Source organism: Chenopodium quinoa, unplaced genomic scaffold, assembly GCF_001683475.1.
Source record: "Chenopodium quinoa cultivar QQ74 unplaced genomic scaffold, ASM168347v1, whole genome shotgun sequence".
Lineage (NCBI taxonomy): Eukaryota > Viridiplantae > Streptophyta > Magnoliopsida > Caryophyllales > Amaranthaceae > Chenopodium > Chenopodium quinoa.
In genome coordinates, this window is record NW_018743920.1 from 7,696,368 (window position 1) to 7,766,699 (window position 70,332).

At 34.6% G+C, this 70,332-nt stretch overlaps 9 protein-coding genes and 1 pseudogene across 11 annotated transcripts; 5 read left to right on the top strand and 5 right to left on the bottom strand.

Annotated features, from left to right (window-relative positions):
* The first annotated feature begins 3,556 nt into the window (after positions 1-3,556).
* Positions 3,557-6,253, top strand: LOC110688338 (eukaryotic translation initiation factor 3 subunit B-like). Of its 2 annotated transcripts, XM_021865079.1 has the most exons (8): positions 3,557-3,962; positions 4,050-4,181; positions 4,359-4,430; positions 4,554-4,651; positions 4,735-4,903; positions 4,992-5,491; positions 5,577-5,682; positions 5,767-6,253. In XM_021865079.1, exons 1-8 carry the CDS (start codon positions 3,768-3,770, stop codon positions 5,887-5,889), a joined length of 1,395 nt encoding a protein of 464 aa, XP_021720771.1. In that variant the 5' UTR covers positions 3,557-3,767; the 3' UTR covers positions 5,890-6,253. The 2 variants fall into 2 exon arrangements, with proteins under 2 accessions (XP_021720771.1, XP_021720772.1); XM_021865080.1 differs by lacking the exon at positions 4,359-4,430.
* Positions 6,254-11,144: 4,891 nt separating this feature from the next.
* On the bottom strand, positions 11,145-12,522 carry LOC110688594 (annotated as a pseudogene).
* Positions 12,523-18,297: 5,775 nt separating this feature from the next.
* On the top strand, positions 18,298-21,510 carry LOC110688340. Its single transcript, XM_021865081.1, has 3 exons — positions 18,298-18,658; positions 18,796-18,838; positions 21,027-21,510. The coding sequence occupies exons 1-3, from the start codon at positions 18,374-18,376 to the stop codon at positions 21,140-21,142; spliced, it is 444 nt and encodes a 147-aa protein (XP_021720773.1). The 5' UTR covers positions 18,298-18,373; the 3' UTR covers positions 21,143-21,510.
* A 409-nt stretch (positions 21,511-21,919) lies between these two features.
* LOC110688342 (DNA-directed RNA polymerases I and III subunit RPAC2-like) lies at positions 21,920-24,646 on the bottom strand. Of its 2 annotated transcripts, none has more exons than XM_021865083.1 (4): positions 24,563-24,646; positions 24,325-24,432; positions 23,641-23,717; positions 21,920-22,229 (listed from the first exon to the last, which is right to left on the bottom strand). In XM_021865083.1, exons 2-4 carry the CDS (start codon positions 24,423-24,425, stop codon positions 22,090-22,092), a joined length of 318 nt encoding a protein of 105 aa, XP_021720775.1. In that variant the 5' UTR covers positions 24,426-24,432; positions 24,563-24,646; the 3' UTR covers positions 21,920-22,089. The 2 variants fall into 2 exon arrangements, with proteins under 2 accessions (XP_021720775.1, XP_021720776.1); XM_021865084.1 differs by having other exon boundaries at positions 24,325-24,444; positions 24,563-24,644.
* An 82-nt stretch (positions 24,647-24,728) lies between these two features.
* On the top strand, positions 24,729-27,362 carry LOC110688341 (mitochondrial import inner membrane translocase subunit TIM10-like). Its single transcript, XM_021865082.1, has 6 exons — positions 24,729-24,865; positions 25,078-25,126; positions 25,653-25,705; positions 25,965-26,003; positions 26,105-26,174; positions 26,976-27,362. The coding sequence occupies exons 1-6, from the start codon at positions 24,744-24,746 to the stop codon at positions 27,024-27,026; spliced, it is 384 nt and encodes a 127-aa protein (XP_021720774.1). The 5' UTR covers positions 24,729-24,743; the 3' UTR covers positions 27,027-27,362.
* An 814-nt stretch (positions 27,363-28,176) lies between these two features.
* On the bottom strand, positions 28,177-33,784 carry LOC110688343 (probable serine/threonine-protein kinase BSK3). The gene is made up of 10 exons (XM_021865085.1): positions 33,434-33,784; positions 33,069-33,289; positions 32,778-32,913; positions 32,036-32,169; positions 31,851-31,956; positions 31,535-31,620; positions 30,794-30,982; positions 30,343-30,507; positions 29,060-29,173; positions 28,177-28,607 (listed from the first exon to the last, which is right to left on the bottom strand). Exons 1-10 carry the CDS (start codon positions 33,513-33,515, stop codon positions 28,365-28,367), a joined length of 1,476 nt encoding a protein of 491 aa, XP_021720777.1. The 5' UTR covers positions 33,516-33,784; the 3' UTR covers positions 28,177-28,364.
* Positions 33,785-40,986: 7,202 nt separating this feature from the next.
* Positions 40,987-46,578, bottom strand: LOC110688595. Its single transcript, XM_021865361.1, has 4 exons — positions 46,278-46,578; positions 43,856-44,699; positions 42,031-43,823; positions 40,987-41,670 (listed from the first exon to the last, which is right to left on the bottom strand). Exons 2-4 carry the CDS (start codon positions 44,586-44,588, stop codon positions 41,386-41,388), a joined length of 2,811 nt encoding a protein of 936 aa, XP_021721053.1. The 5' UTR covers positions 44,589-44,699; positions 46,278-46,578; the 3' UTR covers positions 40,987-41,385.
* A 14,284-nt stretch (positions 46,579-60,862) lies between these two features.
* LOC110688344 (copper transporter 6-like) lies at positions 60,863-61,892 on the top strand. Its single transcript, XM_021865086.1, has one exon. It carries the CDS (start codon positions 61,168-61,170, stop codon positions 61,639-61,641), a length of 474 nt encoding a protein of 157 aa, XP_021720778.1. The 5' UTR covers positions 60,863-61,167; the 3' UTR covers positions 61,642-61,892.
* A 3,245-nt stretch (positions 61,893-65,137) lies between these two features.
* On the top strand, positions 65,138-67,032 carry LOC110688347 (universal stress protein PHOS34-like). Its single transcript, XM_021865088.1, has 5 exons — positions 65,138-65,334; positions 65,423-65,632; positions 65,765-65,874; positions 66,017-66,135; positions 66,682-67,032. Exons 2-5 carry the CDS (start codon positions 65,458-65,460, stop codon positions 66,761-66,763), a joined length of 486 nt encoding a protein of 161 aa, XP_021720780.1. The 5' UTR covers positions 65,138-65,334; positions 65,423-65,457; the 3' UTR covers positions 66,764-67,032.
* A 189-nt stretch (positions 67,033-67,221) lies between these two features.
* Positions 67,222-68,753, bottom strand: LOC110688345 (glutathione S-transferase U7-like). Its single transcript, XM_021865087.1, has 2 exons — positions 68,378-68,753; positions 67,222-67,795 (listed from the first exon to the last, which is right to left on the bottom strand). The coding sequence occupies exons 1-2, from the start codon at positions 68,705-68,707 to the stop codon at positions 67,430-67,432; spliced, it is 696 nt and encodes a 231-aa protein (XP_021720779.1). The 5' UTR covers positions 68,708-68,753; the 3' UTR covers positions 67,222-67,429.
* Positions 68,754-70,332: the final 1,579 nt, after the last annotated feature.

Here is a 70,332-nt window from a genome sequence, read left to right on the forward strand (position 1 = left end):
TATAGCAACATCCATTGTATGAACATCAGCTTGTTTACTACGCTTCACACCAAAGGTGTCTTCTTCGCAGGAGCTCATCTCATCCACTCCACGCTTAATAGAGCCACCAGATGTTTTCTCTGTTATACTCTGCTTCGCCCGAGCTACTCTTTTCCAAGTTCTACTCCCTGGTTGCATCTCTTGTTTAGAATCCGAGGCTGAATATTGCCTTTGATCTGTGCTTTCCACCATAGAACTGGGGAGTGAGGAAGCGCCAAATACAAAGGTTTGGTCCTGCAAGACAATAGGTTCTAAGATAGAGAGTTCAGAAGACACAAGTTTCACTCCATCTTCAGTGGCATCAAAATGTTTCTGAATGATCAAATGCTCCTGGACTTCACCTTCTACGTCTTCAACCTTCTCCTCCTGTCGGGGTTTTGCAGTAAACACAAGTCTTTTACTCGCCTTTAATTTCTCAACCTCTTCCACTTCCTTCGATATCCCTTTCCTTGGCGTAGCCTTCAGGTCAATGCTCCACCCCAACTGCTCATGCCTTTCTTCCTCCGCAACATTATGGCAATCACGTTCAGCATGGCCCATTATTCCACAGGCGAAACAGAAGAAAGGAAGTCTTTCATATGCAAAGTTTACATACGATTCTCGCCCTCTACGATCCTTGATTGCCTGAAAACGCCTCAAAGGTTTTGTTGTATCGATCATTAATCTAACTCTCCTGTAACGCCCTATTCCAAGGCTATCCTCTTCAATCTCAAGAATATCATCCATACCCTCCACAATTGCTTTGACATGGGGATCAGACCTGCAATTGAAAGGTAAATTTTTTATTCGGACCCAAAAGGGAGAGTGCGTAAGGGTCACATCCTCCGGTTGCTCATTACCATCAATATCTTTCAAGAGAACGAGCATGTTATCAAAGCACCAAGGTCGTCCTCCTAAAACCTTTTCAAGATCTTTCCAATGAAAAAATTGGAAAGCATAAAGATTAGGGTTGAGAACCCTAATTGCAAAGCCATGAATCGGGGACCAGACATTAGTGATCGTCTTCTTAAACGCCTCGACATTGTATGATCTATGGGTAAGTAACTTTCCTACCAACATCAACTTCAAATTATCATCACCGTCGCCAGCATCTAGGGCTCCCAAGTCAATAGGTTTCTTTTCCTCCTCTCGAATACAAAGTCGAGAGTAAAGGTTAGCAATTTCCTCCGCCATCAGAATTGAAGATCAGGATCAGATCATCCACCACCGCTAGAAGACGGTAGGGTTCTATCACCGGGATAGAGACACGCTCTTTCTCTCTCGAGAGAATTTGCCCTTTCTTTCGAGGGAGTTTGATTTAAAGTTTGTATTTTATTTTTGACATTATGGGGATTAGGCTGAAATTTTGGGTTTATGGGGTTAATCTGGTTTATCAAAACCTATTAGCTACATATAGTCATATACACTTTTAATTAAAACCCGAGTTAAATGTCTAAGCAAAGACAATCAACACATTTCATAACATCAAACGAAACTAGAGCATCACATTTTTCATAAAGGTTCTATCGACAATTCAAAAAAAAAAAAAAAAAAGGATACAAATCATGGAATGTATGCATAATCCATATAAAAACAGCAAGATAGATACATGTGACATGTCAATAAAACATATCTAATATATCACTCTTCATCATCTTCCTCATCATCACTTGCCAAAAGAACAAGGGGACCTTGCACATCATCATCATCATCATTCCAAACTTGAAGATTCTCTTCGCTTAGATCAGATTCCATTTCACCGTCCTGTGAAATGAATCTGTTGGGGTTGAATGTTGACCGCTCATGTTGTAAGACATGAGCCTCCAACTGGGCATGATTGCCCCTAAAACTACATTCCCTGCAGAAAGTTCCCCAATCGGCATCACGATTACCAATTACATGCCAGTCACAATCACGTTGTGAGGAGTTCCAAGCATCAAGTTCATGTTGTTCTGCATCCCTAAAGACTATACCCAATAGAATTCCATGACATCCAATTCTACGGCAAGCACCAAATTCCAATCTTCCGAGATCTCTGTTCCAGTAAGCGAATGATAATATTCGGGAAAATTCTGCAACACAACATCTCCTCTCCACGTACGTAAGTGCGACATAACGCATTGGAACAAGCTAGCTTCTTGGCATTGTGTGGTACATGATCACAAATAAGACACCTTGGAGGTTCCTACATTTCAACATTCGAATTTGTTATTTTATTAGAGAAATAAATCATGTCTATTGGGATATAAGCAAGAAGCCTGATATACAAATGATAGAGATTATAAATAATGGAGTATGGAAAATATGCTTGCCATTATTGTCATATTCATACCTCGGCCATCACCAGTGAAAAAGTGGACAATGTAGAGTCACCTGGTTGAAATCCTATATAATATTCATAAATAAGTATCACTAACTCAATAGAAATCATGTAACTTACTGTTAATTAGATTTAGTATATAATATCAAGTAATAAGCAATTATTAGCAACACCACAAAGAACATATACGCACAAAGAAACACATACATTGACACCTCTTTCAAGCATTTCATCAAACACTTGTGTGCATCCCATAATTGATCATTAATAATATAAAAATCCAATAGCAATCACATAATCCAACCGATTCCAAAATTAACCCACAAAGCTTTTTGCAATCAATTATCGACCCAGAATCCGAATTAAGCCCACCTTCCAAAAGCCATTGATAAGTTTGAGATTTGGGAAGATAATTGTTATCTTGATGGTGATTATGTGATTTCAAAACTAACCTAGTTGAAACTAATGATATAAAACAGTGGGAAAATGAATTGGATCATTAGAATATTAAGTTGAAAGGGAATGAAAAATTTGTAGTGAATGTATGTGTTACCTGGAAAGTAGAAATGGAGGGAGTGAAGCAAGGAGTTGGAGCTTGAACAGCGTAGAGATGTAGTCACTCAAATCTGTTTGGGGGGAAGGGGACGATTTGGGGTCAAGGACTAACAATGTAGCAGACTATTTGATCAAGGAGGCTAGATGTAATTTGGATACTATGTATCAAATTTGTGTTTTAATTACCCCTCCCATCATATGTATTAGATGTGATCAACTGTGATCTGTATTAGAGGTCCTAAATAGTAATTTTTAGCCCATAATCTAGTGAGTACATTGGGTGTTGTCCAAGGTTGATTCTGTTGTAGACATGCAATATAATCGATAAATTTTATTAAAGGTTTTTCAAATAAAGGATTATATGACCATATTTAACATTCAATCCAAAAATTTATCCCAAATTTTTATCAACTATCTAGGCATCGCTTAGGCATAAAACTAATATTGTTTAGTTTTGGTCTTAAAACCAAGATTCAGGGTGATTTCCATATAAAAAAATATGTTGAAATATATAATATTCCACAAATGCACAGCACCATAGTTTATTTTCTTTCTACAGTCCACCTCATCAATTTTTTTATTACTTTTAAAATAATTATTATTTGATGCAACCTAATTACATACGGAGTACTAAGTAATGAAATAAGACGACCTATATAAACAAAAAGCTTACCCAATTACTCTGATAATATTAATTGACCCTCCAATTCTCATCCTAGTCCTTAAAACAAACAACGATCAGGCAATTTTCTTTTAGGCTATTAATTATAATTATATTGTTGCCAAGTAGAGAAGAGATTGAAGGAAGAAGGTTCGATATTTGTGATTTCTGATTTCTGATTTAGGGTTTCTAAAAGGAAATTAATCGTCGAAAATGGCGGCGTCGAAATCTAGGGTTCCATACGGTTGGCCGTTTCAGAGGAATCCTGAGGTTTACCGTCGTCCTTCCTCCATTACCAGCACTTCGAAGCAGCGATACTTTTCAATTTTGCATAATCATTCTATCTCCATCTTTACGTACGATGATGATTCTGATGCTTTTTTGCCTTTGTACAATCGCACTTTCAATGTATGTATTAATTCATCATAATTTTATTAGTTGGTTGAGTTTAGGTTAAAAACCCCTAATTTATATCTTGCTTCTTTGCATTTGTAGCTGATGAAGAATATCGACGGTATACGGTGGTCTCCCTTTGGATCGTCGTTGCTGTGTGTGAAAGGGAATCACTTGTTCGTCTTGCTTACTCAACCTTCTTTTCAGGAATTTAAGTTTTCTGTGGATGGACAGGTTTTTTCTTTCTCACCAGGGGTCAATTCCATACTTAAGTCGGGTTCGAGTAGGTCGGGAAGAGTCATGTTGAATTGAGTCGAGTCGGGTGTATTTTAAATTTGAGTGATGTTAAATTATCTTGTTCGAAATTTAGAAATTATCATTATTTTACCAACACCGATGAATTTTTTGCAGCTCTCTGCACCTGAATTTTCGGCTAAGGAAAATTATATAACTGTCATGTACTGGTTGTCACCCACCCAAGAAGTTAGTAGTAATGTTGTTTTCGAAATTCTATATGTTTTGTTCCTTTTACATTAGGTGACATTGATCTGATATCGATAGTATGTGTTTGTTATGGAATCATAATTTTATTTATATGATATGAAGTTACAAGTTTGGGAGGCCAAGACTGGAAAGATCATGAAAAGCTTTGGCAATGCAGTTCCTCAGGAATTTTGTTCAGCTCGACCTCTAGATTACATTAAGTGAGTCAATTTCGATGCTAGTTTATTTTGTCTACTCAGTTATTTTTGTGATGATTGAATATTCCTGCCTCATGCTTGTGTAGATGGGAATACCATGATAACTATTTTGCCGCCCTAGTAGGATCCAATCGTATGGTGACTATCTATGAAACCAAAACATTTTCTCGTGTTAAACATTTGATGTTCAAACAAGTACGCGAGTTTGGTTGGTCACCTTCGGCATCAGTACTAGCACTCTCTGGTGACTCTTATGTAAGATCGTAGAATTACATATATACATCTTGTATTTTTATAAGGGTTGTCCTTGAGCATAATTACATGTAATGACTTGCAATTGCAGATGAAAATTGTTGATATATGCAGTGGTAAAAAATTGTATGGTCATTCTTGGGAAGGGGTGGATGATTATAAGCTTTTGTGGCAAAGTGATGGAGACTATCTTGCCTGTATATGCACAGGGTTTAACTACAAGAAAATTTTTCTGATAAGCCTTAAGTCTGGAAAGGCCGGGTTCATTTCTCCTCACCATGATTACATTGATCTAGCTTGGGAGTGTAATGGGAAACAATTTGCAGTTAGTCGCGGAGCTGATAATGCAGGGCAAACCACAGTAACCTTTTATACTATGAACGAGGATAAAAATTATTTGAGGCAGAGGACCAAAAGTGTAAGTAATATGATTGCACATTTTCTCTATTGGTCTCCAAATGGTAACTATATGGTGATGCAAGGACCATTAAATGGTTCCGGAGAGTTGTATTTTTATGATGTGATAAAACATCAACAATTGGCCTTTGTACACTTCATTGCTAGGAATCTTCAATGGGATGCTAGTGGCAGGTGGGTTCTTTTTCTTTAGTTAATTACTGTCTTTAATCTTTGACAAAACCTTTGTGTGTAATTTGTTTTTTCTCCTCCACTGCAGGTTTTTCTTGACGCGGGCTACTCGTAAGAATTGCGATGAAGTGGTTCGGATTTGGTCTTCACACGGGGAGAAACTTATTGATGTTGGTCCGTTCGATTATCATATGGTAATGAATTAATATCATGCTGGCCATAGATAGATTTGATTTTAAAACATAACCTTATGAAGTACATCTTTTGTTTAATTGTAGTGCTGGAGCAATAAAGTGTCACTTGTTGCCGAGAGTGCTAAATATGATGATTATACAAATGAGTCGTCAAGTATAGGTATATGTTCGGGGATGGTGAAAGTATCCTTGGAAAGAGACCGATAGTTGATTCCACTGCCGATCCTCCTGAGTAAGCTGAAAAGGAAGCTTTGATCATGGATAAATGTATATGTTTGGGGTGGTGATTTTGAGCACTCTTAACTGCTTTCACATATCTTGTAGCTTAACTGATGTGCATTGTCATCAAGCGCTAGGGATTTTTTTTCCCTTCTTTCAGTGCTATATATGGACTAATGACTATGGAGTTCTTCAATTAAAATCTAGAATGTATGATTTTGTGAGATTTGACTACTCAAATCATCTTTTTAATTAAAGTGATGAAATTTGCTGTTTGTTTGGTTGAGCATTTGAGCTTGTGTTCTTCTATGCAATGTGGGAAGGGAATGTAAGATTTGTGGATTACAGATAATGAATCTCATGATTCAAAGAGAGTGTACATGTTGCTGGAGTTTGATCTGGATTAGAATTTGTTTGGCAGGTGGAATTGGGAATCAAATGGTTTCTGATGTTTGTATCAAATCAATTATTAAAATCTAGAAACTTAAGCCTATTATGAAAATCTGAAGAACAAAGAATAATGGAATCAAATTTAAAGAATGGAAGGCATGCTCAATGTGTTGGTACTGGTTCCCCTATTTACTTGACTTTTGTTCCACTATTTATGTTGATTTAATGAGGGTGGTTTCATTCTTTCCTCCATTAAAGCCAGTTGTAATGGAGTTTTTCCCATCTTTCTTTTTCCAAAACTTATTGGATTTCTCCTAAATGTGATGTGAGAGAATCTCGAATGAATTGAGATCACTATGCTTAGTTCACATTCCTTATCTTATTTTGGCTTTGATTATTTTAGGTTTTTCTAATTTTATGAATATTTTAAATTTGGGGTTTCCGTTTTACATTACTCTTACTTTTGATCCTGTACAAAGCAATTAAAATTAAAATTTTTCAAGAACATCCGAAGGAAATAGATTATTTTAGGTTTTTCTAATTTTATGAATATTTTGAATTTGGGGTTTCAGTTTTACATTACTCTTACTTTTGATCCTGTACAAAGCAATTAAAATTAAAATAATTTAAGAACATCTGAAGGAAAGAATTGAATAAAGCATTTGGCCATGAGCAAAAACCAGCGATTGTTAGGAGCAAAGGTTATAATTATGTAATTGGGGACCAAACATCTGTTTCCACAGATGATATTTTACAGGCAATAGAATAGCAGGTAGTGACGACAATCTCCAATTTTGAAAGTTTGAAATCCAAGGTCCATGAACTTGAATTAGAGGTTAATAAGAGCATCAACTCTAAGCAAAAACTAGCAAAGCTTAAAGAGAAATTACTTGATTTGGAGGGAGGCGTGCAAAGAATTATTAAGAATTTGGGAGGTGATGAAATTAATAACTTGAAGCCTCTTGCTACAAGTGATCTTATACAAGTTATGGAGAAGATGGTAATGGTTTTTAACTTTGGAATGTGAAAATTGAAAGCTAAAGACTATGAACTTGGCTCAGAGATCTGGAAGGACAGTGATGAGCTAGAGTTGGTTGAGGTCAAGGGTCAATTAGTTGATCTTGAATCAGGTTTGCAGAGGATCATCCATCAAATCAAAGGCGATGCAATTGGGGACCAAGGGAAATCCCTACAAGAGATCTTTTACAATTGTCAGAAAAGATGGTAATGGCTATAATGACAGAGTCTGAAAATTCAAAATCCGAAGTCCATGAACTTGATTCAAAGTTGTATGGAAGTCAAAAGGTTGTGGATGAATTATTATTGAAGGTGAAAGAACTTGAAGATTCACTTCAATCTAGGGTAGTTCACCCTGATACTATCTAGAAAAGGAGCCTTTTTGATGCAGCTTCACTACCTTCAGCAATCTGAGTCCAATTTAGTCATCACTAATTGGGCTGGTCCAAATGATTTAAGTACAAAAGCCCAAAAGCAAGGTTCAATTCTCCAAAGCATGCTAAGTCACCCAATCAGCATGGAAAGCCTATCTGACCTGTGACCCGCACCTCTATTGAGCAAGGTATAAAAGCCTTCAATTGTCTCATTTATCATTCATTCAGAAATATGCATAATAATCCTCAAACAATTAGTTCTCTTGCATAGCTTTCTCTCTTAATAACCTGAATTTAGCATCGAAGGGGTCTTCCTCGGCACCACCCCCGAGGCTAGTTTTTGTGTGTTTGCTGTGCAAGAAATCCTCGACCCAGTCTCTACTTGGACCGAGATAAGTCTTCTCCCACCGAAAAGGACATGCCGAAGGTCTTATTGTGTTCATTCCAAAACAATTTGGGACCATCTGTAGGGAGGATACATCAAATTAAGCCAAAAATCATCCAATCTTAGCAAAAATTTGACTAAGAGTGGTAAAAGTGCCAAGAGCACTATTAAGAACGGTCCTCCCTCGAGGGGAGATTTGGTTACGGTGCAGAGTAATCCACCCACTGTACCATCATCTGAGCCATCCTCATCCTCTTCGAAAGCTCCCCCTTCCCCGGAAAGGGTAGCGTCGGAGAGGTCACCAGCTCGTCATACTCGCCAGCCGAAAAGCTTGTCTAGGCCGAGTCATGCATATGGAACAAGTCTTCCTCCAAGCTTGCACTCTCAATCGCAGCCGAGATCAACTCCTCAAACGGGGCCCTCTAAGAAGGAGATGGCAAGAGTCGTTGCGGTCTTCATGGAATTCATGAAGGCCCAAGTAGACAACTTGCCATCAACACCCCATGATCCCTCACCCCTTCAGCCAAGAAACCTTAGAAGGAAGATTGGACAAGAGGAGGATGGACAAGCTCCATCCTTCAAGGAAGTCGAGGACCAATGGGAAGAGGACACCCGGAGAACCGAGCGGGAAAGGAAAAAGAACCCCCAGTTCTTTGGAGATTCCAGAACCCGAGACTCCAAGAGTTTCAGAAGCAGCAACAACATTTCAACGTGGCAAGAGCATGCTCACCAAACTGTTCAAGAACGTCTAGGCTCGAAGGAAGTGATCGAACGTGCATAGCCGTCTCACTTACCCAGAGGGAATTGAACCCTACCCTGAACCGTCTCAGCCGAGGACGAAAACCACTTCCACCTCTATAAGAGGGAGAAGAGAGGTCCTTCCAGCTATACACAAGGGGAAGGCCATCATGGTTCTTACAAGTTCACCCTTCTAAAGCTGGATATTGGAAGAGCATGTGGCAACGATGAAAATCCCGGCGCACATTACTTACGACGGTACTTCGGACCCGAAGGACCACACTGCCTCTTATGAGGGGCACATGTACCTTAATCCCCGGTCCGAAGCTACCTGGTGCAAGTACTTCCCAACGACTCTCAAAGGGGTTGCTCAAGCTTGGATCATAAGGGGGTGAAAGAAGGCTCTATAACCGGTTGGAAAGACCTTTCCAACAAATTCAAGAGCAAGTTTTCTATGGAAAATTGCCGAGAGAAAACAATTGCATAGCTGGGTCTGCATCAAGAGGAGGATGAAAGCCTCCGAGACTATCTGACTCGCTTCAGCAACGAGTCATCCCGAATAACAAGTCTATACCAGGGCCTACCCGTGTTTGCACTACGGAATGGCTTATAAGCTAGAAAGTTCCCTAACTTCATGGTCATGCATCCCCTGCAGACCTTAGAGGAAGCTTTGGACGCCTCGAATAAATACGCCGAGCCGAAGAATGGAACAAAGCAAAATCCCAGTCCCAATCTGGGGCTGGGAAAGCAAAGGGACAATTGTCCAAAGACCAGGGGCCGAGGAAAGGGAAGGCGAAAGCCTCAGAATCGTCATCGGCGCCTGAACCGAAGAAGGAGAGAGACCCCCCTACCCGGGTTGATAAGATTCTTACACCCCCCTCATTCTTCCTCGTGCTAAAATCTACAGCACGACCAAAGACGAGGTGAGGTTTAAGAAGCCAAGGCCACCCCCACCATGCCATCAGAAAAAGGGCAACGACCGATGGTGTGAGTTTCATGAATCTGCCGGACATCACACCGAGGACAACCTCCAGCTGAAGGATAAGATCGAGGACATGGCTCGAAAGGGCTACTAGAAAACATATCTCGCGGATCGCCGCGAAGAGAAAAGAGCCGAAAAGGATCTTCGGCAAGATCTAGATTTTTTCCCAGAAAAATGACAAGTCTCAGGGAAAAGAAACTCCTGATATCCTTGTCAATTCCGGGGGAACCTCTCGGAATGCACTGAAACGCCACTTGAGGGGCTTGACCCATGAGGTGAATCATGTTAACATCTGAGCATCCCATTCTCCGATTCCGAACATCCTATTCACAGCCAAAGACTGCCGGGGAGTGGGGTACCCCCATGATGACTCGTTGGTAATTGTGACGGGCATTGCAAACCACAACGTCTGGTGAACTCTCGTCGACGGCGGTAGTGGTGCGAATATCCTCTTTCGGGGAGCATTCGACCAGATGAAGTTGGAGACCAAGCACTTGACTCCAGTACCCTTCCCGGTATCTGGGTTCAGTGGTTCTTCATCATATTCGGATGGGAGATTCTGCTTCCTGTCACTATTGGCAAAGGCCGAGCAGCCCAGAACATCATGGCAGAATTCTTGGTCGTGGACGTTCTGTGGATGGACAGGTTTTTTTTTTTTTTCTTTCTCACCAGGGGTCAATTCGATACTTAAGTCGGGTTCGGGTAGGTCGGGAAGAGTTACGTTGAGTTGAGTTGAGTCGGGTGTATTTAACGTTGAATTTAAAGTTGAGTGATGTTAAATTATTTTGTTCGAAATCTAGAAATTATCATTATTTTACCAACAACGATGATTTTTTGCAGCTCTCTGCAGCTGAATTTTTGGCTACGGAAAATTATATAACTGTCATGTACTGGTTGTCACACACCCAACAAGTTAGTAGTAATGTTGTTTTTGAAATTCTATATGTTTTGTTCCTTTTACATTAGGTGACATTGATCTGATATCGCTAGTACGTGTTTGTTATGGAATCATAATTTTATTTATAGGATATGAAGTTACAAGTTTGGGAGGCCAAGACTGGAAAGATCATAAAAAGCTTTGGCAATGAAGTTCCTCAGGAATTTTGTTCAGCTCGACCTCTAGATTACATTAAGTGAGTCAATTTCGATGCTAGTTTATTTTGTCTACTCAGTTATTTTTGTGATGATTGAATATTCCTGCCTCATGCTGGTGTAGTTACTTTTCTCTGGATCAATCTCCAAATCTCTCAGAAACTGGAGTAAATCTCTGTTACTCACTGTGAGAAACGTTTTTGTTTCTCACAGTGGCAGTTTCGTAAATAAAATGTACCGCCGTGACTAATGTGGTACAATTTTATCATCCATTTTGTAAATAAAATGTACCACCGTGACTAAAGTGGTACATTTTATATACGAAACTGCCACTGTAAGAAACAAAAACGTTTCTCACAGTGATGGTACTCTGAATCATCTTAGTCTTCTCGTCATCAGAACAAACTTTTGAAGTCTTTCTGTTCTGTTTTTCTGTGCATCTTTTCTTTATTAAAATCGCGTCTGGCAACATCTCTTTTCTTTCCTCTGCCTCACTGTTGTTAAAGTTCGATCCAAGCAGGTCATAACCAAGAGCACAATCTCCGGGTTTCAAAAGATGTCCAAGATGTGTTCTTACATAAATGATTCTGTCAATCTTTCCAAAATCCGACACCCTAGCAATTTCTACATCAGCTAGTGTATATTTCAGGCATCTGTTATAATCAACTTGAGCTGAAACAATCACAACATCCAACACAATATACTCTACTAGCTGATTACTAGTTAGTAAAGGATCGAAAGGTTCTCTCCAATATTGATCACTATCGATTGCACAACATTTCAATGTCAACGGATTCAACAAAGTGATAGTCCTCCTCACTTTCATACAAATCACTAGGGGGCCAATCTGTCCGAGTCTGGATGAAAGTTTAGGCGAGAGATAAACAAGATCATCACGGCAAATTGGGCTTATAACAGCAGCAATGTTATATCTATATCAAGAGATATTACTTTTCGTGTCTTGGGACATTAGCTGCTTGAGAGACTTATTTTGCGGTTTAATAGAGACAACACTACACAAGAAGTCGAGGAACTTCACAGCATCACGCTTCTTAGCAAAGAAGAAATCAAGACCGTGCTCTACTCGCTTTAGTTTCACTGCTGAAATCGCTACTTGATGCTTGACAATAAGGCCCCAAGTACAAGAATGTACGCATGTGAAGGACATATCGCCTTGTTTGCACAACAGCTTCACAATAATCGGGGTTTAAAGGCATACAAGATTGGCACCTTTGATCCACAATAACATACTCGATGTCATGTAACTTCTCAACATATACTTGATTAAGAACAGGTCTTTGAACTCTAAGCCTCAACTTAATCCTTTTAGAATGAGGTTCTGAATACACAAATTTTGCATCAATAAGTCGATAATCAATCAATTTCCTAAGCCTTCTGAGACAAAATAATAACAACTCCTTGGACTCTAATTCAGCTTTTAACCAAGTTGTTGGTGGCTGCAAGTAACTCTTACAGTACGGGCAATGTACAATACTAACACGGTTTGGTAGACTATCTGTTATTCGAGTCTCTAATGACAGACAATTCACACACAAGTTCGCGTTATTTGGAAGAGTTGAAGTACCACATTTGCAACACAGTATATGACCAATTGTTTGATCCTTCATTAATAGGAAACCCATGTCATGTATTGTTCTCGATTGCACATTCATCATCTTGAAAAACAAAAGAAATGAATTAATACTACGAAACAAACCTTGCTAAAGCTAGCTCTGTAAATCAGGCTCATTTCAATAAACAAATCAACAATTGTAATAGATATTTGTATATAGTGGTCAATAAGTAATGCTTTTGAAGAGTATACATCCCAAGTCCCACATCGACTAAGTAAAGAAATATTGTCAAACTTATAAATTGCTACCACTCTACATTAGTATGAGGCCTTTTGGGAAATGCCCAAAAACAAATCCGTGAGGGCTTGGCCCAAAGCGGACAATATCATACTAATGTGGATCACTGGTGGCTAGCGGGCCCAACATTTGGTATCAGAGCATTTCAGGTTTCACGCAAGGATTTAACAGTCCGTGAAGATGAATACAATTGGTGATGGAGGCTTTGCTCAAGGACGCTCCGCAAATCGTCCTCCTCTATTTTGTGGCAATAACTTTGCCCATTGGAGATCTCTCATGCAGATGTTTATCATTGATCAAGATATGGAGCTATGGGAGATCATAAAGAAAGGACCAAAGGTGCCCACAAAGACTACTTCCTCTAGTGCAACAGAGCCAAAAGACGAAAGTGAATTCAACCAGACGGATCTTGAAAGCATTGCCAAAAATTATCGTGCTATGAACCTAATGTACTGTGGACTTGATGCTAACGAATTCAACAGGGTGTCCTCATGAAAAAGTGCTAAGGAAATATGGGACAAACTTGTTGTTACATATGAAGGAACCAGTCAAGTCAAGGAAACAAAAATCAACATTTTCCTTCGACAGTATGAGCTCTTCAAGATGCTGCCAAATGAGACTATTAAAGAAATGTTTACAAGGTTTACTCAAATCATCAATAACCTTGACTCTCTTGGGAAGTCTTTCTCAAATGAAGAAAAAGTCAGAAAAGTGCTAAGATGTCTCCCAAAATCAAAGTGGGGACCCAAAGTCACTGCCATAGAAGAAGCACAAGATCTGAAAACCCTGCCTCTTGATGACCTCCTTGGGAAACTTATTACCCATGAGATGTCTCTCAATGAAGATGATAAAGAGCCTGCCTCATCCACTAAGGGGCTAGCTCTCAAGGCTAAGAAAGAAGAATCCTTCACTGATAATGAAGAAGATCCATTTGATCAAATTGCTAGAAGTCTTCAAAGAATTCTGAAGATGAAGAAAAAGTTCCCCAGAAGCAATGATAATGGCAGACAAGAAAGATATAAAGGCAAGCCATTTAACAAAGTCAAGACCTTGAAATGCTACGAATGTGGAGATGATAATCACCTTGTGAAGGACTGCCCTAAAAGAAGAAAAAGGCAGTCAGGAAAAAGATATTATAAGAAGAAAGTTATGGATGTCTCATCAAGTGACTCAGATTCAAGTAATGAAGAAAAAGCTAACCTTTGTCTTGTGGCGGATCACGATGAACACCTCCAGGTAACGGTAAACAATTTAATTTCTAGTCCTACAAATGTTTTATCTGACTTCTTGAGAAATATGATTATGAATGAAGAAAGTTTAATTCGAGAGTCAAAGATATTAAAAGAAAAGTTAAGTAAACAGACTATTATATCTGATAAATTAGCTAAGGAATTATCTGATCTCAAGGCTTCCCAGCAATCTTTTGAAAACAAGGTCAAGGCCTCAGAGTCAGCTTTTGACACTAAGGTCAAGGCCTTGAAAACTGAAAATACTGTTTTAAAACGTAAACTTGCTTCTCAAAATTATTATATTAATAATCTTGAGAATGAAAAGAAAACGTTAACTAGGAAATGCATAGAGCAGCATAATGCCTTGGTTAGATTTACTAAGTCAGAAGCAACACTTGATAAAATGTTGGGTGAACACCAACCATCCTTAAATAAAAGTGGTCTTGGATACAACAAAAAATTTTCTGAGAAAAACCCGACCACTTTTGTGAAAGCTAAGGATAATTGGCGAACTTCCACATGTTTTTACTGTTGCAGAAAAGGTCATACTAAGTTAACATGTCCTTTTAGAAGAAATGACCCTCATATTGTTAAGAATTCTTTTCCTGTTTATTTTCGAGACCAAGTCAAGCAAATATGGGTTGTTAAAGGAACCCGACCACCAAACATGGTCCATCCTGACTATAACTCCAAATTTGCAGGCTGGTCTAGAATGGTTTAATGTTCTTTTCTTTTGTAGGAATACTTCAAGAGTAAAGATAGATTCAAAAGTAAAGGTTTGATGTTTTTATTATTAACTTGCTGAATTTTTATTTAAGTCATTAAGTGAAGATATATATATTCATTCTTATTCGGCTTAAATTGAGAATATTAAATAAGGATGCATCTTCATAGGGGGAGCTAAGGTACGTGCTTTAACGCTTTAATTTGTGCTGATTGTAAAACTGCAACTTATTTCAAGACCTTGACCTGCATGTCAAAGCCTTGAAATAAAACTGCGTATATTAAATAACTTTAATATTTTTAGTGTTTGTTCCAACATTTGTTTTCTTTCTTTTGGCTTTCTTGATGAAGTCAAAAAGGGGGAGAATGGTTGTTAACTTTTAATTACTTTAATGATGAATATGATGGTTTTTATCAATATTACAGGATTTATTTTTATCAATTTCTATATATATTGATTATATTCATATGATTGTTTTGACTTCCATCAAGGGGGAGATTGAAGACTCCACCTTGATAAAGGTTTCGTATTCTACTATATTTTATGATGGAAGTCAAAGATATGAATTTAATTATTGTTTACACTTGCTAGTTAATGGTGAATGATTATCTAACGTTAATATTGCTTGGGTATTAATGTTTTCATGTTCTACTATATTTTATGATGGAAGTAAACATTTTCTATGCTTTACATATAATAATATTTGTGTCTAAAGTCTGCATGCCTCCACTAACTCTCTTTTGGTTATTAGCATGAATGACACATGTTGAATCATTTATAAACTTTGTGCCAAGTGTTTCTTTAATAACATGCAATTCTGATACCATTGTAATCCTTGTAGAGTATTACTTGTGTTTATTCCATTACCATTGTAATCCTTCATTTGGTATCAGAGTTATTAAAGAAACACTTGGCACAAAGTTTATAAATGATTCAACATGTGTCATTCATGCTAATAACCAAAAGAGAGTTAGTGGAGGCATGCAGACTTTAGACACAAATATTATTATATGTAAAGCATAGAAAATGTTGACTTCCATCATAAAATATAGTAGAACATGAAAACATTAATACCCAAGCAATATTAACGTTAGATAATCATTCACCATTAACTAGCAAGTGTAAACAATAATTAAATTCATATCTTTGACTTCCATCATAAAATATAGTAGAATACGAAACCTTTATCAAGGTGGAGTCTTCAGCTTTAAATTAAAGAACCAGCATACCTGATTCATTCAAGTTCCAAATAAATAGCTTAATTAACTTATATAATTTGACATATTTACGCTTAGTATGATTTTTAAAATGAAAATGTAATTTTAACATCCTTATAATAGTATTTTTATTACAATGAACAAAACAGCAGTTACGTATTTGAGTATTTCAATTCTTAGTTCAACCCTAAATCATTAAATTGCTCCAACACAATCGCAATATATATACTAGGAAGTACATTCGTGTGTAGGATTATTCCACGTCATTGACTATATGGACCTATGTACGCCACAATTGTGCACTAATATATCATATCGAATTTTATTGAATTTGTCTCAATGTATTCATGATCAAATAACTCATTCAAACACAAATCAACATAAAAAGTTACGTACTACATAATTTAACAAAATCGAGAATCAAATCATAAACAAGTTAAATCAACAACATAAAATCAAAGCATGCTCAATTAAAACTTATATGTAGTATAAGAAAAAGATGAAACCTTTATTACGAGTAAAACTTGGTATATTTTTACCTGTTTGTCTTGCGTAAGTTGAGAAGTAATATCCCCATTGAAGGACTCCAACCGCTTACCCATAAATCTTTGCTGTCTAAGAAGTCTTCTATTCTCCATAGAATTGGACGTTCTTTTAGAACGTGCTTCGTCAAATTTTGTCATATTTTTGTACGATTTCTTGCGACAACCCACCATCATAGTATTGGTAATGGTATTAGGGTTTGGAGAGAATGCTAGTCACACTTAGGTTTATTGTTTATACTTCTATTAATCAATCAATAGTAGTAAGACGTGTTGTTTTTTTCTCGTCAATTAAAAAAAAATAAAAAAAAATACAAAAAAATAAATAAAAAATGTTTTTTATGTACTTATAGAGTTGGGATATGTGTATGTAAGGGTGGGCATCGTGCCGTGCCGGGCCGCCACGGGCCGTGCCTGGCCGTGCCTGGTGGCGGCTCGTGCCGTGCCGTGCCTACCTCCAGGTAGGTCGTGCCGTGCCGTGCCAACTTTTGGCACACCCCAGCCCACGGCACGGCCCGCGTGCCGGTCGTGCCGTGCCGTGCCGGCCCATGTTTTTTTTTTTAAAAAAAAAAACAACTTGTAATTATTATTAATTTATTATAATTCTTTTATTCTTTATTATTTATGTTATTATTATACATATTTATTATTATTTAACAAAAAGTAAAATAATAATAATAATAAAGAGTAAAATAATAATAATAATAATAATAATAATAATAATAATAAATATGATTTATACTACCTCCGGTCGCTATTATCTGCAACTTTGGGGCATTTTTTGTGAGGTATAAAATATTCTAAAGTTGCAGATAATAGCGACCGGAGGGAGTATATTTTTTATTATTATTAGTGTCGTGCCTCGTGCCGTGCCTGCGTGCCAAAGGCCGTGCCGTGCCGTGCCTCGTGCCGATTTCCAAAATCGGTGTTCACGGCACGGCCCACGGCCCACGCCTGGGCCGCCGTGCCGTGCCGTGCCAGAGCCGTGCTCGTGCCGGGCCGTGCCGAAGCCGTGCCGTGCCCGTGCCGCCAGCGTGCCGGCACGGCCCATGGCCATCTCTATGTGTATGTGGGAGGTGTGGGCTTTATATAACTTTTACATCTAGCTATCTACTTATATAACCCATCATCATACTATAGACTTAACCGCTTAATCAATACGACAAGTTAAATTTTATGTGGCACAAATGAATAAGAGTCCTTGTGACATTTTTTAGTCACAAATTATAACCAATGACATCACATTGTTTCAAAAATGTCCAGTTTAGGTTTCTAGAATTTCAAGTTATTGTGGTTATTTTTAAGTAAGGATGTGTTTTCCGTCACTATTATAAATTCATTCATATTTTTCATAGATTAACTTTTAACTTCTTGTCTTAATTTTTATTACTTAAACATAACTAATTAACAAATTCTCCAAAAAGGCGGTGTACGTTAATTTATTGTAAAACGGGTTAAAGTTATACTAAAAGTACTTAAAGTTACCCTTTATACTGCAAAAGTTATTATTTTTCTATTAATAAATTTTATTAGAAAAACACTTATAACGTATTAGATTAATCATATTAGTCTTTATAGTATGTAACCACATATCTATAAGAAATTACACATTAAAATAAAATTGAAACCAACAAAAAATTAAAAAGTTACCCTTTAAGTGGTTAAAGTTACCATAAAAATAGTTAAAGTTACGCTTAAATTGATCGTTTTACAATAAAATTGATGTACACCCATTGTACACAAGACTTATTCTAACTAATTAATTTTTGTTACTTAAACATAATTAATTGTATAGTAAGAGTGACTAGGAGATTATTTTGACATTTTCCTAGTGAAAGAACCAACAAATCTTTTTAGTTTTTACAAAGGCATAACAGCAAGAGTGAGTGAGTGTGCGCGAAGAGAGAGAAAATGGCTCTAGCAAGCAGACTAGCGAGGGAGAAGGTAGCAACAGCCCTTCAATGGCGGCTTCCATCAAATCTTCTTCAAACCTTCAATTTCAGCGCCGAATCATCTTCTGCTGCAACTACTACCACCACTACAAGTGGAGAAGCATCGAAGAACACGAAGCGAAGGAAGAATAAGAATCTCTTCGAAGTTGCGCAGTTCCTGCCCAACTGGGGTCTTGGCTATCACATGGCCAAAACCCATTGGACCAATGTCTCGTACGAGATCACCAAGATTAATCTCTACAAGGTTCCTTCAATTTTTCAAGTTTTGTTGTCATTGTGGCAATTCGTCGAACACCTTGCGACCAATTCTCGTTTTGTGTTGCTTTTGTATTGGTGTGTTGCTGATTTGATTATTGGGGTTTCTGGATTTTGATTTTGCAGGATGGTAGGCACGGAAAAGCTTGGGGGCTTGCTTATAAAGATGGTTAGTCTCCAATATTTGCCCCAAATTAATTGATTTTAAGTTGACTATGTTCATTATTTTTTAGTGCTTCAAAATTTAGATTTCAGTTGTAATGTGTGTTACATGCTATAGTCAAGTGGAGTCAAGTGGAGAACTTTGAGTAACCTATATTGTATCATGAATTTGATATTTAATCTGAGGTTGGAGGATTGACTAGGTTTTAACTAGGGTTTATGTTCTATACCTTAGCCATTGTGCTTTATTTTGTGTTCTCTGGTTTTTATAAACAGTATCTGAGATTCGATCAGGAAACTACTATTGTCACTAATACGAAGTACTTATTAACAATCAGGGATAATTGCGCGTTTATTTACATTCCCAAACCTTGCTCTTTGTATCCTTGTTCTTGATTAGTAATCAATTAGCTATTAGGAGTTACAAGAATCTATTATTTCACATTAGCATCAATTGTTTCTGAACTGGTGGCAATGCTTAGAGAAGCCCACCATTATTGAGATATTCTTCCAGGAATGTACACCAGAACATTGGAGGTTATGGCACCCTCTTAGTGGGTGATGCAGTATCAAACAGAGTTACACAGTGAAGCTTGATGATCTTTTCGGTTAATCCTTTGAACTTCATTCCCCTAAAGTCAAGCCTTCAATTGTATCTTAAGAATTCAATTAGAAGTTGCTTTCTAGTGGTGAGGCATAGTTGACTTGGTGCTTAGTGAGAGCCTGATTTTAATTACATCTCGTTCTTATCAGAACTTTTGAATCTTATCAAAGTAAGGGTGTGTAGGGCTAAATGCTTATCATTTCTTCATAAATGGAACCAATAAGTTTCAATTAAAACTAAAAATATTATGTTTATAACGAAACAAACTCATTATCTTTATTATTCAATAAAAATTGTAAAACTGAGCTGGGAACTGTATCTAAATTCCTTAGTATGTCAGTCAGTCAAATTAGCTTAGCTTATCTCTGTGGAATCTACTATCTCCTTGTACTTGTATAGTTGTAATCTTTTAGTTGAGGATCATGCAACACTTGTATGTCATTGCCAATAGATTTTTGATGATTTAGAGTGGACCACTTCTGGATTTCTTAACACTCTTATGAAGGGTGCCTTTTGTGCTAGCATTGCGAGGTGAAAAATTGTTGCTTCATTTTTTCAGTAAGGCATTTGGTTTTTCATGGGAAGTGGGAATTGTATCTGTCATTTCCACAAGGGAAGTACATTAATTGCATAAGTGTGCAAGTGTCTTACACTCTTACATGGAGGAATAGATGCTTATCATTTCTTTTATAAATGTAACCATGGTGTTTCTGACCCTGTTTTACCTGTAACAAGCAAGAGCTTGTGGTAAAAACTGAAACAAGCAATATGGTGTTGTAAAATTTGAGTTTCCTCACTTTTTCCTATCGCTCCCTGAGATTTATTTTGTTAACCATCTAGCTGGATGGTTTTGAACTATAGGCTGAGCTTAAGTGTGGGGTTTCTGACTTTCTGTTATCTTATGAAAAGTTTTCCGTTAGCTAACTTAGCATAACACTAATAGCATGAACAAATGATCTTAAACTTGATTTCTTGATAATGTAGATATAGCTATTAACTCTCAATACTAAGCTTGCAAATTTCCGTTATCTAACAAAAAGCTCTCCATTAGCACAACACCAATAGCATGTACAAAAGGTCTTTTAGCTTGAACTGAGAAGTAGGTAATTAATGATTTTAATCATGAGCTGTGAGTCTTCAAGAAAAGGATGGTTTTGATTCTTTTGAACTATAAGGAAAGGCATTGTTATAGTTAGTTAAAGCCAAGATTTTGATGGGATACTAGTAAGTGGTTTTCTGTCTTACGGTGTTTTTAAATACTGGAAATGCACCCTTCCACTCTCCTTTCTGATTAACTTACCTTTTTACTGATTCTAATGTTGGAAGCAGCAGAAATGCTGAAATTTTGGAACTCTTCATTACCTTGAAAGACTATTAATTATATTACCCCTTTTTATATGCTATCTGAATTATATACAGACACAATAGATATTGGTTGGGTTGAATCCCACCTTATGTAATTGGGGTGTTCATTGAATAAATCATGTGTGTGTGAGCTGTGTGCATACTGCATATCAGGTTCCTCCTTGTAAATTGATTAAGGACTTTGTGAGTTGGTTTGATTTGTGGTTATTGTGGTTATTTTTTGCAGGCATTCCTGCTCCTGCTCCAAAGAAAATTAGTGGAGTTCACAAGCGCTGTTGGAAATATATTTCCAATCCTCTAAAAGTAGAAGCCAAGCCAAAGCCTGAAGCTGAGGCAGCTTAACTGAGGCTACATCAACTGAGGCTACATCCATCACTTACATAATTGCCTATCATTTGTGGTCATTTGTCTCACTTCAGTAGGCCCCTTGTATGGCTGTCATTTGTTAGTGAGCTGTAACAGAAGAATTTTAGATGATGCTTGCTTCATCACTATCATAGACAGAATTTATCTAGGAATCACATAGTGGTCTTGACGGAAGAAGATGTCAAGCATTTTGGCAAGTTCTGTTTTGTGGCATATATGCCAATATTTTCTTTTCCAGTTAGAAATACCTGAGATATTTATTCATTTCCTTTTATCTGATTGGCTCTTCTTTGTATCAGCAATTCAGCATATTTATCCTAAATAGAAACAATGTCTAACAGCAATGAGCCTCTTTGAGACACATGAAAGCCACTTTTCAAATTGAAGCCACTTTTGAAATTTACTACTCGTAAAATTTAACTACATGGATAAGGAATATAAGCTATTACTTGCCCTTGAAACAACCTTCAACCAATTGTGGCCAAATTAATTAAGGGAGGATATAATTGGCTTGTGTGCGCTGCAGCTAGATAGCGTTATAATTCTACATTAACAGCAGCCCTTGGCATGGCAGTTGGCACCTTTTCACATATAGTTCCCCTAAACTTGGTTCTGTTTGTAATGCAAATTTATAGAAACCTTGGTCCTGTTTTCGGCAAGACAGTGTGTTATCTTTCAAGAATAACTATTAGGAGAATTGCCACATTCTTTTGAAAATTACTATCCATTGCATATTTCATGTATAAAAAAGCATACAAGAATCTCAATGACCATTCATTCACTCAGAGAGAAAAGAAAGAGCTCATTTTAACATGATTATGGTCTCTGGCAAGTGTTACTGATACTACTACTTGTTTAGCTACTTTCTGAGTAAAAAATTACGCTACTAAGAAGGAAAAGAAACATAATTATTTGCAAGTATCTCATTGACTATCATCCATTGAATCAGTAGCTTTACTGTTCTTGAACTTGTCAACAGCATCATCAAAGGTCTTTCTCACATGCTCACACATATTGATCAAATTCTGACAGCCGTCTTTCAACACCTCACCAGCTGGATCACCTGAAAAGTAAATGAGAGGTAATTAGTTACAAGAAAGGTCATGAAGGAAGAAAGTAGCAGCAAACATCACATTCGAAAGGTGTTTAACTGATTTGCCTCAAAAGATGACGCATAAGATAAAAAAGCAATCTATCTTCAACATCATTGATCATTCATGAAAATCGAGAGGATCATCAAAGATATGTATGTTTTCTTATAAGTAAAATACAACCAATAAGACAAAGGCATCTTGCAGTACTAGAAAAGTTACAAACTTTGACTACAATCCATAGTTTATAAGCTTAAATTCCATAAGCTATGCTTAGTAAGCATATGTTCTATTCCAAGGATAGCCAAAAATAAGGGTTTTGCTTGGTTTGGAAAAGTTGAATGTATTGACTCTAAGCTACAGACTTCAACTGAAGGTGGAAGGACGGAACTAAGATTATGACAAGTCCTGAATAAAGTTTTAACTTGCTTACAGCTTGCGAGGGCCTTATGAGGGGTTTTTTCCTAGGATGAGCTAGCTGATGGAATGGGGGATCATCGAAACATTTAGGTTGTGACTGAAGGCTTTAATGGACCACAGACAATATATATACATGGCTTAATAGGTTAAGATTGGGTAGTGTAATAACCAATTAGCCATCTCCAACCAACCATCGTTAGTGGAATGTATGAACCACCCACATTTTAGGATGTCCCACTAGGTCACTAATAAGTATCACTTTAGCATGAACAATAACATTCAGCTTTAAGTATCACAGAATATGAATCGCGATTCCACCCAAACTGGAATTTAGGTTCCTGACAAAATAACTGGTCAACTACACTGCCCTTGAATGCACACACTACATAAAGGATGAGGTGTACTCTCATATATTAGAAAGGCAGCAAGTCTACATCAACCAGCATCTAGAACTTCAGAACATTTGAAATAATCAAGAAAACCATTTCAGGTCTTAATGGAGAAGGCAAATGTGTAAAAAGTCTACACTAAAAAAAGTATTGGAGTAACCAGGGTGGATGCACCACAGATTTTTCTAGGTAAAAGGGTAATATCCCATGACATATCTAGCTCAATCAAGTTCTGGCTGACAAAGTTCATTCTAGTAATCTCGGAAACACTAAGTCATAAAAAAAAATAAAAAAATAAAAAAATAAAAAAATAAAAAATAAAAACCCTTTGTAACACCCAATGGAAATAAAATTAAAGTTAATAAAAGGAATACACAATTAGCATGTTATAACTACAAGTCAATTACAAACAACAAAGAACATCGCTAAAAAAAACCGCAGCATAATGATCACTTCAACTAACACACTCATTTTTTATTCTTTGATATTCAGGAACAAAAGAAAATGCAGTATTAGGATAAGGATTGTAAATTGTTTTAAACAATGAGACTAACAAAAATTGTTCTACAAGTACCTGTTGTTTGCACTCTAACATTTACCCGGGCTTCAGAAGGATGAGGGATGCTGTACCCACAAAACGATACTCGTGGACTGCAAAATTACAGCATAACATAATTACATAATGAATAATAACATGCTCATATTAGCAGACTAAGACATTAAAATTGCAGGGCATTTAGCATTGCAAACTTTTGGCTCCAAACACAAACTCACTATAACAGTTCTAAGAATCCAAAGGAAAGAAACGCACTGCAATGATAAACATCGCGAGTAATTGAATCTCCCCCACTGCCCATGTGCTCGGTCCAGACGAATCCTTAAGCTAGACACACACTAAAGTAATAAAAATGAACAACGCCTCAACTCCTCCTCAATAAACTTGATACTGTTCACAAACCAAAAGTAGTACCCAACATTGTTTCCAAAAATGAGAAGCTAAAACAACAGCATACACCAATCCTAGAAAACAAATGTTGCAGCATTGAAAGTATAGTCATTCAGTCCATTACTTTTAGCTGGTAGAAATTTCCCTCCAATTACGGACTAACCCAACTCGAATTCGGATTAATCGGAGTCTAATCAATCACTCGTAAAAACAAGCACACCAAAGAACGACAACAAACAACAAAGGTTTCTAGAGCAAATACAAAGAAATAATTCACAAAGTAATCAACAATAATAAGAATAAAAGACTAACTCTTTGTTAAGGACCAATCTGAGGGAATTAGCAAGGGTGTGATCTTCCTCAGTTATTGAGAATGTTGATGCACTTGGATTTTGATATGAACCATGCTCCATTTTTTTTCTGCAAAATTCACTACATCATTTCTCTATTAATTGACCAATTGACTAATTATCCAAAAACAAAGGCAAAAACTTTAATCATATATATAAGCAAAGAATTTGAAGAACCCTAACATTTTGAATTAGCTTACCTTTAATATTTTTTTGCTGAAATTAGCTGATTTTCCTTGAGCGAGGCTGAAGAATTTGTGTGGTACAATATTCAATTAGGGCTCATAAAATAAGATTGTAAGTGGAAATATAGTGTTGTACAGAGGGCTTTTTTGTAATTTCCTTACCAACCCAATAAAAATAAAAGGAATATAGTACTAAATGATTAAAAACCCTAAACCCCGAAATCAGAATCACTTCTTCGCTTCATTTTCTTGCTTTCTCTCTCTTACACTCACAAATTCTCCCCGAAATCTTTTTTCAGGCTCACATTTTAATTCAGGGTAATTAATTACTTTTCTTTTATGTAATTGCATTATTATCTGTTTAAATTATAGAAAATTTAGTTAAATTGGGTCGAATTGGATGGGAAAAGATTGGGTTTCAATTTGATATGTGAATTTTTGGGGTTTCTTTTAATTTAATTTCGCAGAAATTTATGGTCTAATTTTGCTTCAATTTACTAATCCTTTGTATTTTGATTATCTTTTTTCAGGTTAATAATGGCCAACAACAACTTACCTCCTCAGCTGGCAAAAGAACAGGTAACTTTAATTTTCTGCATTTATCTATATTGATATTCTCAGATAATTATCTTAATTGTGATTTGTAATTTTAGGAATGGTATATTAATATTAAGATGCATGCTTATTTATTTATAGTTTCATGCATTATATTTGATGTCGCAATTATAGTCTGAGATTGGATCAATGAACAACATTGGATTTAATTTTCTTTTGTGGGAATGATTAGGTGGATAAGATACATACTCATAGATATCTTGTTTAGTGTAGAAAGTCCATTACTGCTAGTGTTTAAGAAGTGCTGTTAGTTGCATTAGTGCCAAAGTTAATTAATAGTGGTATGGAAATAGATTTTTCTGTAATTGGATTGTGGCTATCCTTTTAAGTTTTAATTAATCACCGAGTTTGATATTGTATGTTTGTGATTGCGGGACAATGTTTAATGTATCTTGCACAGAACTGACTATACATATTTGTATTGATTTGTGTCGTATTCAATCTTATATCGGCATGGTTTTTGTTAACTTATTAAATTCTTATTGTGCAGGTCATGTTTATGGCTGAGAAGGAAATGGAGTACAGGGTCGAGCTATTTAACAAGTTGGTAATTTTAACTATGCAGTGATGGACATTGTTGTTACTTGCTAGACAATTTGTTTCTCTATTTGATTTTAGAGTATGTTTGTGCATATACGCTGTCATAGTTTTGTGCATTGCTGCCAAGGGTTAAGGGAGCCCAGCAGATGGTCTTTCATGTTCTGTGGTTTTAGGTCTTTGCAAAATTGAACACTGGATATTCTACATGACGTTAAGACTTTGTACTTTGTCTGACTTGTTATGTTCTTATTATCTTCTTCAGGCTTACTCAGACATGCTTTCGCAAATGCACTGATAAAAGGTACATATTACTGAAGCACCCATTCCATTTACCGTTCTTTAGCTCTTGTATGTATAAAACCGGAGAGAGCTTATGTTGATGCTTCTCCTGTCCACTTTCAGCTACAAGGAGTCTGAACTGAACATGGCTGAAAACAGTTGCATCGATCGCTGTGTCTCAAAGTATTGGCAGGTAATATCTCAGTGTTTCAAAATAATGTGCAACTTATTTTCTTGATCACTTGCCAATCTATAGTTTCTCGTTGAAGAACTATTCATAGTTCCTCATTTTTATTCTAACAGATCTTAGATTTTGTGTATTAGTTTGATATATAATCCCCTCTATTCTCTAAACAAGGAAGATAAACTTTTTTGTCAGCCCTTTGAACTGTAGACTTTTTTTTTCCTGGTTGTCACTTCTGTGTGCTTTTAAACTCTGTTTTTCTAACATGACCTTTGTCGGAGCTTTCTTATACTTCAGGATGCTAAAAAAGTTACATTAGAAACTTCACCTGGTGGGTTGGAGCTCAGTATGATTATTTTTCTGCTCTTAAAAGACAAAACTTAGTCTGACTATGAATGATGCTTCTAGTCTTTTTGTCCAATAATACTTCAGCCTTGCCCTTTAGACAGATAACTTACCACTTATGTTTGCCATTTGAAAGGGCATGCTTAATACAAAGTAGCTTTTTGCCATTGTCTACTAAAAAATATTTGTTTTGGGGGGGTGGGGATGCAGTAGTGATCTTTAAGGGTAGGTTGTGATGATATATTATGCAAGACTTGAAATTTATCCATCTGACATGATTGGAAGCAGTACTTCTGGATTTGCATAAAATTCACAGAATTTTCTGTATTTTTGTTTGGGGGTGCAGGGGGATTGGGATGCCAGGATGGTTTGAGGCACTCATTCTGTAGGTTGTATGCCTTGAGGGCCCTATTGGAGTGCTGCAAATATTTGTCTACTAATTAAAACCATTTTGTATGTTATCAGGTGACTAATCTAGTGGGCCAGTTGCTCGGAACAAACCAGCCTCCCATGTAAATGGTGTTCACTCTATTTGAGTAATCACTACTTTGCTTAAATGAAGCCGTGGAAAACAAATGATGCTGTTACTATGCTATGGATTCAATGATACCGTTCTCTAAAAATTTTGTTCCTTTTGAACTGAATTATACTTGTTTGATTTGCCTAGTGATGGCATTACTCCTAATGATTTCGATACTAGATATTGGTGGAAGGCCACATTTGATCTAATGTTTTGTGTAAGGCTCTAAGCATCATTCCTTGAATTGGAGCTTTCTTTTACTAAATTCCAGTTCCAGGGGTTTGTTTTTGTTATTAAGCAATAATCACAGTAGTGGATTTCAGGATGCTTAAGTTTGACTTGACTTTAAATTTTCCCGGTTCATTGATCAATAGTCATACTCTATTAGTGAGGGCAAAAGCAAATCTGATTCAAAAAAGGAGGCTTAATTTTGATAAACTTCAAGCCTTTTGATATTGTTGTCCATAATATTTTGATCAACTTCAAACCTTTTGACATCGTTGCCCTTAATTATTTTTATCAACTTCAAACTTTTTGATTTCGTTTTCCGGTTGTCCAAAATATATTTAGGGAGGTCATTTGGTTAGTCACAATTATCCACTTTGCCTTCTTTTTTTTAACACAAGGCCATCACAAAAAAGTTTTATATGCTCAGCCTGTGGTTATAATTGGTTCCAAGCTACAATATATGATCTTGGGATACATTGTATGCAATCACTTGAATTTCTAACACTGGATCCCGAAATCTCCAAAAATAATCTAATTTTGTGTCATATAGCCTTCAAATTGGCCTTGAGATAACATTTTCGGACCCAATAAGATGATGCACCCAGATGCTTCCCGGGGTTCCCAAAAGCCCCCAAGAGGCCTACTTGGTGCCCACAACCTTCTCACTTATGCCTTGATCTGCCCCTTGTTACCATGTCTTTATTAAGCAAATGAGTTAATATACAACTATCCTTGTTCCAAATATCACTTTTTTCTTCATACCAATCTTTCTTCTGAATTCAATTTTGATGATTCATTAACAGTAATACGAGAAAATTCAAAGCAATTAACTAAAATTCTAATGTGGTCCTTAATTTTAAAATTGCCTAATACTTATAAAATTGTGATAAACGGAGTATTATTATTTAGGGACGGATGGAAAAGTAGCAATGCAAATCAGACTTCCCTTGCTTTGAGATAAAAATGAAAATGTCAGTCAATACAACCTTTGTATGAATTTATAATTCTAATTACGAAGATAAAACTCACCACTCGGAAATTTCAAATAGATACAATAATTATGGAACCTTTAGAACCCAGAAAAATAAGAAAGCTCTATACACAATTCAGTTTTTCTTCCATTTGGCCTCCAACGACGTTCCATCTTTGAGCGTCTCATGGGCATCATTGTCCATCCCGAGGCTGAAGAGAGCGGCAGCTTGGAGATAAAATGCAGTTGGCCACTCAGGAGATACTACTTGAGCTTGCATAGCATCTGCTAGTGTTTCTTGTAGCATATTGCTCATCAAGTAAGACAAACAACGTCGAGCAAACACCGTTGGTGAAACCATTGTCCCATCCTCGATAAACTACCAGAATAGCAGATACAGAGTAATGAATATCAGACCTTTAAGTACATGGTTTACAATAGCAGTGATTAGTGTATGAATCTAGCTACTTTAAGGTTCTTTTTTATCAAACAAAAAAGAATTTCCTCGTCCCAAAATTATTTTAATTGGGATTGGCACAAAATTAAGAATTAGTATCAAAAATGTTGGTTGAAATTATTTAAAAAAGAAGTGTTGGGGAAGAAAGAGAAAAAGATTTATGGAATCATGGGATGGATAGAGAAATCGAAAAGGTGTAAAAAAGTGTGAAGTTCTTCTTTAGACAGCCCAAGATATAAAGTATGAAGTTCATTCTAGAACAGAGGGAATACATGACACTATTAGTTCCAGACAAAGGTAAGTAAATTCAATCAAACATTAAATCCAGAATCACGGCGTTTAGTAAGAAAGAACCAATGGCCTAGAACAATTACCTGTGTGTAAGATTTAATGGCAGTAGCAAAATCTTTAGCTCTAAAAGCAGTGTCTCCATGTTTCTTGCAGTTTAGTGTTTCTTGAATTTGACTTGTCCACACTTGGAAAGAAAGCTGATACAGGATTCACAATCTCATCAGATCAATATGAATGGAGAGGAGATTTCGTGTGTAGGTGATGTCATGATGATGCAGAGTCATAAAACATGTTAATCAGTTAGCAAAATTATGTAATGTCCTATGTCTTACAGGAGTAAACTCTGGAAATTTTTTTAAAAAAAATGTAATCATTGGACGGTTTCTGTCATACTGTTGGGGTCACAATTAGCTCTTCCCTCGTTTATGGATAAAGGGCATTTTCATAAAAGTTGTTAAGAGTACATTTACTGCCCATATCAGTAACAACAGGCAAGCAAGAGCATTCTCTTTTTGAAAAAATTCTGTATCAAGCTAAGGGAAGAAGTCTTAAAAAAAGAAAAATAACTGAAAAAGAGAATTACTAGAGACCGTGCAGCAATTATAAGCTAAGCAGGACCCAATCTACGCATAATGGTAATTTTACAGACATAATTAGCTATTTAGCTGTGCATGACCCAATATCATCAATTCAGACAATATCATAATGGTAATTTTGCTGCAATTATGAGCCATGCAGGACCCAATCTGCTCTATTATCTAAATTAATTATGCTGCACCCATTATATAAGACATGTGAAAGTCTGAGAAAACAGCAAATCAGGAACTACATGATTATACCAAGCTTTTGAAGGTCCCATTGGATAGCCTAGTGGTTGAGTGCCTGTTCTTTTTTGATGAAAACTGGCAGAATTGAACAGCCAACTTACTTCCACTATCCCAAGATATCGAGCCACATTTTTAGTTCATCGCAAATGATAAGCCAGTTTCTAATTTATTAAGTTCAAATTTGCAATTATCCCACATTACCCTCATAAAATTTCCAGTAAAAAATACCATTATATATTAAATCAAATACAAAATTCCAGAAAAAAGGAATACGTTTGTGGGAAGAAAAGTTCATGTATAACAGCTAAATTTTAAAATAATGACCTCAAGTGGTCCATTATTTAAGGATGGGGCCCATGGATCCAAATGGAAAGATAAACCCCTAAAGTTTTCCCAAATATAGAAAAATGCACTCGACAAATACTATGTCATAATAATTCTAGACACAAAGACATGACCTAATTTGTTAAATATCCTGCTTGTACACCCAAACACCCATCACAAAAGATATATATAAATGACAAGACAAAGGAGCCTACCTCATTTGCAATCCCCTCATCGTCCTTGTATCCAACATCTTCTAATATTTCGTGTATGGCTGTAAGATCCAATCTTGAACAGGCTTCACCAAGAGGAGTTAATGACAATGAATCCTTTGGAGACGCAGTTCCATGTGAAATACCCATCAGAACATGAGAGGGAACCTGCCAAATTTCATGGAAAAACACAGAATTAAGAACTCTGCTGTTTACCTATTTCTATGCAAGGAAACTTCTCCCCGTAGGCCAGTTTACTATCAAAAGCTTTATCTAGAAAGCTAACCAAAATGATTGTTTCATATTATCAGTATAATCTGCTTTTGACATGTACTAATACTATTACCAAAGAACAAGGCAGAAGAATTTATTTTTTAATCAAAACAGGCCAAAATAATTAAACGAAAAAAAAAAAAAAACAATGTCTCAGGAGAGGAATTAAAATTAGGCTCACCTCAGTTTCTTTCTGAAGTGGAGTAAGAGCTGTCACAAGAGATCTGGCATTAGGCCTCTCACGAGCTTCATACTGCAAGCAACGTGATGCTAATCGTACTAATTCAGTTCCATCATCATTTGAAAAATGGCCCTCTAAATTAGAGTCGATCAACATCGAAAAGTTTTTTCCACGTATGAGATCAAGTGCCTGGGAAAATCAAGAGAATTCTGAGATAAAATATTTTGTATTGTGTTCCCAAGACATCTGAGAACCATTTAGATTGGTGTGCCAGGACCTAAGGCAATTAGAGAGCCAAAGTGAGCTAAAGAGTTTACAAGATATATACTTTTTTGGGAGAGAGGGGTAATTGGAGGGGTGGAGAGCGTGATACGATACTTAACATGTTTCGTAGTTTGACAAAACTTAATATCCAAATCCAATTTCTAAAGTATTGCAAACTTTAAATCATTCATGGGAATGTGAAAAGCTAAGCCAGCTCCAATAAGAGGACTTACAATTTAGCCCTATAATTCTTTCATGAAAGAATTTTGATGAAATTAGGTGTCTAATAAAAACCAAATATCAAGGATATTTGGATACTAATATATGAGTTCTCAAGGATTCTTAGATGCTTGTTTATTACTTTCTAGTTCTAGTGAAGTTCCTGGAGTAGCACACTGAATATAGAGGTTAATGAAGCATTAAGAGGGTACAACATGACATGACACACTGAAAGTTGTATGAAAATTTGAAGTTTACATGGCTTGGTGGTATATGTTTCCCACTGAGCAGGTCAAGCAGTAAGGTGCCAAAACTGTAGATCACGCTCTCTGGAGAAATTCGACCTGCCAATTAGAAAGCAGGGCATTAGCTTCCTAGAGAAAGCATGCTTTCAGAAATTAGCAGCTCCATTGCAACAGCTTTATAACGTTCTCTGCACACATAACTAGGGAGAGACCTTCATTATTGAATATGCAATCAGCAAGGAGATCAGGACAAGTCAATATTGTCATGTATACCATTCAGCATAGTCTATATTTACAGCAAAATGAATCATTTAGGAAGGGCCAGGTACCTGTCCTCATGTACTCAGGAGGAGTGAAAGCCAAATTTGTACTATAGCTTTTGCCATCTCGGCTGTTTTTCATGAGGCCAAAGCAAGAGAGCCTGGGATTACCATCCTGTCAAAAGCTGAGTCACGACATAGAGTATATGGAGAAAAAGATAGAGACAAGAGCAAAAATACAAGTTCAATTGTACCTGGTCAAATAGAACTCTATAAGCATTAAGGTCGTGGTACAATGATCTTCCTTTACTGCTACAATATTCCAAGGCTTGTGCTAAACACAATGCCACTCTCAACCTCATAGCCCATTTCAAAGGCTGATTTTCCCCTGAAGTAAATAAACAATTTGAAACTTAAACCAAAATACAATAGCACCATCAACACAACAACTTCACCCATGAATCGAAGTCAACTACACGGAAACTCTATCAACAAGCGGGCTTTCCTAACCATTTAAGTCTCATAATGAACGTTGTAAAACTGATGTGCACAAATGTACCAAAACCAATCTTAATCAATTAAAAAAACCTTAAAAAAAAATTTGATTATATCGACATTGCCCAAAGTTCTCCTTGTCTGTTTGAGAATCCTAAGAAGATTACATCAATGATGTGGTGCAACCCTTTATTAAGAATACACTGGTTGTACATTGACTGTTGCTAACTCGGCACAAACAATTTAGATAGAACTTTTTTCCCCTTGTCGAAAACATTATACTTTCTCGAAAATTAATAATAGGCATAAACTCTAGCATCTTCAAGCAACGTACCATGGTAATCATATCTCATTGATTATTACATATCGAAAACACAAATGCAATGCCTAATTCAACACGAAACATACAAAGTCCCTTTGACAGAAAAATAACAAGTGCATAGTCAAGGTCACAACATTTCAATCTTAAACAAGGAAGTTATGAATTTAGATGATACTCACAGTGAAAGAGATGCTTAGAAAGTGTTTCATTGGGCATGAACTCAGCAACTAGCAATCTCTCATCACCCTCACAACAACACCCAATTAAATTTGCCATTTTCTCACTTCTCAGCAGCCCTACTGCTCTTGCTTCCTCCTACATTTTATATCAAAATCCAATCAAACAACCAACTATACTAAATAAGCAATTTTCTCTTAATTAATCAAATTTAACAAAAACCCACCAAAAACCAAGAATATTTATTACAAACCCATAAACAAAAATTGCTAAAAATAGCAATTAGTTAATACCAGAAATTGCCGAGTATCAGGCCAAGCAGACCTATGAAACCGTTTGATGGCGATCCAACGGCCATCATTGAGCTTCCCACGATACACAATATTAGGAGCTTTCTCACCATGCTCAGAAACAATGTTCTCTGAAGAAAACCCAGAAGCCGCAGCTCTTAACTCGTCCAATTTGAACTCAGTGAAACTCGGTTGTGACTCACTTTCATCTTTCCCTCCGTTTTCTACAATCACCCAGAAATCAAAAATATGTAAACATCAAAACCCATCAAAGATTAAGCATAAAAGATCAAATTTTTGATGATTTTTGAGCTTAAAATGAAATACTATAGACCAAAATTTTTTGAGATTGAAATGAAAAAAATTACCAAGATCGGAGTAATGTGGAGCATGACTGTGATGAGAGTTGGACCACCAGCAAAATGAAAGTTTAGAGCAACGAACTCCCATTGATTTTGTAGAGATATAGAGAGAGAAAGAGCTGGATCAGTGAGTGTAGTAAAGTTTAAGGTTGGGTCTCAAACTTTCTACTAGTTTTTTTGTGTTAGTGTGATTTGAAAGGGTTTTACAGAAAAAGGAGAAATCAGACAGACAGAGGAGAGAGAAAGCAAAATTAAATTTTAAAAAAAAAAAAAAAATCAAAAACAGAGAAGATGGAGAAAGTAGTCCTAATCTTTTGAAATAGTACTCACTCCATTAGTCCATTTTAGTAAAAATTTGTAAACGGTTATGTTTGATTCAAGTGATTATTTCCACCTTTCTTGTAAAGGGTGGATAATGTAAAATTGATAAAGGATAATTGTGGGAAGGAAAGAGTAAGGGTACACTTGTACAAAATTTCTTTGTACACCACTAATGAAATGTTGTCAATTCACCGAGATAAGAAAAAAAGGATACTTACTTCAAAATAAGATTTCCTTTCAACCAATAGGGAGCTTGGTGTACAAGATTTTTTCGTACACCAAGTGTACCCTTAGCATCTCTCATAATTGTGTCTTCCGATGTGAATAAAAAGATTACTTGTATATAATAAGTAGGGCTATGTGTTTGTAATTTAAATTTAATTCTTTTACATAGGTAATTTATACAAGAATGGTATGAATTATGAAATAATGGTAACACAATCATCCAAATTTAGGGGTGCTAATCAAGTTGAGCAGCTTGTGAGCAACTTGGACTCGACTCGGTCAAAGCTCGGTGAAAACTCGACTCGAGTTGGCTCGACTCGAATTCTACCCGACTCGAGATGTTAACGAGCACAAGTAGAGCAAGCTCTAACTCGACTCGATAATGTATTTTATTAATATAGAATTTACAAACAAAGTTATTACCATGAACAAATTTGACACTTAATAAAAGTTAATTAATATTATCAAAAAAGAAAGAGTAAACCTTTAATAATAAATAAAATAAAATAAAAAACTATATAAAGTGAAAAAAAAAAACAATTAAGGCCTACAATTTTAGAAAGGTCAAAACTTTAACGAGCAGATTGTGAGCTACTTGACTCAACTCGAAATTTCAACGAGCACGAGTTGAGCAGGTTTTATTGGTTCGAAACATTAACGAGCACGAATTGAGCACATGAAAAAAGTTTTCAAGTCGAGTCGAGCACCCCCTAGCTCATAATCTACTCGCTCGATTAGCACCCTATCCAAATCATTGAAAAAATTAATTAGAGTTGGCAACTTTTATTTCATGGAATTTATATGGATAAAATATGGAAACATGATTCTCTTCTACGAAGTATATGCATAAGACAGAAGTGAATATGTTCGAAAGTATTAGGAAAATAAAGTAAATAGTGCATATGATGTAATAAATAGGAGATAATTTTGTCATCGATAAGATCTATAAACGAGCACTTTAATCTTTTTAGCTGTTTATTTAGAGAAACAATATAAGTGCAACAACCTATTAAGTAAAAATAAAAGTAAACTAGAATATTATACTTAAAAACCATCTATTGTCCTTTTAAAATTTATGCTCATACAATAATAAGTTATGCTTGAATATATTTTTTGCACTACGGTGTCTAAAATTAAACATTACTAGATTAGTGCACGTATGATGCACGGTAATAATAATCTTTTTTTCCATAATTAATTTGTGATATAATATAAAGATGAGGCAATTCATGTGGAATAAACAAATGCAATGCATATAAGAAAGATGAAATAATAAGGCAAAAATTTTTAAAATTACAATTGAGAAAAAAATATTATTTTTGATTAGTTGTGTTGAAGATATTCAAAAATAGTATACATTATATTACATTAATGATGCATGTTATTCCCAATAAAACTACACAATGTAGATATAGTATGACTTTTTATTAATGAATTAATTTAGTTCAAAAAAAATATATATATTATACAATGTACTGCCAAAAAATAAGCTAAGTAGAATAATTTTTTCAAAAAAAAACTTAAAGCTGATATCATATATTGTATTGGTGAGAATTTTTTTTTAATGATAGCTTGACATATGTCAAAAAGGATCAATATAAGCATGACCTATTTTAGTAATAATTAATAGATTTTTTTAAGGAAAAACAAAGTTATAAGTTGGTAAAATTATTACAGAAATATTTAACAGAAAAGTAATGCAATTATTATTATTTCATAAGATTTTCAACCAAACACCATGAATAAAAATGTTTTGTTTTTTTTTTTCATTGAATTCCACTATTGTACAAATGTATAATGGTAATTTAAATGTTAATATTGTATTTTTTGCTCCGTTATTTTATTCTCTCCACCATACTTCAACCTTCTAAATTATTATAGCTTATTCTCCCTTAATTAAAAGGTCTCAAAATCTTGTGTAACTATTTTAAGTAAATAGAACACGAAATAAAAAGGAATACAATTACTATAAAGATAATATATAAAATTAGGAATAATATATTATTATAGTTGTATTAGAAAAATATTCCAAAAATAAAATAAAATTTCTAAGAGGAAAGGGGGTGTTTTGGAGGGAAAAAACAGCACTAGAAAGTGACACGTGTTATTCATGGTGTCTGTTTTAGTATTATGTTATTGAATGATGATAACTACTTTTTAAAGTTTTTTTTCTCAAAAATTATTACCTTTTAGGCTTTTATAAGTTGATTACTTGATTTTATTTTCTTAAAATTATTATCACGAAGGACTCCTTAAAGTAAAATAGATGTATTTGACTTTCTAATGTTAACCATTGTTTAAAACTTGTATCTACCAATTATATTGTCTTTCAATTGACAAGTACGAACGAAATTAATTCATTGTCCTTTTGCAACCAATTTTTGATGAAATTTTAAATCCTTTTCAATTTTCCACTAATTTATCACGTTTGCTACTCACCACACCACCCCCTCAAAGCTCTTACAAGTAAGAATATGGTCAATTTTTGATGAACGAAGTAGATAGTTTTCTAGTTGCTCGTTAGACTATTTAGTCAATTAAGCATTAGCTTCTATTGATTTGGTTGGTATTAATTAAATACCTATGATTCTCTTACTTTGGCTACATCTAATTCTTCTTTACGTTTTCTATATTTTTCCTTCATTATACTTTATCTACTTGTTTCACTCATATTCACTCACCAAATAACATTATATCTTTAATTATCTTAAATTGTGTGCAAATAGTAACCAAATACCTATAACAAATAGAGTATTTGAAAATGAAGTTAGTATGCACATACTCTTTAAAACAATCGTTGTAACTATTTTTATTTTTACTTTATTGTTTAGGTAAGGATAATATTGTATATATTGAGGCAGAAACTTTTCACAAGCCAACATATATAGGCCTACATTAGCGATTTAAAAATTAGATGAAAAGGTGAGGAGTCCTCATCCCAAATTATGCTAAAATAGTGATGAATCCCATTTGATAGTCGTTGATCTACTCCGTATCAATTAGGGTACAATAACTACAATTAAATTAGTACAACATTAATATATCAATTATTAAAAGATATTTATGAACATCTTTTTTTCTTTTTTTTTTCTCTCTTTAATTGTGTGTAAGAACTTTAAATGAAACTCACGTACCAAGATGGGGCCCACCTAGGAATCTAGATTTCTGGTTCATACGTACGCAAACATTATTAATAATTCAAGCTCAGGCTGCCCGATCATGACGTAGTCCGAGATTGTTGATTGAGATTGATCTTACTCAACCTATTAAACATAACAATACACATGTAAGTATTCAAACATGGGTAAAGGTGGAAAAAGGACTTGAGCTTTAAAAAAACCCTACACAAGAAGAGTTGACCAAAACGGCCAGCAATGTGTGAAAACATTATCCATTTTTATTTTAGGCTATGCATAAAAAGCTAAAATAAAAAATATTGAAGATAAATTAATATTAATTACTTCAATTTGTGCGTGATTTTGTCATGAATTCTCAACTTAATTCTATTTTAAAAAGTTTATTTAATGCTTATATACAATCCTAAGGGCTACATATATCATTACCCTTTATTTATTTCTCATCTATTTATTTATACATAGTATATCGTTTCACAAATATTGCAACAATTCCATCTTTGACATGATTGCTATTTGTAATTAAGAAAATATTTATATGATTTTAAGACCTTGTTCTTTTGAGCTGTCGTGTTCTGCTTTGCTGAGTATTAATAAGTTGTTCTGCTCTGCTGAGTATTAATATGTTGTTCTGCTCTACTGACACCTGCTCTATTATGCTGGCACCCGCTTTGCTTTGCTGACACGTGTCCTACTCTGCTGAAATCTGTTTTGCTCAGAAGCTCAAAAGAACAAGGTTTAGATATATATTTTTGAATATTTGAATACAATTTGTTTGTAATTTTTATTGTTATACACTTTATAATTATATAATTTGTATATTCTGGATTTAAATTGGGTTTTGGAAAATGTAATCTTTGTGTTATAATATTATGGATTTACAGAAAATGTAACTTAAAAAAAAAAATAATAATAATTTTTGTGCATTTGGGAGCTCCATGAATTCATGAAAGCACAAAATATGATTCTTATATGGTGAAACCCAATATAAGGCACACTATCACATGATGTAGTGGGGCCAAATGTTTTTCAATCAAAAAAAAAATTCTCAATCGAAATCCCCTTAATTATCTCCCTTAACAGCAAGTGGGGACTTTCAATTTCATTCCTCCCACCCCATACACCTTTCATTGTTACAAAATTTATTGGAATGGATCGATGATGTTCATTTAACACCAAACTAAACAAGAATCTAGCCATCTAGTTGCCTCACGATTTATTACTATCCATTTAAAGATGTTGACTCCAATTCTAACTTTTTATTTGTTCATTTATGTGATCATTTATAGCACGACTTTAATAGAAGTCCTAAATCATCATAAAAATTGATTTGCAAAGAACTACAAGTCCTAAATCATCATAAAAATTGATTTGCAAAGAACTACGGATTAGTATTTCATGTTTGAAGTGTTCAAGTAGGAATGTACTTCTTGCATCTCTAGCTAGAATTTCTTCTCTTTTTTTTTCTTAAAAAAAAAAATCAAATGGAGTATAATATTAAATAATTTTGCATGTCTTCACAAATGAGAATTATTTTGAACTACTTGAATTTTAAATTATCGGCCATACAGTCTAAAATCTACTCAAAGATAATCTTTTCTTAGTTTATTGTACGATGTCTAGCGTACATAGATTCTTCTCGTTTATTTTTATGCAGAAAAATTTGTAATCGACACAGATATAAAATGTAAGAACAAATTGAAACATGATGTTACAACCATACACTTCACTACTTGAGTACTACTTCCAAATTTGTTTAGGATTGTTGGATATTTCATTTTGTGGATCTTCCAAATTAAATGACCTTTAGATTCTGTACTGCACAAAAAAATCAAAAATAAAATAAAAAAAAATCAAAAAATCTTAGCTATGAGTCTGTATATCAACCAGTTATCAATTTTAGGCCATGGTCTATTGATAAAAAGAGTCCAACCAAGAAAAGTTCTTGTAAATTCATAATGTTCTTGCCAAATGAGTTATTATATTGGTGCATCTCGAATAGTTTTGTGCTGGTTTTGAATCATATTATCGTGTCAGGTAAGAGTTTGCCAACATTGCGGAGCCACTCTATCAAACATGCATGGACCAATTAAGTTTAAATGTTGTAGTATAATGAAGAAAAAGTTAGAAGGCAGCTAGCATTATTGTAACAAGGAAGCAAATGACATTGCCAAAAGGAAAACATGCCTAATAATCTAATTCTTATATGGCTCCGATAATGGAGCAACCCTTAGCTGTAAATATTTTGATACACAAGCTAAGATTTTAATTTGAGCAATCTTCCCTATTGATCAAACTTTTCCAGCTCAAATTAGGTCACCATCTCATTAAAATCCAACATTTATTAGGGGAAAAAAAATAAAGAATAATAATAAAAAAAAAAGGAATTAAAAGTCGTACTTCTTTTGCCATAATAATTATAATGTTTGATGTCTGTAAAATCCCATCATATATTCCATAGATGCTCCGTCAGAGCTTTCCCCCAACGATAACAAAAAAGGCAAAAGCATGACTTCACTTCTGTTTATGAAATTTCCCTCTTTATACTCATGAAAATTACTCTTTTTCTACTTCTCTGTCTCCGTGTGTGCATGATAGCTCAGCTTTACACTCGACCTTTTGGGAGTCCTTCCTCTTTTTAATCGGAACGTTACATACGAGTATTATTATACTTGGTACAACACTTATTAAAACACATCCACATTTGATAAATGTAACACTTATTAATATACGAGGAAAGTAATCTTATTTTGAAAGTTGTAAATTAATTGTTATACATTTTAAGAAAATTACACCACTACGAAAATTACTTATTTTTATTTACTCATTGACAATTTCTATATGTCTCAGTATTCTCTACTCATCATCACATACACGAGTCCTTCATGAAGGTCGTGCGCACTGTATTCATAAGCAATTCAAGGATAGGTTGAATTTAACTCAAGTACTTAGAAGTGTAGTTTTACTTAAATATTTGTACCCTAGATATTTTGGACATTTGAACTCCAAGAGGTTAAAGCCTTGTTTGGTAAATAGCTTTTTGGAAAGCTTTTAACTTATTGAGCACTATTAGAGGTTTGACCATTATAAGAGAAATTTGAAATTAGTTTATTGAACAAGTAGCTTTTTGAGTATTAAATACACTAAAACACTTAAAAATTAACAGCTATATTTACCAAACACTTTTATACAATAAGCTATTTACAACCAGCTAGTCAAATCAGCTAATATAACTAGCTAGCCAAACCAATTAATATAATTAGTTATAGCAATCAGCTAACAACTAAATACTAAACAAGGCCTAAATCCAAGTCCAGTCCAAACAAATTTTGAACTCGGTTATTTGAGTTCGAATCTGATCCAAACTTTTTCTAGCCCAATCCAATCTGATAAGTTTAGGTCCGATTGGACTTTAGACTTTTTCCTGTTCACTTATAACCCTAATTAATTGCTAGTGTTTTTCCTTTTAAGTTGTAGGGTAGATTTGTATTATGTCTCCCTACATCAGTAACATTTCTGAGTCTCAAAATCCTCTTCTTCAGAGAAGTTAAGTTCATTGGAATTAGCTCCAGTCATTTTACTGGATATTACGAGCATAATCCGAATGATTGCAATTTAATATTATTTTGGCTGGGTGTCTTGTTTGAAGAATTGGTATGGACGGTTGTAATTAGGATGGTGGTGATCTTCACCTTGCTAATGCCTTGCTCAACTGTTGTGCGATTATAAAAAAGCCAAGACATGCCTGGAATCCTCGGTACCAGAAAGCGGATGCAGAAACCAAGCAGCAAAAAATGGAGGCAGCAGCATCATTTTGTATCAATCAAAATAATTTATTTGATCATGTCTCAAGTGATCTAGTCAAAAACAACAAATATATTTCAAAAAAAGTTCTACTAGTAAATTATTAGACCTCTGTAGATACTTTTTTTTCCCCTCTAAATAGCACACTTACAAGAAGATATAGTTCTACTTGTTTAGTACAAACCAAAGCCTTTTTTTTAACTATTTTACAGAAACTTATTTATCAAAAGAGATACTAATTACAAGATAATTATTGCTACCTTTATCCATTACCGGAGTTGATCCCTCCCCGCCCCAAACTTTCGGATCCCTCCATTTTCTGCCCTATAATCTTCCCTGGGGAACAAAAAAAAGGACAAATATATGATCTAATTACTATAGGAAGTTCTAAAATGCTGGGAACTTTCAGGCATGAGAAAGCATAGCTAACACAACAGTTTCACCATGCCTGGGTGAAATCCCTTGTAAAAAAACCTAGACTCTCCCAACAGGGGAATGGGGTGGATATGCGACATAACTTGCAGGAGCTTCTCCTTGATTTGATGCCTTTGTTCGCATAGCAACCTCAAAAAGGCCTGCCTCATTACTGATTTTTTCAACAATGCTGCTCGGTTCTGAGATCTCAGGAGGTCTTCTACTGTCTATAAATGATATAGAGATAGCAAATGCTTGTAGAAGTGAGAGTGATGAACTGAATTCCACCGAGTATATTCTTTCCTTGAATGGCGCCAAACTCAATACCGGCTGGTTATCTTGCCCCTGTAAAACAATGTTTCAACTAACAAGTTAATGCTCACTTTATCTCCAAAAATTTAAAAAGAAAAGGCTAATGCTCACTTCATCCATAAGGGAAAAAGGAAATTTTTTTAAGATGAATAAAAGTTCAGAATGCAAACACAGAAGTACACAAATCAATAAGGATCCTGCTGCTGCCATGGTAACGGGGTTGGTGCTACACAAGTAACACAACCATACCCCCTAAATGATCCAGGCTGCTTTTAAAAGACCCTTAAAGAATTGGCAGTCATAAGAAAATCGTGCAAATGATCATATTAAACTATGATTAGAAGGTCATATACAGTGTGCAAAAGACGGAGTGAAAGGCAGGAAAATAGTTACCTGGGAGAAAATTTGAAACTTGTCCTTGTTCAGCAACATTCCAGAACCCGTTTTCCTTTCGAATTCTTTATGATTTGTGTGCACTCTCAGCTGACAACCCAAATCCCATCCACCACAATCACATGATCCGCCAGACCTCCATCTTTCAGCTAGCGTTGATATTTCTCCTTTACTAGGTACAGTATGAACACCACCTGGAAGGATGACTGTTGTTCTTAAGTTCAGACTTAAATGCGATTGCTGACGCTGTAGATTATCACTGGAGTCAGCAGATCTCATCTCCTGCAAATTCTCTCTGGAATCTTGTAACAAGTCTAGCCAGTTATAGCTTGACTGGTCATCTTCACTATCATCTTCAGTGATGATTTGTGGAAGCTTCACAACAATGGCTGCCAGCTCATTAGTTGGATGGAAGTCAGTAGCATACTGATCACCATGCCCAACATCCACCGCAAACAGATCAAACTCTCTGGTGATATTATTACCCGCACGGCCAAACTTGGTAAAGGAAACCGAGGAATCTGAGACCTTCATTTGTGCCACAATATTTGGAACATAACCATGACCATCGCCTTTCCCTCCTTGATTAAACCAATTCCCACTCCTTTTCTTAACTTCACGGATGGTAAAGAAAGTGTAAGTCCAGCTATGATGACCTTTTCCTGGAACACTAGACTTCCTTACAGTGGCAGCTAAAATGTTGCTTTCATTGTCGATGGCGAAAGTAAACAGAGGAAGCCCATTCTTAAATGATACCTGCAGAAGAGCTTGAAATGATGACGAGCTATTTGAATTATGATGGGCATCACTAGAACCCATTTTATTACCACTGGAATGCCTTGATGGCTCAGAGCTGTTTGACGCTCTGGGCTTGAGAAGGGGATCAAGCAGCCTTCTTAAAGGACTAGACCTACCTCTACTACTATCAGTAGACAACTTATCACTGCAAAAATTATCAATTGATACAGAAGCAACCACCGCCTCTGACCCAGATTTGGCAACAGTTTCTTTTGAACTTGACCGAAGGGGTGAGTTATCTCTGGAACCGGAACTCTTAATCATCTTTCCCATTGCAAAACTTAATCTGCGAATCGGAGATGGGTTTCTTGCTTTCGGAATGGACTCTGAGCCTTTTCTTGTGTCCAACTCTGGAAAAGCCTTGACTGCAATTGCACTCCTAGACCCAGCGACTGGCTTCTTCTCCTCTGCACTCCTGCTCCTGGATGGGCTGCTAAGCATCCTAGCAGGAAACGATAGCATATGTGATGCTTGTGGGGCACCTTTGACCCCTTGTGCATTGTTCTTGGATGAACTGTCAGCTACCTTAGCAGAATGAAGTGATATATTTGACTGTTGAGAAGGCCTTTTGACCCCATCTGGAGACTTGGAACAAGATTTAGATGGCTCAGACTGCTTTCTGTGGTCATCTTTAGAAGGAGGTCGGGCCCCAAGATTGTTTCCACCTAAAATGCTCCTCTGACATGGCTCTACTGACAATCGACCATCCACGGTAAAATTAGACATGGCAGTCAAACTAGAGCATCTATGTTCCGATGGATCCCTAGGCATGCCAACAACCCCTGAATTCTCCCTTCCGGAGCATTCTTGATTAGTAGCACTCAACTTCGTTTCTTGTGACCTTATGGTTTCTTTGGCAGATTCCATAATTTGAATCTTTGTTTTTCCTTTCCAAGGCGCCCCAACCTCATACTTATTGAAGTTTTGTCGTTTTCCGATTTCGGAGACAGATTTCAAGTCAGGCTTTTGCCTTTTACTCGGTTGTACAGCTTGTACTGCTCCAAAAACCCTTTGTTGTCTGCTCAAATTGTTGCCAACCGTATCAGTTGAATCTTGGAATTTCTGGGTATTTCCACCATAAACCTCGACATCTGGCGAAGGCCTCCCCCTGCATATACCTTATGGGGATGAGATTGAGGCACAGGAGGTTGCATCCTTTGACGAGCTGGAGAGCAGCTGTGACCTCTTCCAGAAGAAGATTTAGCATCTCCAACATGGTTTTCCTTTGGTGAAGCTTCCAGTGGAGATTCAAGTGAGAGACGGTGCAACCTTTGGCGAGCAGGGGAGCAGCTCTGACCTTTGCTAGAATGGGTTGATGAGCCATCTGTTGAAAAAAGAGAGGTGGTGCTACTAGATGGAGAACACCCACTATGCTTTGTCGGCATCTGTTTTTGGCTATACCGCCATTTTTCTAGGCGCCTCCAGTCAAGAACACCAACATTCAGTCCTTTCTCCTGAAAATTCTTTCCTTTCTCCAAATAACTTGGTAAATTTGACATGTATCTGACCAGTTCGTCCTCTTTAGAGATCCTTTTATCTAATACCTGACTTTGTTGGCTACCTACATACCTAGGCAAGGAATCATCTGGATTTCTAGTAATCTCATGATGGAAATCAGCATATGACAATTTGTGTTTGTCAGACAACAATATATCTCGCAACTTTGTACCTTGACGAGTACGAGGAGCAAAATTAGTCTCTGGAGACGTCGTGCATCTCCAATCCCTAGAAATATTCCTAGTATTACCAAGATGGTCCATAAAACATACACGTCAGCACAAGTCAGATCCACTTAACAAGAAGTACATCATTCGGTAATGTCCACCAATCAGTCCCACATTCTGCCATTGTTCTCAGCTGCACACTGACATCTACAAAAGCAAAATACATGAGCAAAGGCATAGGTGAAACCATCTAGATTAAGATAAATATTACTAAGAAGGGCAATTCAAAACTGTACAATTCAAAATTACACAATTAGAAATTACGAGTACTATCTAAATGGTATAGCAAACATTAACAGTTACTACTCTGTACTTGAAATCAGCTATGACAAAAGAATTAGGTAATAAGCACCTTCTCAAGAGTCAATACTAAGATACAATACAAAGATGCTTTCCCATTGCTCAAGTAATTTCCTGAGCCATACCACAATTCGAGTTATTTATCAGCTACAGCTGAATCAGCTTCTGAAAGAGCTTAAGTTCACTTTTAATACACCACACCACACTATAAGCATATTGCGAAATATTTCATACTCCTTCAGTTACCTTCCAAATTCCTTGGTCACAAACATTAAACATACTCACCAACCCCTTTTCATACTAAACACTGCAATCAAAGGCCATAATCTCTTCATTTCTACACACTCGGAACCACGAAATCATCACACTCCGGATGAAGATGTACTATCCTCGAGTACATTATACGAGCCAACAATAGAAATTACTCAACTTTCTCAATTTTCCACTTCACTGACTCTCACCATGAAAATGCCCACATATATCTTTAACATCATCATTATAACAAATTGACCAATTCATCATAAAATTGCTAAAGATTAGCAAAAAGTTAACAAGTGACTTGGTAAAACCATACCTGAAAGGCTGAAAGTACACAAATACCCACCAATACAAACACAAACACAAAGACAAAAAAAATGGACCTGAAGCATAGAAAACGTGTGGTCCATTCAAACTGATGATGATAAACTCATAATTAAAATTAAAGCAAACTTCTTTTTTTTTTTTTTTTTTTGGGAAACATGTACAAAATGACAAAGATCTCCTTGCCCCTAATTTGATCTTAGCTACCTAAAATCCACTATCATTTTCTCAATTTTAAAATCCCAATTAATCAAGAAGCACAAATTATTAAAGGGAGCAAAAAAAAAAAAAGTTGGAAAAAGAGAATATATGAGATATAATTAGAAACTACAACTCTATATGACTATATCCTATATAGCAATAACTACTGCAATTATTGTAAAATCATAGGGAAAAAAGAAGCTTCATTTTCTAGATTCCAATTTTAATGCATCAATGCAATTAATATTACATCAATTGCTACCAAAACGTGGAAATCTATCAATGTTCCAAGTGTCATAAATCTTTCCGAGCAATAGACTGGATTCAACCGCAAGAGCAACTAAGCTAGTCGACAACCCGAGTTTCTGATGTCATAATTGTAACTTAGTAATGAAATAATTAGGTTGGTCTAATAAATTAAGTTTACTAAATCAATTAATAAATCTATCACCGAAAAAAATGAACGGTTTAAAACAGAATCTAAAACAAACTCGCATATTTCCTGCCATTATTCAAGGAAACTGAAATAACGCCTAATTTTTCCCAGATTAAAGAACTTGAGCACCACAAAGAACAAAATAAAAATGCAAAAAAAAGTTACAAATAACAGCATAAAAAAAGAAAAAAAAGAAAATCAAGAACCTGAGTGAGAAACTTGAAATGCAGCAACACTTGAAGAAAAAATAGGGAAAAATGGCAGAAAATGAGGTGTCGGCAAAGTAGGAAGAAAAGAGGAGAGAGAAAATAAAAAATGGGAGAAGGAAAAGCTGGGAAAGTGTGATCCAAATGCAGCAGTAAACTGACAATGGAGGAGAGAGAAAATGAGTGAGTAAAGTGAGTGAGATGTGAGAGAGAAGAAGAGGAAGAAGAAGAAGAAGAAGAAGAGAGAATATGAGGAAGTTGAGAATATCGGTTTTACTTTTTTATATTTTTACTGGACTTTACTTTTTTCTTTTTTCTTTTTTCTTTTTTTGGTGTTGAGATTATTAGTGTACTGAGAGGAAGAGAGATCGGACGGTGGAGAAATGGAGAGAGAGAGAGATCGGACGATGGAGAAAAGGAGAGAGAGAGAAGCGGAAAGGTTGTATCAAAGGAAGGCGCGGGGTTTGCGTTATGGGACCCCATTTTATCGACCTCTTGGGGATCACTTTCTTTTTCTTTTTTTTTCTTTTATTTTTTTTAACTTGAGTTTGTTTGCGTTGTTTTATTTTGAAGAAACAATGTATATACTCTGATAAAAGTGTGTGTTTTATGCGTCTGATTACTAATCTAAAACCTATTTGAATTTATTAGATATTTATTAAAATTTATTTTAGTTGTAATTTGTAATTAAATTTTTTCTGAACATAACTTATTATACTTAAAATAAGTAAAAATGTGGTTACAGGCCCTAAGTTTAAATAAGAGAATAAGTTAATTAAGTTGTACTCCGTAGTAAGGAATTCAGGATCACCTAAATTCAATTACAAATTTTATTAAAATCTAATAAGATTGGATGAAATAAGAAAAAAATTAGCGAGTGAATAACATGAAAATACAAAAACCATACAATTTCAACTCCTCAATCCTCCCTACCATCAATTACACTCCCTCTAGCCTCTGTCCCAATAAGACTACCTCAAAAGCCTATTTCATCACCTTTAATAATTGGTTTTTTTAAAGTATGTAAGTTGGGAATAATTGAAGAGATAGAGAGACAAAGTGTTGGAAATTAATGTTAAAAATACAAAAAAAATAAGAAAAGGAATAAGATAACAACTCATCAATAAGAGAGTAATAATGTCACAAAGTACAATATTAAGGAGGCATTGTATCTTAGTTTACCCAAAATGAAAAAGAGGCATTATATTATGAGACAGGGGGAATATAAAACATGTAAATTATACTAGTAAATATTGTATCAATATGGGACAATTGTAAAGGGAGGGATGGTGAAGAATATGTTCAACTCTACAATGAAACCTTAATTTTTGTTTTCTTGTCACAATGATATTGTCATGCTTAGCTATAATTGGCTATACTAATGGCCTAATAGGACTAGTGTAACGCAAAAATGGTGTGATTGACAAATCAAGAGGTAATGGATCGATGGGCTTGGTGGTGGGGCCAGAATATGCGATTTTGTGGAGATTTAACTCGGTGGGAAGGTTAGATTGATTATTTTACAGTCTATCCTTGTCTTTTCTTTCGTCGATCTTTTCCCATTTTCTCCCTGCTCTTATTATTGGATTTTGTCGTTCTTACTTAGCTATACTTGTGTGCTTAATTAGACTAATCATATTTAGCTAGCTTTAGTCAATGACAACCATTTCGTGCCAAATTGCCTATTAATTTACCTACTCTTAAGTTTATCGTCTGTTTTCATTGATGTTGATTTTGTTTTTTTGTTCTTGTTAGTAGGCTAATTAAGTGCATGTAATAATCGTATAATCAAACTTTTGTGTTACTATATGTACTTGCACGAAAATTCACAACAATGCAAGTAAGTACTTCAGTGTTAGGCTTTAGCCACTAGTTAATGATGCTACATGCATTATTTTGAAATAAAAGTTGTCAAATTTTCTTGGAGAAGATAACTGATAACATATCTAGTTACGGACTTGCGGTCCTTATGGAGTATAAATCATGGTCTTGGACTATAATGCTATAACACCCTAGATAATAAAGTCTCCATAAATGATATATACAAGATTACAAGTCTTATTGCTTCCTAAGCTAAAATCACTGAAAATGATGTACCAAGCAATTTACTCTCATAATGATATAGGTGTTGTATTTTTAAGTGTTTATAGGTGATCGAATTTAAAGTTGGCTTTGCAAGAGTATATATGTAAGACATTGGATAAAAGAGAAGTAAACGAAGGAAAAGATCATAGTTAGAGAGTATATGAGAAAAAAATCTTTATTCTAATAGCCGACTCAATTTTGAAATTAGGATTCTAATATTTAATATTATTACTTTAATATATAAAATCGAGTCAAATCCATAATGAAGAGGAACTAAAAAATAGCGTGACGGATGTTACACAAAGTATCTAACAAGAGGGAATGGCGGTGCATGGAGAGCACATGGAGTATTGACGTTAACAAGTAACAACAACTCTAAAAACAATGCGATTCTTAGTCCTCTTCGTTTGACAGGATCTAGGATCATACATCATGTATGTACCCTAAAATCATATGCTTTTTGAAAGAAAGCAAAAGATATGAAATGATATTAGGATATACACTTTGACCCTTTTAAAAAGCTGGATCCCATTAAACTAAAGGAATACCCTTAAAGTAGTGATTCAAATTATTAAGTAAACAGCCAAAAGTTGTAAATTAGGACATCCTTTTTAACGTCGCCCTATGGATATACTTAATCAGTGGGAAAAAAATAAATAAAAAGATTAAAAAAGATACTTCTATTTATAGTGCTTCAATACTACTGTAACAAGACATAATTAACCACTCTTTCAAAAAATTTATCAATGTTTATGTGAATATAAGTAATTCAACCCACGTGTTATGCATAATTGGGAGATACTACTTTTTATTTTTGTTGGCCATGCATATTGACTACCAAGTATTTTGTGGTGAAAGGTTAAAGTATATACAGTAATTGGATCATGATGGAAAAAAAATATCATCCTTATTTGGTTGAATTTTCTTTCTACCTATAATGCCATAACTTGCATTGGTTTTTGGTAAGAGAATTTCTACATTGATCTCACTTATGCAATATACAAGTACATTAAGTTTGCCGATGACTTGTGAGTTATGAACTTATAATCGAGTCAATTCACAATAAATATATATATATATATATATATATATATATATATATTTTGTTGTACGTATAGATTGAAAGCCACATGAACAACTGATCTACTATTTTGATTTTATATACGCTAGTGCTATTTAAGAAGAAAAAAATTAAAAAAAATTAAAGACGTATGAAGTATTATTCATTTAACTAATATATATATATATATATATATATATATATATATTACTCCCTCCGTCCCAAATTACTCGCAACGTTTTGACTTTTTGTACTATTCACACATCTTACTTTGACCATCTTTTTTAGCTATTATATGAAAGCCAATGTAGTCAAGTAAGATATTGTTGGGTCTATTTTAATGTATAGTCTCTTAATATAAACTTTTTATAACTTTTATAAATATATAATAAAATATATCGACGGTCAAACATGTGCATCGGCAAGCGTGTCCAGTCAAAATATTGCAAGTAAAGTGGGACAAAGAGAGTATTCATTTATTTTTCATGTTTCTTTTCTTACAAATTCGATCGAGAGCACATATAACATAGACTATATAGTGTAATAGTGTTCCTGAAAGTATGATTAAGGTCATGTTTGGCAAAAGTAGCGGTAGCGGGTAGCTTTTAGCGGTCGAGTAGCGGGTAGCTATTAAGATAGCGAGTAACTGTCAATTAGTAATGGGTAGAGGTTAGCTGTCAAGGTAACGGTTGATAGTATGAGTGTTTGGAAAAAGTAGTGGTTGCAATACTAAAATATATCAAAATTCATATAAATATTAATTAAAAAGTAATAAAAATTTGTCAAACGCTACTCGCTTCTTCTAAACGCTACTATTTTTAACGTTTGAGAAAAGTTACCTAAACGCTACCTCTATCGCTAACCGCTACTAGAATCATTTCTTTGTCAAACACTCTCAAATTTTTTCTAGTAGTGTTTTGACTAGTCAAAACGCTAATCGATACCTAAAACGCTACCATCAAACAGGGCCTAAAAAGAAAACAATGCCAAGTAATCAACTAAAAGCTACTTGTAGGACTGTAGGAGTAGACGAGTAGTTGCATCATTATCAATAATAATAATAATAATAATAATAATAATAATAGGGATGGTTTGGTCTCCTTTGTTTGCATCTTTTGGGCAGTTTGGCTTGCGCATAACCACAAGATTTTCAGACACGCAGTGTTGTGTTCTAGCACGATTTTCCATTTGGTGCAGGAATGGTTTTCTAGAAGTGTCTCAGCTCAAGGGTTCAGGGTCTTTATTCGCTCGTTGGGAAGACCTTCTCCCCATTCTTTGGTAGCTTTTGATTCTTGCTATCTGCAGGGTGAACCCTCTTCTACTTTTGATGTCTGCATTATTTTTTATGGGGCTTGGAGTGCTGGGGATCTTAGCGCGGGAGCAGGTTGGATTTTTAGGGATTTTTTTTTTTCAGAATGGGTGGCTGCTCGAGGGCTTGTTACTCTTCTTCGGCTCTTCAGTCTAAGTTACAGGTTGTTTGTGGGCTCTTTGGGCTGCTGATCGCCGAGGTTTTCGTCGTCTTCTTATCTACTCCAACTGTTCGAATCTCTTTTCTCTTATGAGGGATGGTCGTGATGGCGAAATTTCTTGCTTCTGGTTGATTCAAGATATTCGGCTTTCTCTCTTGCGGTTCTCTGTCTGCAAGCTTCGCAAGGTTCCTCATCAGTGGGTTGCTCCGGCTCACTGGTTGGCTGTTCACGCTCGTCATCACCAATTGCTTTGCTGGTCCTTTTAGCTTTTTTTGTGTGTTTTTCTTTATTAGGGCTTCTTGTCAAAAAAAAAAAAAAAGAAAGTAAATAATAATAATAGTAATAATAATGAAATAAATAAATAAATAATTAAGGTGGCTGCCTGCTACGACAATGTGTCAATGTGTACACTTGAAAATAAAATGGCACGCACAGACTACTTTTCTAATGCATGAACTATAAAATTACGTAGTATGTGTGTTAAATCATAAATGTGTTCAATTCTTCGTGGCTTACGCACGGGATGCTTTTTTTGGCTATACTTTACAAGATATACTCTTCCATTAATTTATAAGATTATTATTCTGATTTTGTTTTTGTTTATGATAATAATAATAATACATAATTAAGAAACTTATGAGACAAGTTTATTCACAATTATTCTCTAATCACGTTTAAGCAGTACTATAATGTCTATTCTATGATCAATGAAGCGTCTTACTCCTTTCCTAACAAATCATTTTTGACTAATTGATTGTGCCATGATATTATTATCACCTACCATTTCACATTTATTATGTATGTCCAACCACCAATTTTAGAACTATATGACCCTTTTTCTATTTTGTCCTTTTTAATTTTAATTATGATTTGTTTAATGAAATTTTGTCATGTGATAGTTGTGGTTATCTGACCATGATATGACATAAAGATGTCTTATCCTAATAAAATGAAACTTAATGCAATATATTTACAATTACATACAACTACTTCACATTAACCCATGTTAATAAAGATCAGATGATTAAGAGTAATTGGCTAAAAAAGCCGTTTTAAGCCTATATATGATTGGCCTGGGCCGAAATTTTCATACCTAAAGTTTGCTGAAATTGAGTTTGGTTGAGCAGGCTTTGGCCCAAACGGGCCTAGGATTGATGCTTAAAACCTGAAAATTTTACTCCAAAATCAGAACAACTTGAGTTGAGTTTAACGCCTTAACTTTTGGCCGTTGCAAAACCTCTATCCAAACCCATCATTTTGAAGGTTAGATGGAGTGATGTTTGATCAACCATCAACTTAAATATTAAGGTTTTTTGACATAGGGGAGTATCTAACTATCTATCACTTGGATGTAATTAAACTACCAACTACATTACTTGCATCTTTGCAAGGTCAACAGTTTACAGTTACTACAGTTTACTACAATAAGCAACTGAAAAATGGAAATGCAATAACTTGACATAGACAACGTTAGCTAAGAAAATGAAAGGCTAATAAGGCAGTTTGTATTCAATATGGAAGGCTGCATTTGAGCATAGCAGGTAGCTGCCCCTCTATTTCTCGACAAATGCAATTGCTCCATTTCTTATCATTCTTCTGACTCATATTTAATGGACTTGTACTAGTAATACTTAATGCCTACTTCTACTTCTTCATTAATTAATTTCCTTTTTACGCCTTCAATTCTTTTGGTGTGGGACACTTGGGGTTTGGGGGGGTGTACTTGTACATGCTACTAAGGGTATGCATATTAAGGGGCGTCGGTTACATTTGGCATTGTTGATGATCGGTTACTTATTGTTCATTAAGTGGTTGTCTGATTAAACGTACGGTAATAATCTCTTTCACTTTCCACTAGACTGTAGTTGTAGAAGGGATTGGATCGGAGCTTTTAATAATTCTTCAAAAGAGAAAATTTACTTGGTTAAAAGTCAAGATGTGCTTTTTATGGGAATTTCGACTTATGTCAATTAGGTTTAATGATCAACAATCAACTAACCTTCCCTCATTATGTATTTATAAGATTAAACTCTAAACACCTAACTCGAACATAATGTATTTCCTCTTTTTTAGTAAGTTTGATTATCTATCATTGCTTTATTCAATTTTTGTCAAATCTCTTTTACGCAGTTTTACTCATTCCCTTTTTACTTTATCTAATTTTAACTTACATTCATCTGATTTTTACTTTATCCACAATTTTTTTATCCACTCACTTTTATTACCAAATTGATATAAAAACAAAAGATTACAATAAATAAGTTGAATTTTCTTAACAGGAGATATTTACTTTTTTAAAAAAATACATATATTTGTAGCCATAAATGAGTGAGCTAGGGAAAGTAGCAAAGTAAAACATAACATCAAAATACTAATTTTAGACATATAGTTTAGGGAGGGCTCAAACCTCTACATACTCGAATACTCCTGTAGTGGAAGGTGTCAATTCATAATTCGATTTGCCACCTTAATATTTTTGGGAACTTAAAGTCAAGAGGTGGTCCATGATCTGATATTGTTATTCATATTTCATAATAACGAGATTGGATTGGATCCAAAAATAAAATATGAAAATGAGATTCGATTTTCATTTTCATTGATAAGATTGGCCCCAATAATTTTGTCCGTGTAGATGGTTCGATCATGTGACTCTTTTTTTTTTTTTTTTTTGTTTTTTGGCCTTAGTTTGTAGTCAAATTTTTTGTAATTAAATGTACTTCGTATAAATGTTCATTCATACAAGAAATTTTTAATGCGATAGAATAGAATAGCAAGTGTGGAAAATAATAAAGGATGAGAAAAGGGAAGATAGGCAAATAAGTGAGTAAAGATGCTATAGTATAGAACTCATACTCGTTCAGTATAGTCCGGAGTAGTTTTCTTCTTGTGACTTTCTCTATTCTCAACCCATTAAAGATTGTTCTATTTTTTTTGTTCACAGTCTCTAAAACCACAATATGGACGTTAATATCTATAATTCCATGCGATTATTATTTTACATATGATTAGATATCCTAGAAATATACAATGGATCGGAACGGATCAAATGAACTTACATAGCTACATTACTAGCTATAGACGGACAAAGTTTCTAAGAATAAATGCAATGAAACAATTTTAAGAGACACAGATTGATAGGTAAGTGAGTGTTGGTTTAATCTGTTATACACCTTGGGTCTTCTTTCAAAGAGAGAATTAGATTTTGTGAGATTTTCAGCATGTAAGTGAGTGAGATGGGCCAATATAGTGGGCCTTGTTGATAGCAGCCCACTCTAAGAAGCCCATAGTGTTCACAACAATTGCGGTTGATTTGTTAAATGCTTTAAGCTACCAGAAACTCTTTAAATTCCATTAGCATATAATTTCCCCTTTAAATTCCTTCACATACATGATTAAGCGTGACATAAAATTGACCCGGCCCAAAAATAAAGCGTGATTAAGTAAAGATACTTACCATGAACAGGCATATTAAATCCACGTTCGTGAGGGTTATGCGTAGCTGTAATACCCAAGATAGAAGCAGCACAACTTGTCCTCAAACAAATCCCAGGAATGATCAATTGGTCAGCCACACTTTGAGCAAAATACATAACACATCATACATTATACACCGTATTTTTCCTCTCTTCCTTTCATTTTCATATTCCATCAATTCTTGTACACTTTTTTCAAATGGTTCTTTGTACATCTGATTAAGACTTCTTGTAAACCCAATAACACCTCCAACTTCATCCACCACGTTTGTTACCTCTAAGCCGCCAATGGGCATATAGGCAAATTATCACTATTTTTTAGAATTAACTATATAAATAAGACTAAATTTATCCGTATTTTTATATATTATTATGCTAAAAAAGTAGTTAAAATAAAAAGTTTAATTTTACCGACAAGTTTTTTTTTTTTTTTTTTTTTTTTTAGCAGAAATTTTACAGACAAGTAAAAATTAAAAGGAAATTAAAAACACAATTGAATGTATAAAATAAAGAAAAAAAGTACTCCACACTACATTATTTAGTATATTATTTAGCTTATACAACCATACAAGTATATTTTAACTTAGGTACATAATATGGTGATATGAGTTTTAAAAAGCTATGGATCCAGCCATATATAAAAATTTGCCATATATATTAGTTTAGTCTGTATACACCATATTAAAGTTAACTTAACCTCAAGCTAGTCGACCAGTCACTATATATCCGTGACTAATAACTACTTCTATATTGACATGTGTATATTTTGTCGAACAAGCCCATATATAGGGTACTTCAAACAATAAAGAAGCGGTTCAATAATCAGATCGAAAAAGTTTCTAGAAGGCTATTGCGATAAACTTGTCCTACCGTCTCTATCAATTTTGGATCCAAATTTCAGTAACAATGATGTGCATGTTACTCTGTACCGTACACTGCTTCACGTTCTAGAAGGGTTTTCATATCACCGAATGTCCTATTATGAATTTATGATCTATACGAAGTAGTATTATCACAACTTCACAAGGCCTCGATCCATACATTAGGGAGAAGTACGTACAACTTCCCTTTACGAAGTTATTACACATCTCGTAGTATGTTTTGTTAATCAATTTACTTTTACGAGCATAATTAATTATGCCTTCAACAAATTTGTATGAGTACTCTTTGACTATTATATCTATCTAAATTGTTTTATACCTATACCCGAATGTATATAATTATATTACAACCGTATGTATTCAAAATAATATAATCTAAATATTCTACAACGATTTAGCTGTTGGATTGTTATTAGTAAAAGTTGTGAATGATTTTCTGTACACATATTATTCCGCCTTTGTATGTCTCACTTGTATGTTACTCTTAGGTTTCTTACAAAATACTTCTACTATGTACAAGTATATCATATGCATACTTTTTTAAGAGGCATCGGACCTTCATAGATAATATTTAATTAAATGTTAGAGGCTAGGATCAAACAAAAATACGAAGTATTTATTTTCCTATAACCGAAGTACAAAAACGATAATTTTTTTTAGGTTTACATTGATATATGCCACATATATAGACAATATATTACTCATACTACATACTCTAAAAGTGGCTTAAACCTAGAGCTGTCAATTCGGATAAATGGGTCGGGCCAACTCAGGTCGGGTTAATGTCGTAACCTATGCGGGTCGGGTTCGGGTTGGGTCGTTCTTGAGTCGGGTCACGCATCTTATCGGGTTTAGGTCGAGTTATCATTAACAAGTCGGGTTACATTCGAGTCGGGTGAATAATAGGTCGGGTTTAATTCGGGTTAAAACAAGTTAGGGTCATTCTCAGGTTCGAGTCGGGTTCGGTTCAAGTCAATAATTTGCGGGTTATAATCAGGTCAGGTCATTTCCAAGTCGAGTCAATCTCGGGTTCAAGTCGAGTTTGGTTCAAGTCAATAATAATTTGCGGGTTACAATCAGGTCAGGTTATTTCCAGGTTGGGTCATGTTCGGGTTCGGGTCTCAAATATTGGGTTAATCTGGGTTTTTGGTTGATTTCAGGTCGGGTCATTTTTGGTTTCGGGTACATTTCTTGGGTCGATTTGTTAACAGTTCATATAATGATGTTTACATATAATCATTATCAATTTCTTCATTTATTGTAAGAGAAATAATTTCAGAGAAGTTTAAATTCGAGCTAATTAGTTCAAATAAGTTTACATATGATATACATAATAGTTCATATTAATTCCAGTAAGATAGATTTATTTTAGATTTTTAGAAGTTAAGTTCAAACCCTATTCATTCATTTTAGGGATAACAATTTCAGATAACATAAGTTCATATTCGAGACGACAACGTAACTATATAACTATACTTTGATCAATATTAATAAGGTGGTCTAAATTGAATTTAAGGTGATATGAAATCGGACCAGGTTAGGTCGGGTCAATAACAAGTCGTGTTGATTTCGGGTCGGGTTAGTAACAGATCGGGTTGAATTTCGGGTCGGGTTAATAATAGGTCGGGTAAAATTTGGGTCGGGTTAGTAACAGGTCGGGTTAAATTCGGGTCAACTTAGTAACTAGTCAGGTTAAATTCGGGTCAAGTTAGTAATAGGTCGGGTTAAATTTGGGTTTTAACGGGTTAACGGGTTTGGGTCAATCTCGGTTCATGTCGAGTTCGGTTCAGGTCAATAATTTACGGGTTATATTCAGGTCGAGTCATCTCCAGGTCGGTTCATGTTCGGGTTCGGGTCTCAAATATTCGGGTTAACTCGGGTCTAGGGTTGATTTAAGGTCGGGTCATATCGGGTTTGGGTCACCATTTTTTCAGGTTCAAACGGGTCGGTTAATAATCGAATTCAGGTCGATTTTTCGCGTCGAATCGGCTTTTGACAGCTCTACTTAAACCATAAACTAAAAGTAAAAAAAAAAAAAAAAAAAAACAAAAAAAAAAACAAGAGAGACATATGAGTGATACAAAGTGTATTTCGGATTTTCGGAGTATCTGATTGCTATATCAAATGATCTGAATACTCCATATTAATTTATTTATTTTATGATTAATACATCTAGTGATACTACTCATTAATGAGAGGTTGTTATTTTATGATTAATACATCTAGTGATACTACTCATTAATGAGAGGATGAAAAGCAGCATTATCACACACAATGGTAACTTATGCAAACGAAGGTATTGCAGCAAGGATTGTTAAATACATGGCATGTTTGACCACCTCCCTGGCACGTGACTACCTCTTCAATTATTTTGTTATTTTCTCCCTTTGATAATTCGGTTTCTTCTATCATCATCATCATCAGATTATTCATCGTCTCTTCTTTGACTTCTATCATTTCCAACGTTGACGCTGTCAAACAATAATATTTTATTAATAACCAATCATTCACGTAATTCGTGTGTGAAATGCATGCAGCTATATGTATACCGTATATACAGCTAAAATCCCACGATAACTATAAATTAATGTACGACATTCAGCTAAAATATTAATTACGATCGATTAAATATCAATTAATCTAATGTACGGATGTTATGTTATTGTATTGGTATTATTATACAATTTTATCTGAGTGATGTTATATATATACAAGTACAATAGAGTACTTTTGTTTATCAAATTTCAAGTGATTAGGAAAATTATCAATGGTGTAACAACTCAAAAGTAACAAAAACAAGTTAACAAAACAAATTAAGAAAAGATGATGAACCTGTTGCACTTAAGAAGAGTGCTCCAAGGAGGACTATCTTAAGGTAAGTGGAAGCACCTCTTTCCATTACTTGACTTCTATTTAAATTTTTTGAAGGCAATTATTGAATGAATTGATTTTACTATCCTCTTCACTATATCAGTATTTATAGTAGTGCTTTTCGAGCTTCCATCAAGTTTAAGAATTTTACATTTCTTAGCTTACTAAAAAATTATATTGCAAATTGCTTGTACTTTTTTTTTCATTCATTCTTTTTTTTTTTTTTTTAATATTTTTTTTACTATTAATATGTGAACGGTGGAACACTCTCAATTAAATATCACCAATTATGTTATGCATGCATGCAAATATGCAATGCCACCGTGAAAGGGCCCCTCGTCATTCAATTGTTTCGTCCGAAGTATAAATATAGCAATAAATATGATATATGCATCTTGATTTGTGGTCTATTCCACGTCCAACAAAAAAAAGGGCCTGTTTGGTGAATTAAATTAGGTTCTTGAGCTGAGTCACAGCCAGCGAGCCTAAATAATTTAAGCACAATATGATGCATCTTTCCAGAACTAAGATGGCTAACGCGCGTGATGCGCGCACATATATACCTAGTTATGTTCCGGAATCTCTTTTAATTTAGTCTTATATCGCAACTTTGAATTGAAGGATATAATTGTCCAAACACTATTTATAAGATTTTTCACAAACTTTTTAATTAAAATTTAAATAAAAAGATAGGGAAGAGAAGACAAAAAAAAAAATGTCACCAATGTGATTTGCAATGCATAAATGGGGGTGTATATATATATATATATATAAATAGACATTTTAAGTGATATAGTTAGCATAACACTATTTATAAGCGTTTAGTAGAGATAGACTATAACGTCTACAAGTGTGAGTGAATAAGTCGAGTCTATTCATTGCTTACGTTCAAGTCATTTAATTCCTAATTCAATTACAGGTATGACAGTTCTATCAAACTCAAAAATCCAACAACTATATAATTTTAATAGTATTTCATTTGCCTATTATAGTAACATTTTTGAGATTGAGCACATTTCAACAGAGAGAGACATGCAAATCAATTCTTGTAAAATTTTAATTTCAAAGCAATACTCCTAATGTTAAGTTAAAACCAATTTTAATTGGGTGTAAGATTTACAATCTAGTACTCCATTTTAATTGCTAAAATCAATTATAATTAATATTTTTTAATCGGATGGTGTAATTCAAAAATTAAAAGCCAACATCTCAGATCTCACAAGGTCACCGACTTTTTACAAAAAATATTTTTCATTTCAGGGGACAAGGCCATTATTAAATGACATTTTTTTAATAATTAAATGACATTACAAGTAAAATTAACACAAACTTCATCAAATAATTACTTAATAAGTCTTGAAATTACGACGTTGCTTTAAAAGTAAAATGGCAGATCCACGTCTTGCGAAATATGCCGGAAGTGGTAACCCCGTTCCATCTGTGAAAAAAATCTAAACCCTCAGTTTAAAAGGCAGTAATACTCTGTAACAAATGAAATGCGATTTCATTTTTTAAGTAGCACATTTATTTTAATTAACTCAATGCTTCTGCTACATATGCAAATATATACAGGTAAAGGATATGAGGAGTAAAAAAATTGGTGTCCATCACTTAAAGTACTACAGAGTATAATAGTTGGAAGACTATTCAATGGCTACAATAAATATGTAGCCATTGTAATTGTTTTCAATCTCAACCATTAAAATTTTAAGGACAAATCTTGTTCATTTATTTGTTTGACTATAAAAAATTTTAAGGAAAAAAAAATTAACTGTTTTATTTTAAAAATAACTGTTTGTTTTTCTCAAAAAAAAAAAAAAAAAAACTTATTAATTTCTTTGATCTACCGAGCAAATCTCTCAATCTCCATTAATTGTACAGTAGAAAATCAACATGGTTAACTTTGTATTTTCATCAAGAATATGAATATAAAAAATTTTATCCTCCACAATTAACTACTCTGTATCTTCTTTCCCGCAAACAAAATATCACCCAACACCATTGTTATACAATATACATCATACTAAAGTCGAAATTCAGAGTCAAACGTATCAATGGAAGAAAGGATTGAGAAAAATACTTTGAGGCTTTTCTTAAAAGTAATCGATCAATTCTAATTTTATTTGAAAAAAAAAAACTACTGTAAATTAAATGATTAAGATTTAATACCAAATTTTAAAGGTTGAGATTGAAAGATCACAATGGTTACAAAATTATATGGAGTACTTGGTATATATAGGAAGACAACTAACATTATACGGAGTACTTCGTATGTATTTATAAAACATCATCAAAATACAAGAGATACTGTTAGATTTATATAACACCTATTTCATAATTAATAATTTTAATAATAAAGTAAAAGAAATATCTTCAAAATTGCATAGAAGAAATCGTAAAGATTATCATGAACCCGAGAGTGTATATATATATATATATATATTTTTTCTTTGGTAGAAAAAGTGTGCATATATATATATATTTCTGGTTGACTTGTTTACAATTGGAGAGTACATTATTTTTTTTTGAATAGAGAGAGTACATATTTCTAGTTGACTAGTCTACAATAATAATTAATAATACAACAAATGTTCATTTGGCACATCGCATGAGTACAAACATCCAAGTTCCTAAAAATCTTCTTACCGATTTAATTTCTTCTGCATACATATATTCAGTGTGAACACCCCATTTATTTCGGCCTCAGCATTAACTTCACATAATCACATCTACGAAATATCATAAATTCATAATTCATCACTGTACTGTACTACATAAGTCCTAATCGTGCAGTACACTCCAATTTCCATAAATAACTAAAATTTATCTTTTATATCACCCACAAAAATTATTAAAAATCCCAAAATTACATTTTTTATGTACTACCAAAATATATCTACTACTAGTACCACAAAAACATCCCCACTTTATTCAAATCACATTAAATTAAATCAATACTCCTTTTTTAGTCTTACCCTTCTCCTAAACACAAACAAAAATAATTCAGTACGCAATTTATCTCTTATTTGAGATAAAAAACATAAAATAGAGATGGATCATGGTTCGATGAATGGAATGAACATGGCACCATCGTCGAATTCGACGTCGACCATGGGTGCCATGGGTCATAAGAAGAAGATGATGATGCATATGTCATTTTATTGGGGAAAAAACGCTGAAATTTTATTCAATGGATGGCCTGGGACCCACACAGGCATGTACGTTCTTTCTCTAATCTTTGTTTTTCTACTGGCTTTTTTTGTTGAGGGTTTCTCTCGTTCTCGCTTTGTTAAGGATAATGGACGAAACGCTGTCGTTTCGGGTGTTGTGCTTACGCTTCTTCATACCCTACGAATGGGATTGGCTTACTTGGTTATGCTTGCTGTTATGTCGTTCAATGCTGGGGTTTTTATTGCTGCTATTGCGGGTCATGCTATCGGATTCTTGGTTTTTGGTACTCGGGTGTTTATTAAGGGTTCTCAGGATCCGGGGAAATCTTCGGATCTTCATCCCATTAGTTGCTGACAAATCATTGTTGGTCGGATTTTGTTTCTAGGATTGACGAGATTTGATTTCACGTCTTAAATATTGTATGAAATAATACTTTTTTTTTAAAAAAGTTTGTTTTAGATAGTTAGTGCTCGTAGATTTCCTTTGGTGTTAATTGAGAAAAAGAAATTATGGATTGGTGATATGTAAAGGTTGAAGGGCATTTAGGCTATCCTAAAACAAAAAAAAATGGAATGAATTATGATTTTGGCTAGAGTATCACATAATCATGATTCGCAGCAATTATACATAATCATGATTTGCGACAATTATATATAACAATTAGTGATTAATTTCCTAATTAGTTAGCTTTATGTTTTTGAGATAGTCTACTATTTCGAAATTAAACATAAAAAAGTCTGCTAATTTAAAACGGAAGGAGTATATAAAAGAATGAACAAAGTTCTCCATATATACATGTATTAGTGATATAATTGTTGATGCCTGCGTTTTCTCAACTCACTAATGGACTATTGATCGATCAAGAGAAGAGGTAGGTATAAAAATTGATTAATAAAATGAAAGTCGGAATGCGTGAACATAATCTTGTTTCGTGATTTAGCTAAAGAAATGAACCAAACAACCAAAAATATGTAATTTGATATTACCAATTTATCGGATGAACCAACTAATGAACATAATTTTGGCTAGAGTATGGCCTCGTAAATATCGGATGAAATGAGAGTAATGCGGAATTTGTTAGGAAGTGAGAGTAATGAAGTGACAAAGAAATCCTATGAAAACGCCAAAGTATATTGAAAGCAATTGGCATCCTTTTCCTTTTATGTGAAGTTTGAAGGAGATTGATAGGAAATTCACGTGTGTATGATTTACGTGTGGCTCCCTTTTGGTTGGATCTTTCTCAGAAATTTACCAATTGATCATCTTATTTAAACCGTATCTTATACGGAGTAATGTTTCGATAAATTCTTGTATATGAGGTATCGTATGGCCGTATGGTACATGATTTGTTATAAGGTACACTTTGATTTTATATACTCTTTCTGCTTCTGAAAATTTAATGCATGTAAGGAATATGCCTTAAATTGATAGCCTTGAGTTGGGAGCTAGGAGTCGGGAACTAGGAAGAAGTGGGGCAAGCATGTTCATGCCCTGGGGATGCATGGGCATGCCTCGACGAAAAAGTATTGAAGACTGACTAGGCACACCCGTGCCTCAATGAGCTCTAATTCAAAGGTATTCGGCCAGGCACATCCGTGCCATCCGGAGGTTGTCCGTGCCTAGACGGAGTTCCGACGAGACACGTCCATGCCTCAGCAGATTTTGAGTTCTGGTGCTTTTTGCACGTGAGGCACGTCCGTTTTGGCCGATTTTGGATACTTTGTTTGTGGACTTTATTTTCTGTCTATCTTTTCTAGTCTATGGGTTATTATCCCTAGGTTATTTCCTAGCCATATACAAGCAATGACCATTAGTTGAGTGATTATTCAGAAATATGAGATTCTTTTGTGTATTTCTCATCTGTGAGTTCTGAGAGAGATAACATTAGAGATCTAAGAGACCATCAATCTATTATATGTGATTGGTCTCAAATATGTTCTGAGTCTGTATCTGTTTTTCCTCAAGATCAATAAAACTATTACTCTCGCTCGCCCGTAGACAGGGGCGAATTTTTTAAGGGGCGGGCTGGGGTTTGGTCCCCCTTAAATTTTTAGCTAAAATAGTTATTATCCAACAAAACTTATAAAGAGGCCCAAAAATAACAGTAGCCCACCATAAGTCATTTTTGCGTTAGCCAGAGCATAAGGCCCAAGTAATTCTTGCGGTGTATATTTTGCGCACAATCTCCAATACACTGATACACATGTGGTTTGATAACAGATTTTATACCACTGACAAATATTTTTTCTTTTATTTTTTTAATGTCTATTTCATTTCTTTTATTAATCTAAATTATGGGGCTTCCTTTTCATTAGGAAATAATAAGTTATTGTTTGTTTTATTTGTACAGTGAGTTATGAAAATATTCCGTAAATGTTGTAGCTATTTACTAATATATTATATTATTGATGTACAAATATTATGAAGTACTAGCCTTTCAAAAAAAATAAAAAATATTATGAAGTACTTTTAAAAAAAGAATATTATGAAATGAAATTAGTCTTTGTATTAACAATATATTACGATTAGTTGTGAAAGTTTTAATTCGAGGTACTTTTTTTTCCACGTATGTTATGGGTTCTATGACAAGGCTTATGATTTCATGAATTGAATGTTTAATTTGGCCCTGAAAGAAATTTTGTCAAGATCCGCCACTGCCTGTGGATGTAGCCAATACATTGTTGGTGAAACACGTAAATCCGTTTCTGATTTCTTGTTAATTTTACATTCATTAATTTGTTCTTTCTTACATTCGTTACAACAATACACTTCACTTTTTTTTTTTTTTTCAATTTTGACAATTTTTTATTACTATTATATAAAATAATAGACACACTCTAAGAGCTTATTTTATAACCACCATTTATACGTCAATTTTTTATTTTTTTTTTCTTTGACGAAAGTTGTACGTCAATTTTGTATTCTCCATTTGAAAATAAAAATATGTTAGTCCTAAAAAATCTGCTATATTTAAAAATAAAATAATTGAAAAGCTTTGCCCAAAATCATGTTGGGCCGGACCAGATTAATTAGCTCTAGTATGCACCATTTAAGAGAAAATTTGCACTTTTGTTAAAGTAGGATTCTAGAATTTATAGTTTATGGATGGGCATACTCATAGGGCTCGGATTCAAGAGGCAGGAGTAGTGGGCTGCAGAAGGCCAAACAAAAACAAATTTCCGTGTTTTCTATAAAGAATTGGGCTACATATATAATTTATGGAACCCACCAAGGCCCAAATTGATTTTGGTTACCCAATCCAAATGATAGTTTCATTTCTCTTACAAGATAAATCATTACTGTATGAAAGTCCACAATTCTTGTTCCAATTTCTTGCAAATTTAGGGATTATTCCTTTATAGTTCAAGACCATCACGTCATTTATGGATTCACAAGTCAAGAACGACCAATTTATCACATTGAAATTTCGCCAACTATCATAGTGGGAGTGTGGATGAAGGTGAGAAGAGAATCATAAGAGAATTCCCATCCCAAAATGACACTAACGAAAATTGATCTCATAACTACGGTTCTTACCACAACCTCAAAGTTCAGAACATAATACGGAGTAGATTAATGATGAATTTAAATTGATTAATGATCAATAATAGAACATTAATTAATTCTTACCACAACCTAAAAATTGGATTGGTGATGAATCTAAATAAATTGATGATATTATTAATTGGGAAAGATGACTTGAATATACGCCACATGTAGTGATGAACTACTGATGATGCACCTTGAGGACCCTACCTAAAGAAGTAAAGACAAGTTCATAGAGCTTAAAAAAAATTGTAAAAATAACTGGTTCTAAATAATATCCAGCACGTTAACAAGGCATCCAATGTCACATTTATCAAGTTGTCACCTTAATTGGCTTGGCTCTTTCTACTTGTCCTTTCAACTCCTCACCATATACTATTAATCTAATATTATTGATACTTTTTAGTCGGCCTTATTTATCAGCCTATATAATTATTTGTAAGAAGAAGCAGTTTTTGATTTCTACTCGCCCTTATCATTTTCTCCAACAATAACATCTTGGTAAGTCTAACTTTTCAATTTTATTGATCAAAACTTTATGTTATACGATATGATGATATGATATGTCGGGTTTTTATTTAAATTGCAGATTCATTGTTATATAATACAATACGTGTACGAGAAATGGCTGAAGGAAGGAGATTAGGAGTGGCATTGGATTTCTCAAAGGGATGCAAAGCAGCATTAAAATGGGCAATTGATGGGCTACTTAGAAAGGGTGACACCCTTATTGTTATACATGTTAAGCACTCTCAATCCTTAGAGTCTCGTAACCTTATTTGGTCCGACACCGGATCACGTACGTCTCTCTTACTTTATCCACCTTTAACGTGTCTAACACTTATAATTTTTATTAGCGTTGTAGCTAGAACGATTTAATTATATTTCGGATCAAAATCTATTAACCGGAAATTAAAATTAAAAATGGCAGCTTTGATACCACTTGCTGAATTTTGTGATCCTGAGGTGATGCATAGCTATGGAGTAGAGCGTGAGCCTGAGATTTTCGAATTACTTGATGTCATATCTAAACAACTACAGGTTCTTATATACAGTTATCCAGCATATTACTTGATTTTAGGGATTTTTTTTGTTTTATTTTGTTTATCAATTTTACTTGCTCCATTTGGTCAAACGGAGTATTTACAGAAAATAATAAGGAATTTAATTAAAAAATTGATAGGTAACTGTGCTTTGGAAAATTTACTGGGGAGATGCGAGGGAAAAAATTTGTGAAGCAGTTGGGAGCATGGAGCTGAATACTTTGATCATGGGAAGCAGAGGCCTTGGTTCCATCCAAAGGTGATAACTTGTTTTCTTATGGATTTTTCATTTGATCATTAATCTCTCATAATTGTGTATTTCAAAATTGCATACATTGTGTCGAATCTAATAATATCTACATGACTAGATGATCGGTTTATCCTTATGTATAGTACTAAATTAATCACAAAAGATTTTTGAAGCGGAGTTTTGAATAGTACTTAAATTTCTATATGCCAACATTATTATGAAATTGAGTAGTATATAATTGATATAAGCTGACTATGAAAGTATTAATTGAGGTTGGGTACATATTCAAAGTCGTCTCTATTATTATATAGCCTTTAAGGTCTTGTGTTTACCTTGGAAACAAAGAAGCTTAAATTTAAATATATGTGGTCTCAAGTATCTTTTGGCTCACATAATATCACAATCCACAAACCAAATAGTGATGTAAGCATAGCAAAGTTTTACTATATGGTTTTACCAATTAAGTTAGCTGATACATACACGTATCTTTGGATGGTGATAAATCTCGAGATCATGAACTGCTTTTAATGGACGGTTCTGATGTGAAATACTCAGGGTACTGCTAGGGAGTGTCACAAACTACGTGCTAGAGCATGCAAGCTGCCCTGTGACAGTTGTAAAGGACTCGCGGCCATGAATATAATGCTGAAGAGTGAAGAATGCCAACAACTTTGTAACATTGAATATTGCTTCTATTCTACTAGTACTTCTATTTTTATTGGGTGTGAATAATCTCTGTGTTTAGCATCACTATTGCATGAAACAGAACAATCATTGCTGGTTTGAGCTTTTTATTTTCTTGGAATTTTTATGTGATATTATTGTCAAATGATGTTGCAAATAATTGCTTATCGATCACTTTGGTTTTATATGCAACTTTTGAGCAAGACTCTTTGTCGATGCATACATTAATAGCTTATGCTCCGTACTTAATAGGAGATATTTCTCATACACTCCCTTTGCTTCTATAGTTCTATGACAGGACATGTCTAGTATCTAATTAATCTCATTCTATGTTATTTCTCACTTAAATTGTTGATGTAGAGTTACTTTTTTTTTTATCGGAAACCAACACATGTATGTTATATGTAAAAGTGTAAAAACTATTTTATAACATAAAATTTAGATATCCATATATAATCACAAGGATCAAATTAAAACACTTCTTATATACATATGATTTATTTTATTTTTCCTCATGTGTAAGTCTTGATCTTATAAGGAGGCGGAATACACGAATCTAAGCTAGATGCAAAAGAGGGATCACAAACCTGAAGTAACGCTCATAGATCACTTAGTTTGATCAATTGTTGTCCTTGTTTCTTCCATGTGCTACTTCATAACGAGCTTTAATGTATACGAGATGCTTATGTTTTGGAGGTAAACATTCCTTGGCAATAGAAACATCATAAAATCTTTCAATCCAACTACATAAAATGGGGAATTTTTCTTGCCTAATAAGTTCAATGCCAACAACTTCTTGCACCCTTTCAATCCAAAATGCCACAACATTAGCTACTATGTCCAAGTATCCAAGTTTATCTCCTCCAAAAAAACATTTCCCCTTAAGTTGGCTTTCAAGAGTTTTTAGAAGCACACTAGCTTCCTTCTTTGTCTTCTCTTTTTCTTCTTCTTTGCTAAGGAAAGTCCTCCATACACTTGGCAACAACTACAATCATGCAAACAAAATTTGGCTTATATAGAAATTTCATTTGATTTATTTTTACCAACGTTTTTACTTCGTATTTTATTGAGCAGCAAACTTCAATTTTGTTATCAATTTTTCATAAACTTACCAGCTAGATCTTTAGAAAATAACTACTTTTAAAAATAGAAAATTAAAATTATTCTAGTAGTTGACAAAACCTTAAAGCTTATGTTCTAGTGGAAATTTTGTCATCGATCCTTCTTACAAGATACACATACAAGACAAAAATTTACAATAATGAAATATAACTACAGGAGTTGAAAACAATGATAAATTGACAACACATGTAATGAACATGATGTTAAAAAAAACCGGTGTCACTTTGTTCAAGAAGAAAATATATTAGAGAAAAACATACATTCTCATTACTAGAAAGATCAAGGCTTCCTATTATGACCTCCTTTTGTAAATCTGTACTAGTTAGTATAAATGATACCGATTTAAATTTAAGGGTACCTATATTATAAATATATAACTCACCTTTCGGAAACAAAAAATGTATATATATACTGGAAAAATAGAAAGAGCATATGAATGAATTACCTCATTATCAATGAATTTAGCCCAAAATCTAGCTTGGGCTCTCTCATAGGGATCTTGTGGTAAAAGAGGATGATCTTTCCAAATTTCATCAATATACTCAAGAATAATCAAGGATTCAACAATTGGCTTTTCATTGTGGACCAAAACAGGTATCATTTTGTGGACAGGGTTGTACTTAACAAGTAAACAACTCTTATTGGAAAGGTCTTCTTCCACATATTCAAAGGGTATATCTTTCATTTTTAGGGCTAATTCTATCCTACGGCTATAAGGGCTTGACCAAACACCAAATAACTTCACTTTCATTTTCACTTCTACTTCTTCCCCCATTTTTAGTTTGCTCCTGACAAATGGTTGAACACTACCAGTGGCGGAGCCAGGATTTTCAACTTGGGGGGACAAAATGCTTAACTTACGAAAAGCTTAACAAAAAAAAAAAAAACAAAAAAAAAACTCACACACAAATTGGTTAATACTTAATATTAAAATTTCAAAATACAAATATATACTTAGTCATACAATTTGTTGAACCAATGAACACTAAAGCGACGCAAACCAGACACTTGTCTTGTAGGGAAGTCATGAGTTTTTGGTTGGCAAGGTTTTTTAAGAATATAACCCCTCCTAACAGCATTTCGTTCATTTGCGGGGTAATCCATAATGTTTATTCTTTTTCCCGGATCATGAGGAAGAAGTTCAACATCATACACCAAATCTTCCTCTAATGGTACATTACTATTACTTGAACCACCCATTTCCATACTATTTTCTTGACTTTGAGGGGAGCTAAATGAAGGTGAGTTATTGGACTCATTTTCATTGGACTCATTTTCATTGAGTTTCGTTCTTTTAAACAAGAATTGTCGAAGATCGGGTTGTTTAGTTGCCTTTGATTTGTTTGAATTTGGTGAATCGTTTGACATTTCCTAATTAAATCGAAAATTATATATCAATTTCCACAAGACCACAATCCACATCATTACATAATAACAAAACCTAAGAGGCTAAGATTTTAAATTTCTAATTCAACTACACATTTCAATAATTTACAATAATTAATAAATTTAAATTCACATTTCACAAAAACAACCAAAAACTCTAACAGGGGAAACAATCAAACATTCAAACAAATATAAATCAATAATCATTTATCAATTCAAATTATTCAATAATCAATACCCACAAGGCCACAAATGACAAATTCACAATAAAAATATAAACAATTAAACATTTAAACAAGTAATAAAAATATGAAATTCAGAATTAAACATTCATTGATTCATACCTCCATTGAAATGCATATGACGAACAGACGAAGTGTCGATCGAAGACTCGAAGTCACGCTGTCACGCTGTCACGAACTCACGAAGACACGAACAGACGAACTCACGAAGTCACGGGCTCACGGCTGTCACGAACTCACGAAGACACGAACAGACGAACTCACGAAGTCACGGGCTCACGGCTGTCACGATTCACGAAGGACGAAGGCTCAAGGGCTGAAGGGCGGCTGTTGAACCTCGTCACCAGGGGGGAACTGCCGGCGAACGGTGGACGAACAGACGACTAGGCGAGTAGGCGAACAGACGAAGTCACGATTTCACGAACACACGAAGTCACGAAGGAGGAAGGACGAAGGCTCAAGGGCGAACAGACTGCCGGCGAAGTGGACGAACCTCGTCACTGCTGCGAACGGTGGACGAACAGACTGCCGGCGAAGTGGCGAACGGACGAAGGCGAGGGCGATTGGGCGAATCGAAGACGAAGAGAGAGAAATTGAAAATTGAAAAACTTAGGGTTTGGCTTTGGCTGGCTGGAAAGTAATTGCATTTTTTTTTTTTTTTTTTTTTAATTTTTTAATTTTTTTTTTTTTTAATTTTTTTTTTTTGAAAATGGGGGGACAAGTGTCCCCACTCGTCCCCTTCTAGCTCCGCCCCTGAACACTACTAACCTAC

Coding starts and splice junctions, on each gene's coding strand:
- LOC110688345 (XM_021865087.1), bottom strand. CDS start 68,707: ATGGGGGAAGAAGTAGAAGTGAAAATGAAAGTGAAGTTATTTGGTGTT. Junction 67,796..68,377: donor CTAAATTCATTGATAATGAG/GTAATTCATTCA, acceptor GCATGATTGTAG/TTGTTGCCAAGTGTATGGAG.
- LOC110688343 (XM_021865085.1), bottom strand. CDS start 33,515: ATGGGAGTTCGTTGCTCTAAACTTTCATTTTGCTGGTGGTCCAACTCT. Junction 29,174..30,342: donor ATGAGGGGATTGCAAATGAG/GTAGGCTCCTTT, acceptor ATCCTGTATCAG/CTTTCTTTCCAAGTGTGGAC. Junction 28,608..29,059: donor CCATTAAATCTTACACACAG/GTAATTGTTCTA, acceptor CTATTCTGGTAG/TTTATCGAGGATGGGACAAT.
- LOC110688595 (XM_021865361.1), bottom strand. CDS start 44,588: ATGGACCATCTTGGTAATACTAGGAATATTTCTAGGGATTGGAGATGC. Junction 43,824..43,855: donor ACTGATACGGTTGGCAACAA/TTTGAGCAGACA, acceptor TTTTTGGAGCAG/TACAAGCTGTACAACCGAGT. Junction 41,671..42,030: donor AGTTTCAAATTTTCTCCCAG/GTAACTATTTTC, acceptor ATTGTTTTACAG/GGGCAAGATAACCAGCCGGT.
- LOC110688340 (XM_021865081.1), top strand. CDS start 18,374: ATGGCTCTAGCAAGCAGACTAGCGAGGGAGAAGGTAGCAACAGCCCTT. Junction 18,659..18,795: donor CCAAGATTAATCTCTACAAG/GTTCCTTCAATT, acceptor TTGATTTTGCAG/GATGGTAGGCACGGAAAAGC. Junction 18,839..21,026: donor GGGGCTTGCTTATAAAGATG/GTTAGTCTCCAA, acceptor TATTTTTTGCAG/GCATTCCTGCTCCTGCTCCA.
- LOC110688341 (XM_021865082.1), top strand. CDS start 24,744: ATGATTAAAAACCCTAAACCCCGAAATCAGAATCACTTCTTCGCTTCA. Junction 25,127..25,652: donor CTCAGCTGGCAAAAGAACAG/GTAACTTTAATT, acceptor CTTATTGTGCAG/GTCATGTTTATGGCTGAGAA. Junction 25,706..25,964: donor AGGGTCGAGCTATTTAACAA/GTTGGTAATTTT, acceptor TATCTTCTTCAG/GCTTACTCAGACATGCTTTC.
- LOC110688342 (XM_021865083.1), bottom strand. CDS start 24,425: ATGGAGCATGGTTCATATCAAAATCCAAGTGCATCAACATTCTCAATA. Junction 23,718..24,324: donor AGATTGGTCCTTAACAAAGA/GTTAGTCTTTTA, acceptor GTAATTTTGCAG/TCCACGAGTATCGTTTTGTG. Junction 22,230..23,640: donor TGTTAGAGTGCAAACAACAG/GTACTTGTAGAA, acceptor TTTACTTTTCAG/GTGATCCAGCTGGTGAGGTG.
- LOC110688347 (XM_021865088.1), top strand. CDS start 65,458: ATGGCTGAAGGAAGGAGATTAGGAGTGGCATTGGATTTCTCAAAGGGA. Junction 65,633..65,764: donor TTGGTCCGACACCGGATCAC/GTACGTCTCTCT, acceptor TAAAAATGGCAG/CTTTGATACCACTTGCTGAA. Junction 66,136..66,681: donor GGCCTTGGTTCCATCCAAAG/GTGATAACTTGT, acceptor TGAAATACTCAG/GGTACTGCTAGGGAGTGTCA.
- LOC110688344 (XM_021865086.1), top strand. CDS start 61,168: ATGGATCATGGTTCGATGAATGGAATGAACATGGCACCATCGTCGAAT.
- LOC110688338 (XM_021865079.1), top strand. CDS start 3,768: ATGGCGGCGTCGAAATCTAGGGTTCCATACGGTTGGCCGTTTCAGAGG. Junction 4,431..4,553: donor GGTTGTCACCCACCCAAGAA/GTTAGTAGTAAT, acceptor TATGATATGAAG/TTACAAGTTTGGGAGGCCAA. Junction 4,652..4,734: donor CGACCTCTAGATTACATTAA/GTGAGTCAATTT, acceptor ATGCTTGTGTAG/ATGGGAATACCATGATAACT.